Raw genomic sequence first — 72,089 nt, forward strand, 5'->3', positions numbered from 1 at the left:
GGCCCGATCACCGGTCCCTGGATTCAGGTAAGTAAAAAAAAAATGTTTCAATTTTTTTTTTTTTTACAGCAATCAGCTTGCGGTCTGTTTAGACCACACAGCTGATTACAGGGACCGACTCCCGCCTCTGCTCTCCCTGTTAGAGCAGAGTGGGAGCCCGGTACCTGGGGGAGACCCTGGATAACGCCACCTCCAGGTGGCGTTATTATCATAGGGCTTCCCCAGGTATTTTTTTACAATTTATTTTTAGTAACTATGGTCGGATCACATTTCCCATTACAATTATGGCAAATGCGATCTGCTTTACTAAAAATAAGGGATAATTAGGGGTTGGAGTAGAATTTTACTAATTCTACTCCAATTGCCCTGTAATAACTACAGGTGAAACTAAAATAATGTGAAAAGGGTGTGAAAACACCCTTTTTCACTTTATTTTAGTAAAAATAATGTTAATAAATAGAGCCCTTGGTCACATACAGTAAGGACCATTTTAGTGATGCCAACATCAACAATGTTAAGGGAAAGACCCAGAATGTCCGAACTGTGGCCCTGATTCAGAGCCGGACGCTCTGAAAGGGTCTCGTGGCCGCAAGCCCCAGAGAGCTTCTGGCTCTAATATGATGTCAGTGGGGCCGCCCACAAACGGCAGGCGTTCGCATGGGAACGCCTCCGTTTGTGAAGCCACCACCACACCACGCCTCCAAAATGGTGCGAGCTGTTGATCAAAATCGACAGCCGGCCCCTTTTGGTGCAAGACCCGGAGCAACGGATTGCCCGTCGCTCCAGCGTGCGCATGCGCAGTGGCCTAACATCGACCCGCTTGCGAGCGCTTAGCAGAATCAGAAACAGCACAATAAGGACCAAAAAGTCACAACGTTCTGAATGCAGGGGTAAATGAGGTCAAAAAGCCCACCAATGGCACTATGACCTCACTGAAGTTCATTCTGGTGAAGGAAACCAAAGTAAAAGGAATTAACAAATTTTTTCAACAATAGAAAAAAAACGCAAACAAAAATAACTAATTCAAAAAAGTAACATCGCCCTGTAGAGTGGTCTATGCACACCACCCATGGAGGTACTGGGATAGGGATGTGGTGGCGCTGGGCTAACTGATGCTTCATAAGTGTGGGGAACTGACGGAGGAGGAATTTGCATATGGGGATACGACAGTCTGTGTCCAGGGTCTGGGAAAGTGACTGAGGCCGAGGGGACGGCCGAGGCCTAGGATATAATGCTATGTTAGTGTCTTTTTCCAAATCACCTTCAAGACCACTAACATTATATACTATCCTCTTGAAATAAAGTTTCTGGTCAGGGGCCATGGCCTTCATTTCATTAGTGATGTTTATGCCAAAAGCCATATCTGCATCCAGGGGCTTCTGAAGAACCTCCTCAGCATGTTGCAAAAATCGCTCACCCCTTGACGGTCCAGAGGCAGGAGTCCTGGATGCCCTCTTCCTCTTTGCGGCGGAACCCTGGGAAGAGGGTGGCTCAATGGAGGACTCCGAAACCTCTGTGGGCTCGCTGGAGGCAGGTTCAGGATCTACGTCCAGCACCATGGTCTAAAAAAAACAATTTTAAAGAAATAAATTTTACGCATACTTACCAATAATTAACAATTAACAATAACACAAAGATAACATTTGATTTAAAACAATTGAAAAAACTGATTTGTTTTTTAAAAAACAAAATACATTACCGGATCCTGACTCAAAGAGTCTTCAGTGTGGACATCAGCCGCCTCTGGCTCCAGCAAGCACCGTGACTGTCTCTTCGGCTCCTTCTCCAGCACAAACTTCAGTAGGTCATAGTACCAAAGTTTGGGCTTCCGGACCTCATCCGCCCCTGCTCCAGAACGTTGCGACTCTAGATACTTATTGTGCTGTTTGAGGAAAACAGTTCAGAGATTCTGGATCTTTTGCTTGACTCAGTCGATGTCGGCATCACTCTCATAGTCCTTACTGTATGTTACCAATTTGTTGAATGCCTGATTCTTCTTATCACGATTTGAATAGTCCTTGGTACCCATTTTCCACAGGCATTCATTGGCCTGATAAATTTCAATTAATCGTGTCCAGAACCCACAATTTAGTCCAGCCATTTCTGATGAAGAAAAGAAAATAGAACAAAAAATAAATAAAATAACATACAACAGATAGATTGATTTAATACATATATGTAACAATGGGTGTAATTCAATTCAGTACGATGTAGAATCTCCATGGGAGGAAGCTACCGCAGCTATTCACTGCACCGCGCTGTTTGGACTGCCTAAGGATTTCCCCCCTGGGGATGCGAGGAGAAATCCAACCAAAGTCCACAGCTGATTTACTCTTTAGCGCGGCGCTAACAGCTGAACACCCGGCACTTTAGTCAGAGAATGCTGGCTAGAGCACCTATACACACTTGTTGAATCACGTGTAAGAACTAGAGGTGAGCGGGTTCGGATTTCTGAAATCCGAACCCCCCCGAGCCCCCCCGATCTGAGGCCGATCCGAGTCAGGCTCGACTTTTCCCGCCTGACTCGGATCTGAAATCGAGGCAAAACGTCATCATCCCGCCTTCCGAGTCTCGCAGGTTTTGGATCCTATATAAGGTACCCGCGTCGGCGCCATTTTCTCACTCGGCTGTGGACAGTGAAGAGGGAGGGTGGGAGTTAGGGCTGGCTGGGCTGTGTAGTGTAGTGTAGTGTAGTGCAGAGTAGTGTTGTGCTGTGCTGTGCTGCGCTGTGCTGCTGTTGTCCACTACTTCAAAGTCCATAGGGGCTGGCTGTGTTGTGCTGTGCTGCTGTTGTTAATAGGGGCTGTGTCCACTACTTCAAAGTCCATAGGGGCTGGCTGGACTGTGTTGTGCAGTCAGTTCTCCATAGGGGCTGTGTCCACTCCAAAGTCCTGTGCAGTGTCCCAGTCCTAAAGGGGTGCTGTACTGTTGTCCAGGGGGTGCTCTGTCCATCAGGGGTGCTCCCCCCAAGTGCTAAAAAAATAATTTTTTTTGTGTATTTGTGAATTGTGTGCGCAGTAGCCGCACGTGCATCAACAAAGTAGTGCCAAGCGTGCGCCTGTGTCATAAGTAAAGGGCCAGCTGGCTTGACCGTTAAAGTGTGCTGTAACCCCCAAAGTACACTCCAGTCCAAACCAAAAAAAAAATTATTTTCTGTGTTTGTGAATTGTGTGCGCAGTAGCCGCACGTGCATCAACAAAGTAGTGCCAAGCGTGCGCCAGTGTCATAAGTAAAGGGCCGGCTGGCTTGACCGTTAAAGGCTGCTGTAACCCCCAAAGTACACTCCAGTCCAAACCAAAAAAAAAAATATTTTCTGTGTTTGTGAATTGTGTGCGCAGTAGCCGCACGTGCATCAACAAAGTAGTGCCAAGCGTGCGCCTGTGTCATAAGTAAAGGGCCGGCTGGCTTGACCGTTAAAGGGTGCTGTAACCCCCAAAGTACACTCCAAACCAAAAAAATAATATTTTCTGTGTTTGTGAATTGTGTGCGCAGTAGCCGCACGTGCATCAACAAAGTAGTGCCAAGCGTGCGCCTGTGTCATAAGTAAAGGGCCGGCTGGCTTGACCGTTAAAAGGTGCTGTAACCCCCAAAGTACACTCCAGTCCAAACCAAAAAAATAATATTTTCTGTGTTTGTGAATTGTGTGCGCAGTAGCCGCACGTGCATCAACAAAGGAGCAACGCCAAGCGTGCGCCTGTGTCCCATAAGTAAAGAGCCGGCTGGCTCATTTCTTAAAGGCTGGTGTAACCCACAAAGTGCACTACTCTCCAGCAAAAATAAAAAAATATTTTCTGTGTTTAGCCGCACGTATATATCAAATCGATATAACATAAATGGAGGACCAAACTTTCTCCAATAAAAATAAAATAGAGAAAGATCAAGAACCACTTCCTCCTAGTGCTGAAGCTGCTGCCACGAGTCATGACATAGACGATAACATGCCATCAACGTCGTCTGCCAAGGCCGATGCCCAATAATATAATAGAGGGCACATACAATCCCAAATGACAAAGTTCAGGAAAATGACCTTGAAAAAAACATTTAAATCAGCTGAAGAGAAACGTAAACTTGCCAATATGCCATTTACGACACGGAGTGGCAAGGAACGGCTAAGGTCGATCCCTAGTATGTTCATGACTAGTGGTTCAGCTTCACATGACGATGGAAGCCCTCCTCCCACTAAAAAAATCAAAAGAGTTAAGCTGGCAAAAGCACAGCGTAGAACTGTGCTTTCTAAGAAGATATCACAAATCCCCAAGGAGAGTCCAAGTGTGGTGGTGGTTGCGATGCCTGACCTTCCCAGCACTGGATGGGAAGAGGTGGCTCTTTCCACCATTTGCACGCCCCCTGCAAGTGCTGAAAGGAGCACCCACAGTCCACTTGCTGATATGCAAATTGAAGATGTCACTGTTGAAGTACAACAGGATGAGGATACTGGTGTAGCTGGCGCTGAGGAGGAAGTTGGCGAGGAGGATTCTGATGGTGATGTGGTTTGTTTAAATCAGGCTCCGGGGGAGACAGTTGTTGTCCGTGGGATGAAAAAGCCCATCACGGTCATGCCTGGGCAGAAGACCAAACATTCCACCTCTTTTGTCTGGCAATATTTCTATCCAAATCCGGACAACAACTGTCTTGCCATATGTACCTTATGTAAAGGTGGAATAAGTAGGGGTAGGGAAGTTAATCACCTAGGAACATCCTCCCTTATACGGCACCTGCAGCGCGTTCATAATAAGTTACTGTCAAGTTCAGAAACTTTGGCTAAGACCGTAAGCAGTCCAGGGACACCTAAATCCCGTTGTCCTGTTGTATCCAAGCACCTGCAAACCACACCGTCAACTCCCTCCTCGTCAATTTCCTCCTTAGTTAAGATCGGAAGTAGTCCTACAGGCCATGTCACTGGCATGACTGACTCTCCTATCGGGGATTCCTCCGGAGGATCCTGCATTGCTACGCCTCCTGCTGCCGCTGCTGCTGTTGCTGCTGCTGGGAGTCGTTCATCATCCCAGAGAGGAAGTAGGAACACCACTACTTTTACTAAACAATTGACCCTCCAACAGTCCTTAGCGAGGAGGATGAAGTACGACAGCAGTCATCCTGAAGCAAAACGTATAATTGAGGCCTTGACTGCTATGTTGGTGTTAGACATGCGTCCGGTATCCGCCATTAGCGCAGTGGGATTTAGACAATTGATGGAGGTAGTGTGTCCCCGGTTCCAAATCCCGTCTAGATTCCACTTCACTAGGCAGGTGATACCGAGACTGTACAGAAATGTCAGAAAAAGTGTCCTCAGTGTCCTGAAAAATGCCGTTGTACCAAATGTCCACTTAACCGCGGACATGTGGACAAGTGGAACAGGGCAGACTAAGGACTATATGACTGTGACAGCCCACTGGGTAGATGTATCACCTTACGCAGCAACAGCAGCAGCGTCACCAGTCGCAGCATCTCAGAAACGCCAGCTCGTTCCAAGGCAGGCTACGCTGTGTATCACCGGTTTCAGTAAGAGGCACACCGCCGACAACCTCATAGAGCAACTGAGGGAAATCATCGCCCAGTGGCTTACCCCACTTAGACTCTCCTGGGGATTTGTGATATCTGACAACGCCACCAATATTGTGCGGGCATTACATCTGGGCAAATTCCAGCACGTCCCATGTTTTGCTCACACAATAAACTTGGTGGTGCAGAATTTTCTGAAAAGCGACAGGGGCGTGCAGGAGACGCTTTGGATGGCCAGAAAAATTTCTGGCCATTTTCGCCATTCAGCGACTGCGTGCCGAAGACTGGAGCGCCAGCAAACACTCTTGAACCTGCCCCGCCATCACCTGAAGCAAGAGGTTGTGACGCGGTGGAACTCAACCCTCTATATGCTTCAGAGTTTGGAGGAGCAGCAAAAGGCCATTCAAGCCTATACATCCACCTATGACATAGGCAAAGGAGGGGGTATGCACCTGACTCAAGCGCAGTGGAGAATGATTTCCGTGTTGTGCAAGGTTCTCCAGCCCTTCGAACTTGCCACACGTGAAGTCAGTTCAGACACTGCCAGCTTGAGTCAGGTCATTCCCCTCATCAGGCTTTTGCAGAAGCAGCTGGAGAAAGTGAAGGAGGAGCTAAGACGGAGCGATTCCGCTCGGCATGTGGGACTTGTGGATGAAGCCCTTCATTTGCTTTGCCAGGATTCCAGGGTGGTCAATCTGTTGAAATCAGACCACTACATTTTGGCCACCGTGCTCGATCCTAGGTTTAAAGCCTATGTGGTGTCTCTCTTTCCGGCCGACACAAGCCTGCAGAGGTGCAAAAACCTGCTGGTGAACACACTGTCAGCTGAAGTGGAATGTGACACGTCAACAGCTCCTTCTTCATTTTCTCCCGCAACTGGGGCTGCCAGGAAAAAACTTAGGTATCCTAAGCAACCCGCTGGCGGTGATGCAGGGCAGGCAGGACTAAGTTTGGACATCTGGGGTGGACTGAAGGACCTGGCAACAATTTCTGACATGTCTACTGTCACTGCATATGATACTGTCACCATTGACAGAATGGTGGAGGATTACATCGGTGACAGCATCCAAGTAGGCATGTCAGACAGTCCATACTTGTACTGGCAGGAAAAAGAGGCAATTTGGAGGCCCCTGTACAAACTGGCTCTATTTTACCTGAGTTGCCCCCCCTCCAGTGTGTACTCCGAAAGAGTGTTTAGTGCAGCCGGGAACCTTGTCAGCGAAAGGCGTAGGAGGTTGCTTCCACAGAATGTGGAGAAGATGATGTTCATCAAAATGAATTATCAGCTCTTCCAGGGAGACCAGCCTCCAGAAAGTACAGAGGGACCTGTGGTGGTGGATTCAAGTGGGGACGAGTTAATACTTTGTGAGGATGAGGATGTACACACTGAAGAGGGTGAGGAATTGGTGGATGAGGAGGATGACATCTTGCCTCCGTAGAGCCAGTTTGTGCAGGGACAGATTAATTGCCAGCTTGTTTTGTGGGGGCCCAAACGAACCAATCATTTCAGCCACAGTTGTGTGGCAGACCCTGGCGCTGAAATGATTGGTTTGTTAAAGTGTGCATGTCCTGTTTATACAACATAAGGGTGGGTGGGAGGGCCCAAGGACAATTCCATCTTGCACCTCTTTTAATTCTTTGCATTATGTACAGTTTGGGGCCTAGTTTTTCAAACTGCCATCCTGTCTGCCACTGCAGTATCACACCTAGATGGGTCACGTGTTTGTGCCGCCCACTCGTGTCGCTTAGCATAGTCATCCAGCTACCTCGGTGCAACCTTTTGGACATAAAAACACTATTGTGAGGTGTGAGGTGTTCAGAATAGACTGGAAATTAGTGGAAATTAAGGTTATTGAGGTTAATAATAGCATAGGAGCAGAAAAACCTACAAATTCTGTGATTTGAGCAGTTTTTATGCTTTTTTTCAAAAAAATACAGATCCAAAACACAAAACCCAGAACCCAAAACACGGAAGGGTGGTTTTGGCAAAACCAATCCAGATCCAAAACACGAAGAAAGATCCAGATCCAAAACCAAAACACAAAACACGAAAAGTGGCCGGTGCACACCCCTAGTAAGAACATACTCCGACATAACAGCACACTAAATTGAATAGATCCGTTAGATCCCTCCTGGCGCTTTTTAATTTGAGTTGAATTGAATTCCCACCAATGTATCTGTAGATATACATATATAGTTTGGTATACATAGGCGCCCCTAACATGCACAAAACAGTAAGCCACTGGTCGGTTTATTAAAAAGAGAGAGAGTCAGACAGAAAGAGAGAGAGCAAGCGAGAACACAAAAATACATTTATATACACACAGACATGTATATTATAAGGGCACAGTCGTGCCCTTATATTAAGGCTGCATTTAAAAAAACGTATTTCTCTAGGGGGGTGCAGGGAGTTCAAGGGGCTACACCTCAAAAGCTGTAGGAGATACGAATCTGAAATTTGGTAGAGGCATATAGAACTGTCGCTCGATGCTGCATGCCAAATTTCAGGGCAAAAACTTAAAAAATGAGGATTTGGGAGTAATCTAAATTCTCCAACTGTCAGTTTTTCTGACATTGTCAATTAGGAACCCTTTTGTGCAGTAGTCTATGGGGGATTTTTGGGAAGGCAAAACTCAGGGTAGGGGTGGAATTTAGACTTGGGGTTTGTTTTATTAGGTAGCTATTGTGCCAGGGTATGTGCTTTTGGGGTTCAGATAAATTATAACCTTACAGTTTTTAAACTATTACCTCAAGAATGCGCCATTATACAGATAGTACTTTTCAACTTGTTGCAAAGCCTCAGTAGGAGCCTCCAGCAGGGGGTGTACTGTTAAACTTCTATCGTCAGATGATAGATGTGACCCATAAACTTAAACTAAACTTAACTAAAATAAACACAGGAGACCAAGTTATGCCGTTTAAATTAATTGGTCAGCTTTATTTGGTTACAAGGTAGACATGGTGGCAGGAGAAAGAACGGCAACTAACCAGCGTCCACTTGTCTTAGGCCGGAATTAAATCACAACTTGTGAGGGCCAACTATCCCAGACAAGGGTAGGGTGATCTTAAAAACTTGCAAGGGCCAACTATCCCTTTCAGAGCAAGTGATGCGGCCCCAACACCCATGCCAATGCACCATTCATCCTGCTCGGTCGAGAGGTGCCGCTGACCCCAATAGGGTGAAATCAGCCTATCAGTGCGTTGAAGGGGTGCGCACCGCTATTACTGCTGCAAGATGGACACTTCAATATTGCCGGTCTTTCCCTGCTAATGAAATAAAGCCGACACAAGAGGGTAGGGAGGGTGGGAGATCAATTCAAAGAGGCAGATTTTACCACAGTAGATTCTCTACACCCTCTCACTAACCCCGCCCCTAACCTAACGTCCTATCGCATCTGCCTACTACTGTCAACAAACATTTTTTACTTTATTAACCCCTCTATCCCTGACTAGAAGTTTATGTGCCGTCGGCTCTATTCCTAACCTCCGTTATATTAAACTTCTATCGTCAGATGATAGATGTGACCCATAAACTTAAACTAAACTTAACTAAAATAAACACAGGAGACCAAGTTATGCCGTTTAAATTAATTGGTTAGCTTTATTTGGTTACAAGGTAGACATGGTGGCAGGAGAAAGAACGGCAACTAACCAGCGTCCACTTGTCTTAGGCCGGAATTAAATCACAACTTGTGAGGGCCAACTATCCCAGACAAGGGTAGGGTGATCTTAAAAACTTGCAAGGGCCAACGATCCCTTTCAGAGCAAGTGATGCGGCCCCAACACCCATGCCAATGCACCATTCATCCTGCTCGGTCGAGAGGTGCCGCTGACCCCAATAGGGTGAAATCAGCCTATCAGTGCATTGAAGGGGTGCGCACCGCTATTACTGCTGCAAGATGGACACTTCAATATTGCCGGTCTTTCCCGCCACAGCGGCTCTCAGGAGAGAAGCAGCCCGCCACCATGCTAAACAACCAAACCCTTAAAAACTGCAAAAATATCTTCTAGAAACAAAAAATTTCCCTCCTCAGTAAGATGAACTCCATCCCTGCGGAAAAGGTGGGCATCCTGAATCCGAATTAAAGGATGGTGCACCACCAACCCTCCCAATTCCAGCACGTGCCTAGCCACCCATTTGTTAACCTTCCTCCTGGACCTGTCCAAAGCCACACTATTATAGCAATATCGCCATGAAAGCCTGGCGATGATAGGAGACCACACCAAAAGGCAGTTAGGCAATAACCGAACCACCTCTGTCAAGTCACGAACAATCGCATGGCGCAACTCTAAGGAAGTTTGTTGGCCCAAATCATTGCCCCCGAGATGTATAATTAGCACTAAAGGGGAACCAAATTCAGCTACTGACCTGTGCAAGTTGCGCAACAAAGCTTCCCAAAGCATGCCCCTCTGCCCCAACCACCTAACACTCTCCCAACATGGGAACACGGAGGCATCTACAGCAAAGCGCGACTGCCCGGCCCAAAAAATAAAAGAGTGACCAATCAACCAAATGGGCCTAGCATCCTGGATACAGAAATAAAATAGATAAGTATATATGCAGCATGTAAATCACAAAGGAGGAGTGGGAGGGTGGGAGGGGGGGAGGAAGACTTGACCCGAGGTGAAAACCTACAAAAAACCTGCTGGATCTTTTTTATGTTTCTTTCGTTCATATTAATATTATATTAAGCTAAGCGATCAATGTCCAAAGCAGGGCAAAAAACAGGGCAAAATCTCTCGGGACCCCCGCCGGAAAGGCAGCAAGTTGGCCAAGGCACTCAAGTCCAAACGAATAAAGTATAACAATTTATGATTCCAGACGAACATAACTTCTGTAGGCATTGGACTTCCATCTTCCGAGAGCCTGGATCTCCTGTGAAGAAAGACCCGAGGAGGCCGCAAAAGTGGCGGCACCTATTCTAAAAGAATGGGTGCCGTAATCCGAAGGGGAAAGCCCGAGGTGCCGTATGCAGCAATGGAAGACCGATCTAAATTGGAATTTAGTCAGAGGAGATCCATCCTCATGCATAAGCCTGCAAAGAGTATATTGGGAGGCCAAGTGAACCGGACAAATCCCGTCATCAGGACAGGATTTCAGGGACACCCAGCGACCTCTACCCATCTGATCGGTCTTGGAACGCCGAATACGGCACAACAGCGTATCACGCAGCAAAATGTGACAATGAAGCAGAGGGGGCTGAGCGCGGCGCGAAGATGCTACCAGCTCGCTGATGCGAAAAGCCCCATGAAAGGCCATCGCAAAAGCGAGGAGGAATAACAGAACCTCGAATTGCGAAGAACAAATGCCTGTCAAACTTTCACCTAGATGCGCTAGCAAATCAGGACCAATAGGACGACGCTGGTCATCCGTGGCAGGCCTGACGCGAGACCAACCCCTAAGGGCCCTTTGAATTAAAAAACCCTTAGTTATGTCTCTCTGCCCAGCTAGGTGCAAAAAGAATGAAATCCCAGCAAGCCTCTGGGCAACATAAGCCCGCGACCTGCCGGAATCGAACAAGAAACAAACAAAAGCAACCATATTAGTATAACGAGAGCTACCTGACGAACTCCGTCATTGCAAAAACTTCTCCCACTGTTGCCAAGATGTTTGGTAGGCCGTCAACGTCCGTGGGGCCACGGACCGACGTGCGAGATCTTCCATTCTGGTTTGATGATCTGCCAACAATGAAATGGACAAAGCTCACCTTTTAATGCAGCGTACGGGGCCAATTCGCGGAACCTCCGCCAATCCTGTCTGGAGTGCGCATCTGCAATGGAATTATCAGTACCCGGCACATGACGAGCTGTGAACAATATGTTAAACTGCAAAGCGCGCAGAACCAGCCAAGCAAGAAGCCGCAACACTGGTAGCGACGACGATCTTTGGTTATTGATCGCATGTACTACCCCCAGGTTATCGCACCAAAAAACTATGGAACGGTCGCGCAACCGCTGACACCATAGCTCTAATGCCACCACTATGGGAAACAGCTCCAGTAGGAGCAAGTTCTTGGTCAATCCTGCCTGCACCCATTCCGCCGGCCAAACTGAAAAACACCAATCTCCTCCCAAAAAAGATCCGAAACCTGATGATCCAGCAGCATCCGTGAAGAGCTGCAGGCAAGTATTAGGTTGAGGATCCGCAGGCCAGACGCGCACTCCATTAAAATCGCCCAAAAATGTCTCCCAAACCGCCAGGTCCAGCTTTAGTTCAGACGACAGCCGCAGAAAATGGTGCGGGTGACGTAGCCCTACCAAAGCCCTCTGTAGCTTCCGACAAAAAATCTTCCCCATCGGGATAACTCGACACGCGAAGTTAAACAGCCCGAGCAGGGATTGACCTTGACGAAGAGTTACCTTTCCTCCTGCCAACGCTAGGAGGATAGTATCCTGCAAACGACGAATCTTGTCCGGCGGCAGCCGGCAAAGACCCTCCAAGGTATCAATTTCAATACCCAAGAAAACCAGCTTAGTGGCTGGGCCCTCAGTTTTATCGTGCGCAATAGGTACACCAAATTCCGAGAAGAGTGCTTGCACAGAAAAAAGGAGACGATTGCAGCGACGCGAACCGGCTGGACCTACGCACAAGAAGTCATCCAAGTAATGGGCTATGCTCGTCTCCCCAGACCCCACCGTAACACACCAATGGAGAAAGGAACTGAAACGCTCGAAGAACGCGCAGGAAATCGAACAACTCATCGGAAGACATTTGTCCAGGTAGTAGCCATTCGGCAACCGAAACCCCATGAAGTGAAATGATTCAGGATGCAGGGGCAACAATCTGAAGGCGGACTCAATGTCCACTTTTCCCATGAAAGAACCCGGACCCGCTGCGCGAACTAACGCTAACGCAGATTCGAATGACTGGTACTGTACGCGGCAGACCTCAACATCTATGGCGTCGTTAACTGACGTGCCTGACAGATGTGACAGGTGCTGAATTAAACGGTAACTCCCGGGGTCCTTCTTGGGGACAACACCCACAGGGGAAAGGACCAGATCGGGTATCGGAGGCTGCGGGAAAGGTCCAATCATGCGACCCAGCCCGACCTCCTTCATAACCTTATCCCTTAGCACGTGAGGTAAATCGCAGGCCGAGCGTAAATTCCTAGGGGACCCGGAACTGACAGGCCGTATTATTGGAAGCGAAAATCCCTCTGCAAAACCCTTACTCAAAAAGGCGGCGTCGTCCCGCACAGGATACCAGTCTAACCATTTTGCCATGGCATCCAGACGAATGGGAGTTGACGCTTTACTTCGAAGTCCCGGCCCCTGACCGTTTGGCAGAGGGTGTCGCAGCGGAGGCCTGAGCTCCTCCTGGACCGCGGGAGCAGTCCTTACTGGGGTGTGCCGCGCCGCAGCGGAGGCACTGGTATCGAAAGCGACACCTGTTACCAAGGGTACAATATTCTTTATTGTATGCGTAACACTTCCGCTTGTTTTGCCCTCCACTGGCTGTCCTTGGTGCCGAGGGGGACGAGGGTTGAACTGGCTGCCCAGGGGACTGATCAGCAAGGACGCGTGTAGGCTGTGTCACCTCCATCCACACCTCAACATCTTTACAACCCAATTCCATCACCTTGACCCGATCTTGCTTTCGACGAAACTCTTCGTCGTATTGACGCCACGCCGTACTGCGTGAGGCCTTGAATAGGCCATGTATCAGGTGTAAATATCGTATAACATTAAGGTACTCGGAATGCCTGGTTTTGAGATAGCAAGTTGAGAACACGCAGAACCCAGATAGCCAATTCGTGTAAGACTTAAAGGCCTCCAGACCAATACCCCCTTTTGTCTTTGCGGTCGCAGCAGCTTTCTTCACCGTAGCTGTAAGGGTGAACATATCTACGTAGCGCCCTTTTTTGATCCGCTGCTTAACCCTGGTACGCATACCTCGAGTGACAGCTGTATTAGCGCAGTGTACAACATCCTCCGGACCCGCTCCGCGATCTACGCTGGTACTACTGCTGGAGGACCATTCGCTAGAATGCCTATGACGACGTGAGCGACGTCTACGAGACCTCCTTGCCCTTTTACGCCTAGCCTTATGCGAACTATCGCTTGAAGAGGAGGAGGAAATGGAAGTAGACCCGCAGTCAGATGTACTGTCACACTCACCAGAAGCACTGGCAAGGGCATTGGTAACTCCAGTGCCTGCGTTAGCTCTGACTTCAGCCGTCGCACTTCTGGTCGGGGCTGCGACCACTGCTAACTCCTCCAGACTGTCGTCTGTAAAAGAAGAGACTGAAGCAGCATCGTGCGCATTGTCTGTGTCCGCAGCCTGATTGGGCTGAGGAAGGGAGATGGCAGAGGGAGAGAAAGAAACGGAAGGAGCTGCGGGCACGGGAGCGAGGGAAAGACCGCAAATCCTGCCTAATTGCTGCACCAGCGGGCCAAGCTGTGTCTGCATGGCGGACGCCGCTGACGCAGAAGGGCCTCCCGTGTCAGCGTTTCCGGGCCGCTGGGTCAAAAGCGGTGTCAGTGCACCCACCACAGACACCAGCAGTCCGGCTATGGCACCAGCATCCAGCAAAGGAGCACTCCCTGGTGCCGCAGGCCCTGCAGGCATAGCAGACGCCTGAGCAGCTGCCACCCCCGCAGGCCTGGAGGAGCTGGCTGCTGCAGACATGGGGGACCCCATGTCTGAGTCGCCATAATCAGCATAAACAGAGGGCAGCAGAAGAGGGGGAGGATTAACCTGCCTGTCACTATGCAGGCATTGGCTCCTCCCCCTTCGTCTCCGCCCCCCGCCTGTATTAATGTTGGCCTGCGTGCAAGCCGGCGCCATGACAGGCATCCGGCCTGCACGCTTATGTGACCTTTTCCGCCGCCCTTCCCCCCGGACTTCAGCCGGCTCACTCTGAGCGGCCACTGGGGGAGAAGGGACGAGCGGTGTGACTGCCCGCTGATGTCGGCGGGAACGGCCGGAGCGCGCACCCGCGACTCCCGCGGGCGCTGTAGTACGCCCGGCCGCTTCTGATCCCCGCCGGCCCTGGTCCCCGGCCGCACTAGTACTGGCGACCAGCGGGGAACCAGGGGCAGGCGGAGGCAGCAACAGAGGGGTTTCGCGGCACCGCCGCGGCCGCGCGCCCGGGACCGCAGCGCTTGCTGCTTGTAAGGGGGCCGCTTTACCTGACCCTCCCGAACGCCGGGAGGGCAGGACATGAGAGAGAGGGGGATAAAGCGCGCCGGACCCGACACCGTCTGACAGACGGGCGGGGTACCGAGCGTGCGCGCTGGGGACGGCTCATGTTGCTCCACACAGTCAAGGCAAGGAGGTAGGAGCGCAACTGGAAGGGAAAGAAAAGTTAGATAAGAAAGAGAGTGTAGATATAGGGAAAGTATGGAGAAGAGAGTAGGGAAAGATATAAAGTAGGGAAAGAGAAAGTAGGGATGAATAAAGAACCTTTATTCCAACAGACAGATCTGCTAAGAAAGAACTGTACTTTCCTGGTCGCAGATCAATTCAAAGAGGCAGATTTTACCACAGTAGATTCTCTACACCCTCTCACTAACCCCGCCCCTAACCTAACGTCCTATCGCATCTGCCTACTACTGTCAACAAACATTTTTAACTTTATTAACCCCTCTACCCCGGACTAGAAGTTTATGTGCCGTCGGCTCTATTCCTAACCTCCGTTATATATGTGGCTTCACTTGGGTGCACTAAGATGGATGCCTTCTAACCTGCATCCCGTCAACAGCACAGTAGCCACCAGTGGCGGATTCAGGGAAGGGGGGCACCAAGGCACATGCCCCCCCTGTCTTTTTTGGGCACTTTTTTTAATTTATACCCCCAAGGGAAGCCAAGCAGCTGCTCTCTTTCCAGCACATGACTGGTACGTCCGGGGGAGGGGCACCACGCTGCGCGGTGGTCAGGCAGCACAGCAGCGACAATCAGCGAGAGCCTTTCAGTCACCTGTGAGACAGTATGAGTGAGGATGAGAGGAGGACACTGTGTCTCTGGCCAGCGTCCCCCTCTCATCCTCACTCACACTGAGATTATGTGCGAGCAGCTGAAGTGGCCAAACTCCAGTACGTAGGGGCGCACTTGCAGCACACGGACCGCGGGGAGCTCATCACCTTCCATGGGCCGGCCAGCTGGAGCCCAGCCGCCTGAGTCGGTATGTCAGGGCTCTGCTGCTGCCCTTCCCTACGCGATGCTGCCCCCCAGAGCTGGATTAAGGGGGAGAACTGGGGGTAAGTACCCCTGGCCCCGCTCTCTGTGGTGCCCCCCCACCATAGATTGGATCGCTGTACTGATCCGATCTCCAGCGCGCACACCTCCTTGACAGTAGTGACAGCCGCTGGCTCCACAGAGATGGAGCTCGGCTGTCCGACGGCTCGGCTGTCCAATGGCTTGTGAAGCCTACGGCTCAGTGACTGACAGGTTGCAGGTAAGAAGGAGGTGATATAAAGGGAGGGCACAGCCGAAGCCTGCCCCTAAGAGGGGGTCAAGGATGGCAGCCCATCACAGATGAGACATCGTTCTCTGGGGCATCAGCCTCAGAGCTGGTAATTACAGCTCCCCACTTCCCTTTTCTCTTCCCCCTTGGTCACATCACACCCAGTGCCAGCTCCTAAGGGACTACTCCCCTTCAGGCCCCTCTGCTCTCTCACTTTTACCCTCTCTCCCACCCTCCCGCTGTTTTTCCACTTTTACCCTCTCTCCCACCCTCCCCCTGTTCTCTCACATTTACCCTCTCTCCCACCCTCCCCCTGTCCTCTCACTTTTACCCGCTCTCCCACCCTCCCCATGTTCTCTCACTTTTACCCGCTCTCACACCATCCCCCTTTTCTCTCACTTTTACCCACTCTCCCACCATTCCGCCGTTTTTCCACTTTTACCCTCTCTCCCACCCTCCCCCTGTTCTCTCACTTTTACCAGCTCTCCCACCCTCCCCCTGTTCTCTCACTTTTACCCGCTCTCCCACCCTCCCCCTGTTCTCTCACTTCTACCCACTCTCCCACCCTTCCCCTGTTCTCTCACTTTTACCCGCTCTCTCACCCGCCCACTGTTCTCTCACTTTTACCTGCTCTCCCACCCTCCCCCTGTTCTCTCACTTTTACCCGCTCTCCCACCCTCACCCTGTTTTTCCACTTTTACCCTCTCTCCCACCCTCCCCCAGCTTTTCCACTGTTACCCTCTCTCCCACCATCCCCCTGTTCTCTCACTTTTACCCGCTTTCCCACCCTCTCTGTGCTCTCCCACTTATACCCTCTCTTCCACCCTCCCCCTGTTCTCTCACTTTTACCCTGCTTTACCACCCTCACTGTGCTCTCCCACTTTTACCCTCTCTCCCACCCTCCCCCTGTTCTCTCACTTGTACCCTCTCTCCCACCCTCCCCCTGTTCTCTCACTTTTACCCTGCTTTTCCACCCTCACTGTACTCTCACTTTTACCCGCTTTCCCACCCTCACTGCGCTCTCCCACTTTTACCCTCTCTTCCACCCTCCCCCTGTTCTCTCACTTTTACCTGCTCTCACACCCGCCCACTGTTCTCTCACTTTTACCCGCTCTCCCACCCTCCCCGTTTTTCCACTTTTACCCTCTCTCCTACCCTCCCCCTGTTCTCCCACTTTTATCCTCTCTCCCACCCTCCCCCTGTTCTCTCACTTTTACCCTCTCTCCCACCCTCCCCGTTTTTCCACTTTTACCCTTTCTCCCACCCTCCGCCTGTTCTCTCACTTTTACCCTCTCTTCCACCCTCCCCCTGTTTTTCCACTTTTACCCTCTCTCCCACCCTCCCCCTGTACTCTCACTTTTACCCTCTCTTCCACCCTCCCCCTGTTCTCTCACTTTTACTCTCTCTCCCACCCTCCCCCTGATCTCCCACTTTTACCTTCTCTCCCACCCTCCCCGTTTTTCCACTTTTACTCTCTCTTCCACCCTCCCCCTGTTCTCTCACTTTTACCCGCTATCCCACCCTCCCCCTGTTTTTCCACTTTTACCCTCTCTCCTCCCCTCCCCCTGTTCTCCCACTTTTACCCTCTCTCCCACTCTCCCCCTGTTCTCTCACTTTTACCCTCTCTCCCACCCTCCCCGTTTTTCCACTTTTACTCTCTCTTCCACCCTCCCTGTTCCCTCACTTTTACCTGCTATCCCACCCTCCCCCTGTTTTTCCACTTTTACCCTCTTTGCCACCCTTCCCCTGTTCTCTCACTTTTACCCGCTCTTCCACCCTCCCCCTGTTTTTCCACTTTTACCCGCTCTTCCACCCTCCCCCTGCTCTGCCACTTCTACCTTCTCTACTTTCTCTTCACAGCCGCTGTGAAGAGAAAGTGCTCAGACAGGCAGGAGAGGCTGCAGGAGATCCTACTTCTCTTCAGGTAAAGATACTCCTGCTCTCCCGCTCTCACCCTGTTCTACCACTTTTACCCTGCTCTCCCACCCTCTCCCTGCTCTCCCCCAGCTCTCCCACCCTTCCCCTGCTCTCCCCCAGCTCTCCCACCGTCTCCCTGCTCTCCCACTCTCCCCCTGCTCTCCCCCAGCTCTCCCACCCTCCCCCTGTTCTACCAGTTTTACCCTCTCTTCAACCATCCCCCTGCTCTCCAACTCTATCCCTGCTCTCCCCCTGCTCTCTCACACCCTTCCTCTGTTCTCCCACTTTTACCCTCTCTCCCACTCTCCCCCTGCTCTTCCACTTCTACCTTGCTCTGAACCCCTACCCCTGTGTGTGTGACACCCTGTAGCCCTTACCCCTGTGTGTGTGACACCCTGTGTCTGTGATACACTGTATCCCCTGCCCCTGTGTCTGTGACACCCTGTACTTCCTACCCCTGTGTGTGAAACCCTGTACCCCCTACCCCTGTGTGTGTCACCCTGTACCCCCTACCCCTGTGTGTATCACCCTGTACCCCCTACCCCTGTGTATTTGTCACTCTGTACCTCCTACCCCTGTGTGTGAAACCCTGTACCCCCTACCCCTGTGTGTGTCACCCTGTACCCCCTACCCCTGTGTGTGTGTCACCCTTTACCCCCTACCCTGTTGTGTGTGTCACCCTTTACCCCCTACCCCTGTGTGTGTGACACCCTGTACCCCCTAAACCTGTGTGTGTGACACCCTATACACCATACCCCTGTGTGTTTAAACCTGTACCCCATACCCCTGTGTGTGTGACACAGTGGCGTAACTAGGGCTGGGCGAGCGGGGTGCGTGCCCTGGGCGCCGTTGGACCGGCGCGCAGGGGGGCACCGCCGGCCATGGTACCGGCCCGCCCGCCCTAGTTAGCCAGTGTAGCGCCGACCGCAATGAGTGCGGTCAGCGCTACACATTTACACAGGACCGGCGCTAGGCTTCCAGCGCCGGTCCTGTGCTGCACACCTGAGCCCGCTCCCTCCCCCTGAGCGCTTGCCCAATAGCGCCAGGAGGCGGCCCAGGCTGTGCATAACACACGCATCGCCGCCAGCACTGGCAGCGATGCGTTTGTTAAACAGCAGCCAATGAGAGTCAGATAGACTCTCAATGACTGCTGCAGCACCCACTGCAAGAGCCGGACTTCCGTCCGGCTCCTGCAGTGGGTAATAGGACAGACGTCATGACGTCTGTCCCATAATGCTGAGCGCGCCAGCCCGTGGGACTGTCGGGCGGCGGCGGCGGGAGCGGCGTCGCGGACCGGAGCAGCAGCAGCGTGGATTCAGGTAAGTATATTTTTATATATATATATATTTTTAACGGGGGAGGGGGTGGCTACTACTGGGGGCACCATTATTGGGAGGACCTCTACTGGGGGGGGCTACTACTGGGGGCACTTAATCGGGAAGGGGAACCTCTACTGGGGACTACTACTTGGGGGGGAACTACCACTGGGGGCATTATAAAAGGGGCCTACTACTAGAGGCACTGCACTCGGGGGACCACTACTGGGGGCAATAATAGGAAGGGCCACTACAGGGGGCACTGGATAGGGGGGATCACTACTGGGTGCCTGCATAAGGGGACCACTACTGGGAAAACTGCATGGGGGGGGACTACTGCTGGGGGCACTATATCAAGGGCACTGCATAGGGGAGGGGGGACTACTACTGGGGGCACCATATAAAGGGCACTGCTTATGGGGATACCGCTACTGGGCGCACTGCATTGTGGGGACTGCTACTGGGGGCACTGCATAAGGGGGAACACTACATGGGGCACTGCATTTGGGGGGCCACTACTGGGGCTACTGAGTAAGGGGAACTAATTGGGGGCTGTATAAGGGGGACCACTACTGGGGATAATGTATAAGGGGCACTACTATGGGCCTGCATAAGAGGGACCACAACTGCATACTGGGGGTACTGTATAAGGGGTACTACTGGGGTTAAGGTGCATATGGATAGGAATGTTCAGTGTGAAAATAAAGGGGTGTGTCATGTTGACATGCCCCATTTTTAAGTAACCACGCCCATTTTTTTGCGCACACCGGGGGGGGGGCCTCCTTTTTCAAATTTGCCCTGGGCTCCGAATACCCTAGTTATGCCACTGGTGTGACACCCTGTACCCCCTACCCCTGTGTGAGTGTGACACCCTGTACCCCCTACCCATGAAACCCAGTACCCCCCTACCCCTGTGTGTGTGTCACCCTGTACCCCATACCCCTGTGTGTGTGTCACCCTGTACCCCCTACCCCTGTGTGTGTGACACCCTGTACCCCCTACCCCTGTATGTGTGTCACCCTGTACCCCATACCCCTGTGTGTGTGTCACCCTGTACCCCCTACCCCTGTGTGTGTGACACCCTGTACCCCCTACCCCTGTGTGTGTGTCACCCTGTACCCCCTACCTGTGTGTGTCACCTTGTACCCCCTACCCCCGTGTGTGTGACACCCTGTACCCCCTACCCATGAAACCCAGTACCCCCTACCCCTGTGTGTGTGTCACCCTGTACCCCCTACCCCTGTGTGTGTGACACCCTGTACCCCCTACCCCTGTGTGTGTGTCACCCTGTACCCCCTACCTGTGTGTGTCACCTTGTACCCCCTACCCCCGTGTGTGTGACTCCCTGTACCCCCTACCCTGTGTGTGTGTCACCCTGTACCCCCCTACCCCTGTGTGTGTGTGTGTCACCCTGTACCCCCTCTGTATCTGACCTGGATACCCCCGCAGCTGGCCCCCACTTCTGCCTCTACCAGGCTGGGTCCGAACCCGACAGAGGAGGCAGCTCCGGTGCTGAGGAGAGCTGGGGGTAGCCTGTACCTGGGTCCGCGGGCCTCCCTCACCGACACCCTGCAGCTCACCCCGAGGTGGTTCGAAGCACAGAGCGGTGAGTGCCCGGGAAGCCCTGTACCCCTATCCTTGTGTGTGTGTCACCCTGTACCCCCTACCGCTGTGTGCGACACCCTCTACCTCCCTACCCCTGTATGTCACTCTGTACCCTCTAACCCTGTGTGTGTGTGACACCATGTACCCCCTACCCCTGTGTATGTGTGACACCCTGGACCCCCTACCCCTGTGTGTGTCATCCTGTACCCCCTACCCCTGTGTGTCACCCTGTACACCCTACCTTGTGTGTTTCACCCTGTAACCCCTACCCCTGTGTGTGTGTGTCACCCTGTACCCCCTACCCCTGTGTGTGTGTGTGTGTGTCACCCTGTACCCCCTACCCCTGTGTGTCACCCTGTACCCCCTACCCCTGTGTGTGTGTGTCACCCTGTACCCCCTACCTCTGTGTGTGTGACACCCTGTACCCCCTACCCCTGTGTGTGCCACCCTGTACCCCCTACCCCTGTGTGTGTGTCACCCTGTACCCCCTACCCCTGTGTGTGTGTGCCACCCTGTACCCCCTACCCCTGTGTGTGTGTCACCCTGTACTCCCTACCCCTGTGTGTGTGTGACACCCTGTACCCCCTACCCCTGTGTGTAAAAAATAAAATCCTGCAGCGGAGCTGTCATTCAGGTAGTACACTACTAATGTCCGTGGGACCGGGTAATTAATTTTTTTATTTTGCCAAGTCCCAGGATTTGCCTACTTTGGAGCGAAGAGGACAGATCTACGCACAGGAGGAGGTGAGTATGGAACTTTTTATTAGAGGTACACCTTTGCATTACCTACTGGAGAAGAGGACAGATTGGTTTCAGGGATACATAGGTGAGTATGTGAGATAGTGTGTGCATGTGTGAGTACATGTGTGTGTGCATGTATGTTTTAATAAAATTATACTTTTCTACAGTGTGTGTTGTATGTTTTTTTTAATATTGCTTTTGTTGTGGAACTACAGCTACCAGCATGCTCGTAATGCCCTGCATGCTGGTACTTGTGGTTCTCCAAGTACCAGCATGCGGGGGAGGCTTGCTGGAAAATGTAGTTCCACAGCAAATGCAAATATTTATATTTTCAAATACACCACACTTGACATAATCAACCCAGCACCCACCGCCCAGGGGTGCTGGGGATAGCCCCGGGCTATCAGCCTGGGCCCTCCTCAGGGATCCCCGGCCTGGGCTGACTAGCGGTCAGGGGTGATACTGCGGCTGGGGGTCCCGGTGAAATGGCTCCCCTGGCTGTGGCATCACCCCCCAGCTAGAAGGAGTCCGGTGCTGGTTCTGGGAAATACAGTGGGGCACTATGCATTTTTTTCCCTCAGAGCCCTGTGCTGGTTGCACTAAATACGGGGGACCCCTACGTCATTTGTCCCCCCTATTTAGGCAGCCAGGACATGTTCTGAAAAGCACGGTGCTGGTTGTGCTTAATACAGGGGACCCCTACGTCGTTTGTCCCCTGTATGTAGCACAACCAGCACTGGGGCTCCAAAGCCCAGTGCCGATTGTCTTTTAGGGGGCAGTGTAATAACATTTTAACCCTTCACTGTTTGTTTATTATACATGTACTTCACTTTTTTATTTTCATTCTCTATATGCAGCTGTGGCTGCTCTTAACTATCTCTTTTACACTGCACTTTTCTTACTATGGTGGTGCCCTGGGGCAGCTTAGCTGAGCTAGTTTAGGGGTGTCCTGCGCTCTGGATTTGAACCCTAGTATGTTAGGGACCTACCCTAAAGAGGTTACCTGGATATGGTGGGTAGGGCCCATAACCTTGGCCAAGATTATGCTAAAACCCTCTATTGATTGCAAAATTTTATTGCATTTATATATTATCAATAATTTGGAGTTGTGCACCTGAGATTTGTCTGTTTCTGTGCCTGCAATTAGTCTCATCAGGTAGCACCTCCCATTATATATATTTAGGGTGTGCAGTCCAGGAACCTTTCCTATAAACTCTACCAGGAATCAGGCAACCCTACTGGAAATGTATTTTTAAGTCTTTGCTGAGTTTAACGTAATAACAGATAAAGATACAGGCCCTCATTCAGAGCCATACGCTCTGAGCAGAGTGCACGCTCTGAATGAGGGCCGCCCTCCATAATTATGGAGCGTCCTCCTGGACGCTCGTATAGCTGTGGGTCACCACCCACAGCCTATACGAGCGTGCAGTTTGATGGCCGCGATGATCGTGAGGTTTTCAACCGCATGGCCCGAAGTGATTTTGGTTCTATCAGAGCCAAAATCACTCCCACTGACATCACTAGTGATGTCAGTGGGCCGGCTTCTGACGGTAGGCGATCCCTTGGGAACGCCCCCGGCAGGGAGGCACGCCCCCGGCACGCCCACCAAAGGGGGCGTGCTGTCAATCAACATCGACAGCATGCCCCCTTTGATCAGACACAACGAGCGAAGGAAAGTCCTTCGCTTGTCGCGTCTGGCGCATGCGCACGACGGAGCTCCCTCCGTCGTGCGCATGCTCAGTGCAGACCATCGACCCACTTGCGAGCGGACAGCCGCTCGCGAGTGGGTCTGAATCAGGCCCACAGTTTTTAAGTACAATAGCTGTAAGACAGAGATTGTTCCAATCCTGGACGGAAGAGTGAACAGACCAGATCAGGGCTTTGCACACACAATGTCACCAGTGGCATCAACATAGGGAACACTTCTTCATCAGATATTCACAAAGAGTCCACTCATTGATTTCTACTGGGAGAAGCAGAGGCTACCAGAGGTTTATCCCATAACGCATACCTGATTATGAAAAGAACCCTCTAATACACTATTTATTAGCGTCCATCTGGTACGCATTTATTAGCTTTATTATATCTCAAGGTGACAATTAATGAATCGGTATGTAATACCGACAGACGGGATCCAGGCGGTCAGAAACCAGACGCCTGGATCCTGATAGGATTAACATACCAACACCTGGTGATCGGTATGCTTACCCTCCCCCTCTCCATACCCTAACCCTTCCTTCCTGGTGCCTGAACCTAACATCCCCCCCCCTAGTGCCTAGACCAAATCTCCCCCTCCCTGCACCCTAAACCTAACCCTCCTCCCTTAGTGCCTAACCCTCCCCCTAGTGCCTAACCCTAGCCCCTAAACCTAATCCTTACACCCCCCCAACACCTCGTCTGTATTCTGCCACCGGTCAGGTAAGTGTCTGCATCCCGATCGCCGGGATGCCGAACGCATACCGACAATTACTACTACACTATCAGACGCTTGTTCTTGCCCACTTGTTACATATAGAAAGATAGATAGATAGATAGATAGATAGATAGATAGATAGATAGATAGATAGATAGATAGATAGATAGATAGATACGGTATGTCCAAAATATATTGGTTCAAGTTTGATAGACAGTTTTGATACAGTGTTAAAAACTGTAGGGCTTATTTCCGAAGCTCTAATATTTGCAGTTACAGGGTTTTTTTTTGCTTTTTTCTATTTATTCAGCCCATTATTACTGGTGTTTGGGCCCCCATGCTGCTTCATGAGAGCCCTTATTATTTATCAAGCAGTGCTGCAGTAATTTCCCTGGTGAGCTGCTGGCTTATTGCCTTACGTTTATATGCCATAACTTTTTAGTAAAATCCGGCCCAGCTACAGGGTTGTACAAGGGGGACACCTGAACCAGTGAACCGGACCCCAAGTTTTCTGTTGTCGAGTCTGAATAAAAGCAGTTGCGTATGGGAACGCATCAGCGTACATCTCTGAATTAGGCACTAAATTGGTCTGGCTCCTTAATGGCACATAATGTTGAACACTTTTATGCATTTATAACTATGCTTACTGAAAGCTGCATCTATTATTCAGAAGAAAAGTCAGGGTATTGCAGAGCTGATTTATAATTGCTGACCTTTCATGTCTCCTCTCCGGGAGAAGGCTGGAGAGCAGATGAAGCTGGCCACTTCAGGGGGCAGAGCCGGGCTCTTATGGCATTAAGCGGTTTTGCATCATATACAGTAGCCCCACCCCCTCCATATGGAGCCGTGATGCCCAGCAAATACTGTATATTGCCAACTTCACTATGAAGTGGGAGGGATGTGGGAAATCTGAACACTCTTCTGGGGGTGCAGGGGGCTACCCGAAAATTCAGGAGCGTCCCTCAACTTCTGGGAAAGTAGGTAAGTATGAGTTGATCTGTTTTTAAAAATAAGGACAACATTTGTGTCAAAACAACGTTTACTCTGTCTATTTTATGGGATATCATCTACAACCTCCAGGGTTTGTCAGTTGGACATCAGGGCCGCACCCTCCCATTGTAAACATTAAGAGAAGCATCTGGTACAAATTGTGTACACAACCCACCCTCATCTACAAACACTGTCACACATTACCTTTATATGCTTATCAATGATCAATGAAAAGTATACAAATTAATTAGTAGATATCTCAAATGTCCAATTACAAATGGAAAAGAAAAAAGAAATGAAACAAACTGTTTTAATGGTGACTATGAAGGAATGAAATGTATATCTAAGGTATTGCCTGCTATAATTACACAGCAAGGACATTTCCAGATAACAATGGAATGTACAATATGACAATCCTTATGTGTTGCCTGATGAACAAAGATCAAACATATTAGTGGACTATAAATTCGTATTCCACACATAAGCACTTTGATGTCTGTTCCTTGTATAATGCAGTTTTGTGTTGTTCATTTGTTTTATGTACATACCTCAGCACAAAGAAGTAGCCATTACTAACATGTGAAATACTTTGTCAACACCCAGCCTTCTGCCTTCTAATAGGTCGTACTCAGCTTGGGCCTCAATCAGGGCTGCCTTAACAGCAGTGTGGGCCCTGGGCAAAGCAATGCACTGGGGCCCCTACCCACCCATGATATGGTATGTCCACAGCATGCAATCACTGCCAGCAGCGTCTCCCAAACCAATCACTGCTGCTCTTGCTGCGGACACAGAACCAGGGCTGCCATCAGAAATATTGGTGCCCGGGACTGACAAAATAGCAGGGCCCCTGGGCCCCCCTCTCCCTTTCCCTGCTACCACTAAGTCTCAGGAATCATGACTTACCTTATCGCCTGGAAGAGTGCTCCTTTCTTCTGGCTTCTTCTCCTCCAGGTCTGGCTGGCACTGCTCCTCACGCATCATGGCTCCTCTGACCTCTTCCTTCCAGCATCTTGGTGTGACATCATGAAGTCACACGCGCCGACTCCAAAGAGAGAAAAATAAAGAATTATTGAACATGGGTAAACACAGGATTTTCTGGGGGGAAGGGGTTCTAATATGTATATATATATATATATATATATATATATATATATTGACCAAGAAGGAAAGTGATGGAGAGCTGCGTCAGGTGACCTGGCCTCCACAATCACCCGACCTAAACCCAATTGAGCTGGTTTGGGATGAATTGGACCGCAGAGTGAAGGAGAAGCAGCCAACAAGTGCTCAGCACCTCTGGGAACTCATTCAAGACTGTTGGAAAACCATTTCCGGAGACTACCTCAAGAAGCTGATTGAGAGAATTCCAAGAGCGTGCAAAGCTGTCATCCAAGCAAATGGGGGCTACTTTGAGGAATCTAAAATATAAAACATATTTTGATTTGTTTAACACTTTTTTGTTTATAACATAATGCCATATGTGTTCTTTCATAGTTTTGATATCTTCAGTATTAATCTAATATGTTGAAAATAATTTAAAAAACAAAAATCATTGAATGAGAAGGTGTGTCCAAAATTCTGACTGGTACTATATATATATATTAGGGGTGTGCACCGGCCACTTTTCGTGTTTTGTGTTTTGGTTTTGGATCTGGATCTTTCTTCGTGTTTTGGATCTGGATTGGTTTTGCCAAAACCACCCTTCCGTGTTTTGGGTTCTTGGTTTTGTGTTTTGGATCTGTATTTTTTTTTAAAAAAGCATAAAAACAGCTAAAATCACAGAATTTGTAGGGTTTTCTGCTCCTATGCTATTATTAACCTCAATAACCTTAATTTCCACTAATTTCCAGTCTATTCTGAACACCTCACACCTCACAATAGTGTTTTTATGTCCAAAAGGTTGCACCGAGGTAGCTGGATGACTATGCTAAGCGACACGAGTGGGCGGCACAAACACGTGACCCATCTAGGCGTGAAACTGCAGTGGCAGACAGGATGGCAGTTTGAAAAACTAGGCCCCAAACTGTACATAATGCAAAGAAAAAAAAGAGGTGCAAGATGGAATTGTCCTTGGGCCCTCCCACCCACCCTTATGTTGTATAAACAGGACATGCACACTTTAACAAACCAATCATTTCAGCGCCAGGGTCTGCCACACAACTGTGGCTGAAATGATTGGTTCGTTTGGGCCCCCACAAAACAAGCTGGCAATTAATCTGTCCCTGCACAAACTGGCTCTACGGAGGCAAGATGTCATCCTCATCCTCCTCATCCACCGATTCCTCACCCTCTTCAGTGTGTACATCCTCATCCTCACAGAGTATTAATTCATCCCCGCTGGAATCCACAACCACAGGTCCCTCTGTATGTTCTGGAGGCTGGTCTCCCTGGAAGAGTTGATAATTCATTTTATGAACATCATCTTCTCCACATTTTGTGGAAGCAACCTCCTACGCCTTTCACTGACAAGGTTCCCGGCTGCACTAAACACTCTTTCGGAGTACACACTGGAGGGGGGGCAACTCAGGTAAAATAGAGCCAGTTTGTACAGGGACCTCCAAATTGCTTCTTTTTCCTGCCAATACAGGTACGGACTGTCTGACATGCCTACTTGGATGCTGTCACCGATGTAATCCTTTAACAGACAGACGCACGCTTGTTGCTGCTGCTTTGAGGATGCAAGTGCGGCTACAGCCCACACAATTCACAAAGACAGGAAAAAAAAAAAAGAATATTTTTATTGTTTGTGGAGCGCACTTTGAGGGTTACACCACCCTTTAACAGACAGACGCACGCTTGTCGCTGCTGCTTTGAGGATGCAAGTGCGGCTACAGCCCACACAATTCACAAAGACAGAAAAAAAAGAAGAATATTTTTATTGTTTGTGTAGCACACTTTGAGGGTGTCACCACCCTTTAACAGACAGATGCACGCTTGTCGCTGCTGCTTTGAGGATGCAAGTGCGGCTACATCGCACACAAGTCACAAAGACAGAAAAAAAAAGAAGAATATTTTTATTGTTTGTGTAGCACACTTTGAGGGTGTCACCACCCTTTAACAGACAGACGCACGCTTGTCGCTGCTGCTTTGAGGATGCAAGTGCGGCTACATCGCACACAAGTCACAAAGACAGAAAAAAAAAGAAGAATATTTTTATTGTTTGTGTAGCACACTTTGAGGGTGTCACCACCCTTTAACAGACAGACGCACGCTTGTCGCTGCTGCTTTGAGGATGCAAGTGCGGCTACATCGCACACAAGTCACAAAGACAGAAAAAAAAAGAAGAATATTTTTATTGTTTGTGTAGCACACTTTGAGGGTGTCACCACCCTTTAACAGACAGACGCACGCTTGTCGCTGCTGCTTTGAGGATGCAAGTGCGGCTACATCGCACACAAGTCACAAACACATTAAAAAAATAGTTTTTTATTTTTTGGAGCACTTTGAGAGTTACACCACCCTTTAACAGACAGACGCACGCTTGTCGCTACTACTTTGAGGATGTAGGTGGAATCTAGACGGGATTTGGAACCGGGGACACACTACCTCCATCAATTGTCAAAATCCCACTGCACTAATGGCGGATACCGGACGCACGTCTAACACCAACATAGCAGTCAAGGCCTCAGTTATACGTTTTGCTTCAGGATGACTGCTGTCGTACTTCATCCTCATCGCTAGGGACTGTTGGAGGGTCAATTGTTTAGTAAAAGTAGTGATGTTCCTACTTCCTCTCTGGGATGATGAACAACTCCCAGCAGCAGCAACAGCACTAGGAGGAAGTGGTTCTTGATCTTTCTCTATTTTATTTTTATCGGAGAAAGTTTGGTCCTCCATTTATGTTATATTGATATATACGTGCGGCTAAAGCGCACACAAACACAGAAAATATTTTTTTATTTTTGCTGGAGAGTAGTGCACTTTGTGGGTTACACCACCCTTTAAGAAATGAGCCAGCCAGCTCTTTACTTATGGGACACAGGCGCACGCTTGGCGCTGCTCCTTTGTTGATGCACTTGCAGCCACAGTGTACACAAGTCACAAACACAGAAAATAATTTTTTTTTGGTTTGGACTGGAGTGTACTTTGGGGGTTACAGCACCCTTTAATGGTCAAGCCAGCCGGCCCTTTACTTATGACACAGGCGCACGCTTGGCACTACTTTGTTGATGCACGTGCGGCTACTGCGCACACAATTCACAAACACAGAAAATTATTTTTTTTTTGGTTTGGACTGGAGTGTACTTTGGGGGTTACAGCACCCTTTAACGGTCAAGCCAGCCGGCCCTTTACTTATGACACAGGCGCACGCTTGGCACTACTTTGTTGATGCACGTGCGGCTACTGCGCACACAATTCACAAACACAGAAAATAATTTTTTTTTTGGTTTGGACTGGAGTGTACTTTGGGGGTTACAGCACCCTTTAACGGTCAAGCCAGCCGGCCCTTTACTTATGACACAGGCGCACGCTTGGCACTACTTTGTTGATGCACGTGCGGCTACTGCGCACACAATTCACAAACACAGAAAATATATATTTTTTTGGTTTGGACTGGAGTGTACTTTGGGGGTTACAGCAGCCTTTAACGGTCAAGCCAGCCAGCCCTTTACTTATGACACAGGCGCACGCTTGGCACTACTTTGTTGATGCACGTGCGGCTACTGCGCACACAATTCACAAACACAGAAAATATTTTTTTTTTTGGTTTGGACTGGAGTGTACTTTGGGGGTTACAGCACCCTTTAACGGTCAAGCCAGCTGGCCCTTTACTTATGACACAGGCGCACGCTTGGCACTACTTTGTTGATGCACGTGCGGCTACTGCGCACACAATTCACAAACACACAAAAAATATTATTTTTTTAGCACTTGGGGGGAGCACCCCTGATGGACAGAGCACCCCCTGGACAACACTACAGCACCCCTTTAGGACTGGGACACTGCACAGGACTTTGGAGTGGACACAGCCCCTATGGAGAACTGACTGCACAACACAGTCCTGCCAGCCCCTATGGACTTTGAAGTAGTGGACACAGCCCCTATTAACAACAGCAGCACAGCACAACACAGCCAGCCCCTATGGACTTTGAAGTAGTGGACAACAGCAGCACAGCGCAGCACAGCACAACACTACTCTGCACTACACTACACTACACAGCCCAGCCAGCCCTAACTCCCACCCTCCCTCTTCACTGTCCACAGCCGAGTGAGAAAATGGTGCCGACGCGGGTACCTTATATAGGTTCCAAAACCCGCGAGACTCGGAAGGCGGGATGATGACGTTTTGCCTCGATTTCAGATCCGAGTCAGGCGGGAAAAGTCGAGCCTGACTCGGATCTGCCTCGGATCCGGGGGTCTCGGGGGGGTTCGGATTTCAGAAATCCGAACCCGCTCACCCCTAATATATATATATATATATATATATATATAATCACCTCACAATGTACATCTAACTTTTACTGACTGACACACTGTATACAGTATCCAGTGTATATAATATATAGATATATATATACTGTATACAGTGTGACAGCCAGTAAAAGTTAAAGGTGCATTGTGAGATGACTATATGCACATCTATATATTTAAGTTTGACATCTCACTCTCCTCTTCTCCTCGCCTACTTCCTCCCCCTCCCCAATCGCAGCAGGGGGCACCATATTTGTTTTGGCAGGGGAGGAGCAAAATTTCTAGTTACGCCACTGTCCTCCATAGTTGACAAGTGAAATGGGAGACTACCAATCCCATCCACATCCCAGTGAAGTGGTTGGGGTTCACACTGTGATACAGTGAATTGCATCATGTTGCAGTAGGATTGGACCAAGTTGACTTGATTCGCATCATCATTCATGCCCTTGCACTTGCTCATTGGACCTCACCTAAAAAGTAAGCAAGTATGCTTTCAAAGCACAAACAAAAGGACCCTAAGGGTTCAATGTTATTACATAACCCCCAGTACTCTGTTTTTTGTAGAAGAGCTTCACCATATACATTTAGATAGAACATATAGCACAGCTCTCCTCAAACACCTCAATGGTGACATGGGGGAGATGTATCAAACAGTATAAAAAGTGGTGAAGTGGACAAGTGGAAAAGTTGCTCATAACAATCAATTAGCTACTAGCTAGCATTTATCAAGTACATAGGGAACTCCTCCACTTCTAATCTCTTTATACTGCTTGCAACATTTCTCATTAGAGGATGTGTGGAGAACAGGTCACATGTTACTGAGCAAACTCCACTTAGAATCCTCTTTGGTTTCATGTTTTCCCTGATTACAGACTGAAATAAAAACTGATATGGAGATAGGAGTGGAAATGTGTCACCCTTTGCCCTCATATTTACCTCAATAAATAGACCAACACACCCTGGAAAAGAATATAAAACTCCCTAGGATACACCAAGTAACTGAAGAGCAAAATAATGTGATTAATGTATATTTATTTATATATCAAATATACATGTTATATAGAATACATTATATGTAATCTATGCTGGACCCTTGTTATCAGCCAGAATGTCCTAGTCTGGAATATATGGGAGCTGTAACCAGACAATGGCCTGTATTAAATTTGAGGCAAAAAGTCAAGACTTTTCACCTGCTGGACTTTTCGCCTCCATCGCCTGTTTTCCAGGTGGAAAAGTATTGCGCTCGTGACCGATATTCCCCGCATTCAATTTAAAAGGACACGAAAACGGGAACCGGCAGAACTTGGATCGGCAAAAATAAAAGGGAGCTTTCGGGAAATCATCCTTGGATCCCCCTAAAGATGTCCAGACATGGAGGATCACTATGGGTCCCCCGTTTTTGCATGCAGAAGGGAAGTCGGGTTTTTAAATAGCCGCGGCAAGTGCATGAATGCGGCTTTGAAGAAGGTGACGCAGAAGAGAATTTAACTATTTTTTTGGGGGAAAATAACTATGCCCATCAAATTTGGGGTACATGAAAATGGGTGCAAGCATATTTTTAAGTCCCTAAAATGATTTTAAAAATTCTTCAAAAATGCACCTGCCGCTACTCCCCGCAATGAAGAAAACACCTGCCGCATACTTTGGTACCCCTCTGAATTTATTATCACTATTTTAAAAGTGTGTTATTCCCTAATTATTATTTTTTTAGCCCCAAAATTAAAGTAAATTTTTTGGGGTGTCCCTATTTTATTTTATTTTTTTTACATACATTACTTTTAGGGGCCATTCCCAGGGGTGCAGGCTATTTTTTTTAAGTCTAAACCCCAATTCTGCACTTTTTTTGCCAGCTAAAGGCTAGCGAAAAATTATCCCCATTTTTTTACATTGACTTTTTGCACCGGCGAAAAGTCTTTGCAATTGAATACAGGGATAATGACAATAGGCAAAAATGACGTCATCGGTGATAAATTATCGGCGATAACGGGTTTTCGCCTCAAATTAAATATGGCCCAATATCTGTGTCATTATTTTGAATAGCGACATTGGCAGTTATTTTACCTCCTCCTAATCCATCTGCATGAGTGACTAAGGTACAGTATATATAGGACAATGACACTAATGACAACCACACCATACTAAAGCATAGAGTCTATTGTAAGTTTACATTTACATTCTAGGCAGAGCAAAATCAATGAACTTCAGTGAGTCATTACAAATACTGGTAACATTTCCGCATTGTATTTTTTGCACAACATAATGGCTTTCCGTGACAAATCACTCTCACTACCACACATGCAGGGCAGAATTCATGCCCCTTCTATAGCCTGGTCATATTTACCGAGATGTAAAATGCTGTCACCAGTCCAAAGTCCTGGATGTGGCTACACCAGGATCCATTCAAGTTAATGTGTAACTTTGGCAAGGACTAAATGAAATGGGATATAAATAAGGGTCCCAATCGGCAGGAGGTACTTTCTTCCACAGCTTCCCTATAGATCCACCATCAAGCTCTTCACCATGGCTGTAAGTTTATTTCCTCATTCCTGCTCTACATACACTACAGTAGCAATGGTTGGACTACAACCCCAGACATCCATGTAGCCACGGGTTAATGTTTTCTAAAACTGTACAACAGGGGCTATTACAGATTGCACATTCAGCACCTGATTTAGAACTAAACCTAAAATTGAGCATTATAAATACACTTAAAATATGCATCTGTACACTTGTAGTCGGAGTTTCACGTATCTTAAGATATGTAAGGCTTTAAGGGGTCTATTCACTAAGCCTTGGAGAGAGATAAAGTGTAGAGAGATAAAGTACCAACCAATCAGCTCCTAACTGTCACTTTACAGGCTGTGCTTGAAAAATTATAGTTAGGAGCTGATTGGTTGGTACTTTATCTCTCTCCACTTTATCACTCTCCAAGGCTTAGTGAATAGACCCCTACATCTAGAGTATAGAGATCTCCAGAGCAAAAAATTGCTGGGAGCACAATGGCAGATATATGGGCCAATCAATCGATCGGCCAATATATCGGGTGCCCGTCAGCCAGTGTGTACCAGCGATATGTCTGTGAACAACGTCTTTCCTAGACATATCGCAGCACAGCCGATGGCAGATATATCTGCAGATATACAGTATCTGTCCATCGTGCTGTGTGTACGGGAGATCAGCCGACTGCCCATACACTTGCGGTGTGACCCCCGGCCAGCAGGAACCGCGGACAGAAGGAAGATGATGGTTGTTCAGTGTGTATGAACAACCATCATCTGCAGATATATCTGGTAGGTGTGTACCCATCTTAAGAAACCTTCAGAAGGGCTATGAGCCAATGACAAATGTGCTTCCTAAAAGTGAGATCGTAATGACACCCATGTGTAAGTCCAAACTGAGGTGTCTCTGCACCCTTACTCACTTTGCTGATTTAGTCATGAATTTCTTCCCCAAGTGCACATATAGTATAGGTTTAACTGCACCATATATAACTTATGTCACATTTTATGTGGTGTGAATGGACTGACATTCAACTACAGTATAAATCATGATCTCAGTGTGATATCAATGGTGCAATGATATTTTCCTTTCCTAACAGTATTCTAACTAGGGGTTGCCTTCATTTACCGACTTTTATATGCCCTCCTGCAACTTTTACTAAATGCAATGATTAAAAACAGGGAAGACATTATCTATTCTAGATATCACACAGATAATAAAAACCATGAACTATGCTTTATATCTGGGCTGAGGATTATCTGCACATTGGACGTGATCATCTGTAAGACCATCGGCCATCTGAGTTACTCTGAGGTTAGGGAGGGGCTCCAGACTGCACACCTTAATAGCAATGAAAGGTGCTGTCATGCTGAGATTTTAAAGTAATATACACAGAAAATGGAGTTGCAGATTCACTATGCGATCATTACTGTTCACAGTACGCATAGTGCATCTGCAACTCCGTTTTCTGTGTGTATAACTCTGAGGTTACTCAGATTGGCCCATACTTGCTTACTTTTGAAGAAGCATTTCAGGGAGATTGCGATAGCAGCACCTATGAGCACGGTGGTAAAGTGGACGTGTACTGCTACATCTGAGGGGTGTGTCATAAAATTGACTTACATCCAAATGTAAATGGGGCCCAAAGCAGTTAGTAAGATCTACTTGTTGATGAAAACACACTAATACTTTACAGAAAATACATGTAGCCACAGGGATATCATTGGGGGAGATGTACTAAGCTCTGGGAAGTGATAAGTTGGAGAGTGATAAACTACCAGCCACTCAGCTCCTAATTGTCATGTTACAGGCTGTGTTTGAAAAATGACAGTAAGGAGCTGATTGGTTGGTAGTTTATCATTTTCCAAAGTATGACTTTCCAGAGCTTAGTTCATCTCAGTGTGTCAGAGAAATGATACTAATGATCCTATTTGAATGTATATATCTCTTTTTTCTTTGGTTATATATATAAATATATATATATATATATATATATATATATATACTGTATATATAGCTTCATAATGGGGGTAAGGTGCAATCGGGAAAAATGCTAGACTCTACTGGGAGCAGTGGCGGTTCTAGGGGTGGGCTAACATGGCCGTCGCCCGGGGCGCCGGCCCCTAGAGGGCGCCACTGAGTCCCCAGAAGGCAAAAAAAAATAAAATCCCATAAAAAAAAAAAAAAACCAGCGCCAATCCCCCCCCGCATTGCCGGGCGCCCACTGATATTTGTTATTGGCTGGCACCCGGCTCCCTCCCTGCAACGGCAGCCAAAGATCACTCCAGAGCTCCGGCTCCCACATAGAGCACTATGGGAGGGACGTCATGACTACTACTATAGGGGGCATTTTTACTGGGGCACTACTAATGTGGACACTACTATAGGGGGCACGACTACTGTGGGCATTGTATTAGAGGCACTACTAAGTACTGTGGGCCTTGTGTATAAGGGGCACTAATTTGGGCATTGTGTAAAAGGGGCACCATTGTGTGTCATAACATGAATAAGGGACTAATGTGTGGCATAATTTGAATTGGGGATACTGTATTATAAAGGGAATTACTGTGTGTGGCACAATGTATTATACAGGGCATTACTGCGTATGGCATAATATGTTATACAGGGCATTACTGCATGTGGCATAATGTGTTATACAGGGCATTACTGCATGTGGCATAATGTGTTACACAGGGCATTAATGCATGTGGCATAATGTGTTATACAGGGCATTACTGCATGTGGCATAATGTGTTATACAGGGCATTGCTGCGTGTGGCATAATGTGTTATACAGGGCATTATTGCATGTGGCATAGTGTGTTATAAAGACCATTACTGCATGTGACTTAGGGCTCTATTTATTAACATTATTTTTACTAAAATAAAGTGAAAAAGGGTGGTTTCACATTATTTTAGTTTCACCTGTAGTTATTACAGGGCAATTGGAGTAGAATTAGTAAAATTCTACTCCAACCCCTAGGTATCACTTATTTTTAGTAAAGCAGATCGCATTTCCCATAATTGTAATGGGAAATGTGATCCGACCATAGTTACTAAAAATAAATTGTAAAAAAATACCGGGGAAAGCCCTGTGATAATAACGCCACCTGGAGGTGGCGTTATCCAGGGTCTCCTCCGGTTACCGGGCTCCCACTCTGCTCTAACGGGGAGAGCAGAGGCGGGAGCCGGTACCAGTAATCAGCTATGTGGTCTAAACAGACCGCAAACTGATTGCTGTAAAAAAAAGAAAAAAAAAATTGAAACATTTTTTTTTTACTTACCTGACTCCAGGGACCGGTGATCGGGCCTCCGGTGATGGCTCCTCTCCGGTCAGCTGGTCTCCCATAGTGCCCTGCTGCCCGGTCATCAGGTGATCGGGTCCCAGTGCGTGCAGTATGGGAGATCACCTGATCGGGAAGCCCGGAGAAGATCACCGGAGGCCAGGAGGATGCAGGTAAGTGTAATGAAGGGAGGGGGGGGTCGCGGGGGTCCGCGATCGTGGGGGCGGGGCTTAGCATCGGTGAGGGGTAGCAGCGACGGAGGGTCGGCGCATGCGCAGGCTCTTAGTCATGGTATTTTTTCCGAAAATACAGCGACTAGAGTGCGGATGGGATCCACAGGGACAGAGCTTTATCACAAGCTCTGTCCCTGCAAGGCATTTGTAGTAAATCCCTGTGATATTGCCTGAATTCGCAATGCGAATTCACTCGGTAATATCACACTACAATCCGTATTCAATATGCGGATTGTAGTAAATAGAGCCCATAATGTGTTATACAGGGCATTACTGCATGTGGCATAATGTGTTATACAGGGCATTACTGCGTGTGGCATAATGTGTTTATAAAGGGCATTACTGCATGTGGCATAATGTGTTATACAGGGCATTACTGCGTGTGGCATAATGTGTTATACAGGGCATTACTGTGCGTGGCATAATGTGTTATACAGGGCATTACTGCGTGTGGCATAATGTGTTTATAAAGGGCATTACTGCATGTGGCATAATGTATTTAGAAAGTGCATTACTGTGTAAGGCGCATTACTGCACATGGCAATTATTTGCCACGAGGGGAGAGCTTGGGAGAAGCCCAGCACCTTAAGTGCTGGGCACGCCCCACAGTGTGATGAATTGGGGGTGTTCCACAAGGACACGCCCCCTTTCAAGGAGCGCATGTGCATAAAGCGCGCGCAGATGAAGGTCATCTACAAAAAGTTGTTGGGGTTTTTTTCTTGGAGAGGGGGGCGCAACTGTGAACTTTCGCCCTGAGCTCCACAATGTCTAGAACCAGCCCTGACGGGGAGTCAGGGTGATGCAACTACAGGGAGTCTCACTGACAATCAGGGAGATTTGACAGGTATGGATTGTTCCTCGCAGCTATGTAACCGAAGCCAGGAAGTCTGCGTTGTAAGACCCTGGCTCAGCACTCCCAGTAAACGGCTGCAGCTCAGGGGGCACTGTGTGCGGCGCGGATGAATGAGGCCCATAGGCTTTTAAAGAGAAGACCACCCCCATGACTAGCATTTATATTATACACCTGGGGAATAACCTGACACAAGTTGAATTAAATTAGGTAAAGTTGGGGTGCAAGAGAATTGTAACCACAAAAATAAATAAAAAGGTATTGATCCACTGCACTCTCCACTACCAAATCTGAGGTGCAAGAGGGTAATAATAGTATATCATCATAACTTTCTGGGATACAAAACGTTTCTTCATTGCAGATAGTAAATTTAATCAGTTTAGAAGTTTCTGTTGTTTTCAGGACTGATCTGTGGCAATCAAGTCCTATAAACAGTGCACTTAGCATTAATAACCCATAGTTTATAGTGTATGCATGCTGACCCTTGTAATGACTGCAGTCAGGCTGAGATTTCATCATTTTATCCCCTGCTTTTTGCCCTCAGCCTACCTGACTCACCCCTATAATATTCCCTTGCTTTATCTTGCCAGCAGGTGGTTACCTTAGCAGCGTTTTATTGTCTCTGTGATTGCCCTTTGCTTATCGTTAGTTTATGGCCATATAATTTTATCATGATAACTTTTATGACACAATGGCACGATTCAACTGCCGTTTCCGCACGATTTTCAGTGGATATTAGGTCACTAAATACTAGATGTGGTTGTTAGATCTGTTCTATGAATAACTATATTTGATTCTTAATTGGACATACAGGGCAACATAAATGAATGATGCCAATGACCACAGTGCAATAGAGCCCCATACATTTACTGTGAACAAACCCACCACCAGCCGATGCCAATGTGAAGGCAGCCAGGTTTTCCAGTTTTACTCCCAAACTACAATCAAATGTTGGAAAAGCAGAACAACAGTTGATGGTTATTTGGGGCACACATATAGCAGTTTATGGCTATTTGGTGAAAATCAAACACACACATTGTATACCAGGTGAACAGCTGCAGTAACCTTTTAAGATTTCCAGAGTTAACATTCCCCAATGCAGGTTAGCAGCAATATTTGGTTGTGCAGGCAGATGGTGATTGTATATACAGTTATAATAAGTTATAATTATATGTGTATTTTTTTTTTCAGCACATACCGAAATTTGTGCCCAATTAATTAAAGTGACTTTTCACAATGATGAATAATTTAGGTAGACAATTGTGGTTACAAGTTTTCCCATGTAAGTGGTAGACAATTAATTAACAATGTGTTTTATCTTTAACTCAAACAGGAGAAATTTGAAATTATGAATCTGGAGCTGAAATCTGGTGACAGTTTAAAGTTAAAGGGCCAGCTCCCAGGCGATGCCAAGAAGTGAGTACATTGTGTCATTTTCCACTGGACTATTGAGAATTAAATACGGTTTTGCTAAAAATTACCTTTTTGGGGGGGGGGGGGGGGCGACGTTGCCCATTTTCCCTTTTTGAAATAATGGTTTAGGTGTTAGGCAGGGTGACAAAAGTTTTTTTAAGTCCACAAAAATATTTAGGGTCCTTTTATTTACAGTATGTTGCTATTGGAGAGCACAATCTGTACATACTGTACGATTCTCGTATGACATGCATGATGCTAAATTCCTCCCAGTAGTGCAAGTTGTGGAAGACAGACAGGCAAAGGATTCACTTGGGACGGAGCACCAACGTTTCTACATATCAGGTGCTTGGTAAAACATATTCATTTCAACCAGGCAGTAGATAGTCATTATTCTCCTTTATAAAGTGCCAACATATAGTGCACCTCTGCACAGTAATGGAAACAGCTGCAGGAAGACAAATGAGCCATCAGCACTAGCTAACTAGTGTAATGGATGTAGCTCTTGTGACCCCAGTACAAGTGGTGAATGAGTGTAATGCAGTAATGTTGGGAGTCAAGACAAAAAAGTACATACAGGCCGTGCCTAAACACTTGGTGACTACATGAATTTATACCTTCAGACAATAGCCAACTTTAAACTCCACAGCCAATTCAATGAATTGTATCTGTAAGTACAGTCAATTATACAAGGCAAAGGAAACCACCATGGATGAATATAATATTCTGTATATCAAAGGTTACCATCAGTTCTGGTGCTGACACATCTGCTGACACACACAGATGCAACATGATCCATTGTATTGTAACATGCCAAGTTTGCACCGACACTAAATTTTTGCATAAAACAAATACTGCATCGTAAGTCAATAGTTTGAAAAATGACAGCTGATTTGTGTACAGGTAAAGAATAGCTCATTTATAATCTTTATTTAATATATCCAACATATTTTGATTTTTAACCTGCACCACTGAATTTATGTGACATATCCAGCCAGTAAAAAAAGAAAAAGGGTGATTTCACCCTCAAGATAAATTCAGGAAAAATAATAATAATAATAATAATAATAATAATAATAATAATAATAATAATAATAATAATATATGTAAACCAACAATGTACAGTATAATTACTTTAATCCTTTAGTCCATGTTGGTGGTGCCCCCTGGAGTCAAGGGGTACTAAACTGTCGAGAAATAATGAGGACCCCTTTGTGAGGCAAGCTTTAACATAGAAACATAGAATTTGACGGCAGATAAGCTTTGTTGTTATAATATGTATATATGTGTTTAAAAACCTAACTTTTCATTATATTATAAGTCAAATAAATAGCCCTTTCAATATCCTTACAAAAACAAACAACAGGCAAGAAAAATAAACACATAAATAAATGTGATCACTTATATATAAAATACAATTACATATGATCACTCACAATTGACCGGTATTTGGCATGTATTAAATAATGGATAGAAAGCTATACTGAATTTAGTGCTGGATAATTGTAAATGTCAAAAGGAGAGATTGGATACCATTAAAGGAATGAAAAGTTCCTTCTAAAATAACAACCCAAATGGGCTGAAGAACAAGAGGCGAAATATCAAAACCATACCATCTTGTGATTATTCATATATTAGTTTGTAAATATCAATTTATAATTGTCAAGATTGTGAACTTATTCCACTGGAAGTTGATCACTTTGCAAATAGGTTGACTTCCAAAGGTAGGCCTAAGTAGTAATTTCACATACAAAACAAGATATCAACAAGTGTGCAGGTATAAGTACTCACATGCTTTACATGGTAGAATTCCCTATAAAACATTAGATACATTCATGGTATATTCTTGAAACATGACGTATCAGTGTAAGTGTTAGGTGCTGGTAACATTCGATTTACCACAAGACTTTGGATACAGTTATCCAGATATGAATTTCAATATACCAACAAAATGTAACTGTTATAGAGAGTATGAGCCCATGCATTATCTAGATTATGTAAATGACTGTAGTTTTTAGCATATGCTATCATACACCAAAACATCAGATATGACTTACAACTTACAACAAAGGCCGTATTCAATTAGGAATATTGGAAAGGTTTTGCCTGTCTGACTTTCCGCCTCCTTCGCCTGTTTCAGAAGCGGAATATGTATGCTCGTCCCCCGCTTTCCACCTAATTCAATTGAGGAGCAGAGCAGGAGCATTTAACAGCTCCGCCTCCATAGTAGCCCCTGCCCAGCACCCATCAGACCAGGCACCTGCTTCAAGAGAGAAGGCAGTCACCAGTCCACTGGCACTGCAGCCAGCACAGCCTAGGACAGACGGTCCCAGCGACTCCCACTCCAGCCTGGATAGTGTGTCTTACTCTTTCTAGGTACCTCAGGCTAGGAGACAGGAGAGGGCCGGTGGGCACTCACTGGGCACTGGTCAGAGATGGGAGCTGGCCGTGCTGCTGCCTGCTAAGGCTGACTCTGAGAATATATATATATAATCCAGCCACCGTGGTGCACAAAGTCCTGAAAGAACCTGGCACTCCACATACGGTGGACAGGACACTCCACATACGGTGTCGATATAGGCAGCACCCCACGGAATAAATAACTCCAGAAAATTAGCTTATTCCATGGAGTGCTGCCTATATCGACATTGTGTGTATATATATATATATATATATATATATATATAAATCCCAATATCGGGCACTCAGTCGGCTGCTGTAGCCTATATCTCCTTGCTTGGGTGCCTTCCCCAAGTGGGACACACCCCTCTGATGCAGAAATCAAAAAATGAGGTGGCACTCCAAGACTTGTACCTAAATCAACAATGGTGCTTTATTGCAATATACAGTCAGGTCCATAAATATTGGGACATTGACAGAATTTTCATATTTTGGCCTCTATTCACCACCACAATGGCTTTGAAATGAAACAAACAAGATGTGATTTAACTGCAGACTTTCAGATTTAATTTGAGGGTAATTACATCCAAATCAGGTGAACGGTGTAGGAATTACAACAGTTTCTATATGTGCCTCCCACTTTTTAAGGTGCCAAAAGTAATGGGACAAACTAAACAATCCTAAATCTAACTTTCACTTTTTAATACTTTGTTGCAAATCCTTTGCAGGCAATTACAGCCTGAAGTCTGGAACGCATAGACCTCACCAGATGCTGGGTTTCATCCCTGGTGATCCTCTGCCAGGCCTCTACTGCAAATGTCTTCAGTTCCTGCTTGTTCTTGGGGCATTTTCCCTTCAGTTTTGTCTTCATCAAGTGAAATGCATGCTCAATCGGATTCAGGTCAGGGGATTGACTTGGCCATTGCATAACATTCCACTTTTTAGCCTTAAAAAACTCTTTGGTTGCTTTTGCAGTATGCTTCGGGTCATTGTCCATCTGCACTGTGAAGCGCCGTCCAATGAGTTCTGAAGCATTTGACTGAATATGAGCATATAATATTGCCCGAAACACTCCAGAATTCATTCTGCTGCTTTTTTCAGCAGTCACATCATCAATAATTACAAGGGAACCAGTTCCATTGGCAGCCATACATGCCCACGCCATGACACTACCACCACCATGCTTCACTGATGAGCTGGTATGTTTTGGATCATGAGCAGTTCCTTTCCTTCTCTTCTCTTCCCATCACTCTGGTACAAGTTGATCTTTGTCTCATCTGTCAATAGAATGTTGTTCCAGAATTGTAATGGCTTTTTTAGCTGTTGTTTGGCAATCTCTAATCTGGTCTTCCTGTTTTTGTGGCTCACCAATGGTTTGCCTCTTGTGGTGTACCCTCTATATTCACTCTTGTGAAGTCTTCTCTTGATTGTTGACTTTGACACATATACATCTGCCTCCTGGAGAGTGTTCTTGATTTGGCCAACTGTTGTGAAGGGGTTTTTCTTCACCAGGGAAATAATTCTTTTATCATCCACCACAGTTGTTTTCCATGGTCTTCCGGGTCTTTTGGTGTTGCTGAGCTCTCCGGTGCGTTCTTTCTTTTTTAAGAATGTTCCAAACAGTTGATTTGGCCACACCTAATGTTTTTGCTATCTCTCTGATGGGTTTGTTTTGATTTTTCAGCCTAATGATGGCTTGCTTCACTGATAGTGACAGCTCTTTGGATCTCATATTGAGAGTTGACAGCAACTGATTCCAAATGCAAATGTCACACCTAGAGTCAACTCCAGACCTTTTACCTGCTTAACTGATAATTAAATAACGAGGGAATAGCCCACACCTGTCCATGAAATAGCTTTTGAGTTGATAGTCCCATTACTTTTGGCCCCTTAAAAAGTGGGAGGCACATATTGAAACTGTTGTAATTCCTACACCGTTCACCTGATTTGGATGTAATTACCCTCAAATTAAATCTGAAAGTCTGCAGTTAAAGCACATCTTGTTTGTTTCATTTCAAAACCATTGTGGTGGTGACTAGCGGCCAAAATTTGAAAATTCTGTCAATGTCCCAATATTTATGGACCTGACTGTATATCAATATTTATCGCAATAAAGCACCGTTGTAGATTTAGGTACAAGTCTTGGATTGCCACCTCATTTTTTGATTTATATATATATATATACATATATATATATATTATCATATATAATGTATATATCATATCTATATCATATTTATATATATATATATATATATATGCATATATACACTTATATATCTATAGATAGGGTGAGCACCGGCCAAAATCTTGCCAAGGGGACCTAATTGGCTAGGGCCAGCTCTGACAGTGCTCTCCCACCTTGTTGGACTTCATAGCAGCTGCTTGGGTTGCCACAGAGGGAGTTACGCCCCTGTATATAGCAGTGACGTGCGGTGAGGCACACATGTATAAAAACATAGCTTTTATATTAATACTCTGGAGCATGACACCGAGTATGATTAGGGAGGGAGTATGAAAGGAGAGGCTCTGCCTCCCCTGACCACACGTCCCTGGTATATAATAAGATGACCAAACTGTAGACAAACAAGCAATACAAATTACTAATTGATTTTCCAGTTGCAGAAAAAGCAACTGACTTGGAAAACCTACTTATGGTTGTTTAAATTCCTCTGTCAGTATTACGTCTAATCTTTTACTTAACCCCTGCTTTGCCCATACAGCTTCTCCTTCAACCTGGGCCGCAGTGCCAGTGATATAGGGCTTCATTTCAACCCTCGCTTACATGAAAAGACAATTGTGTGCAACTCCAAGCACAGCAACAACTGGGAGTCAGAACAGAGGGATGGGCACATGTGCTTTTCACCGGGCACAGAAGTCAAGGTCAGTATGAGGAGATTATAGATATCTCATGCCAAAGGGCAAGCATGTTACTATCATTCATATTAGTCATATGATAAAGGTTACTCATCCACCCTCATAATTTTTATTTAATTGTATTAATTATTAAATCCTTTTATTACAATGAAGTGTTGTACTTGTTTTTTTTTTTTTTTTTAAGGTGCATACACACGGAACGATATATCGTAACGATATGAATGATAACGATATCGTTCAACGATATATCATTCATATCGTTCCGTGTATATGCAATGAACGACCAACAATGCTGGACAACAGGCATGCATGCAGGCCAATCTGGACGATATTGTGCATTTTCGATAGGGGTTTGCGATCGTTGGTTGTTCATCGTTGGTGATATCTTTGGTGTGTGGATGAACAATATCGTTCATCCAGCACACCAGGAATTTCAAGGGTGATCGTTCAGCAATATCGTTCGCTGAACAGATCGTCTCGTGTGTACCCAGCATTACGGTTACCAGGGGCGGGATGCAGTAACACTTACCGCCTAACACCGCCGGACATCGCATTGGTACTGATCGCATATGCACTAACATATGCGAAAAGTACAGCAAAGGATAAGAGCTGTCCTTTTCGATCTCTGCTGCACAGTGGACTTCCGGGTTTATGACCGGGTAGTTCATCTGTGCAGGCGCAGAGTGATGCGGCGGCCGTGGGACATGCTGGGAGGGATCCGATCGGATCCCTCCTAGCAGCGAGATGCGGTAGAAGCCCATAGGCATCTATAGGGTAAGCTAAGATGGCGTTACCCTCCGCATTGGAGCCCGGTGGCCAGGTGATTGATGCATATGGAAAATGCGGTAAACAGGGGTTTTACCACAGTTTCCGTTTAGTGCATCCCGCCCCAGATGAGAGAATGTGGGCAGTTGTAACACTGTCCATTTATCTGAAATGGTCATAATATTATTCATTTATTATTAATTTGCCTAAAGCTTCTAAAACAGACAAGTGGCGGTGTTGCCATAGTAACCAATCAAATTCTGTCCATCATTTTCAAGGATGCAATAGAGAAATTATAGCTATAATCTGATTGGTTGCTATGGACAACACCACAACCTTTTATTTTTATAAGCTTTCGTAAATCTACCCCCTAGATTCACACAAAGGTATATCATACTCCACACACCTTGTAATGTGAGTCTGTAATGTACTATATAGCAGTAATAGGACAGGAGCTAGACCCATACTTGTCTACTCTAACAGAACAGCCAAGAGGCAGCCGAAAATCAGGGGGCGCTCCCGGCTGCTTGGAAGAGTTGGCAAGTCTCTCGGTCGGCTGCCAACGACCTGCACCCATCCTCCGCCGCCGTTCACTTTCACCCCACAGCTGCCCACCTATATAATACAGGTGGGCGGTCCAGGGGGAGCCGATGACGTGATTTGTGCTGAATCGCATAATAGTTGCCCTGCCCCCTTCTACACCATGTTGATAATCTCGGCATTGTGTAGCAGGGGCAGGGCCTGGATGACATGTTTACGCAGTCATGCCAACCTGCCCCCAATCTTGTGCCATGCCCCTCACCCTGCCCCACTGTGCCTACCAGGCTGCTTCCTCCCGCAGGGGGCCAAGTATGGTTAGTCCATCTTAATAATATATAAGCTATAACACAATGAATTGTGAAAGTGTAGTGATCCACTGGTGCTAAATATCATTCTAGTAACAGCATCTGTACAGATATGGAGATGATACCAGCTGCTTCCAATGATTCTTCATCTTGTGTCTGGTATTGGGAGCAGAAATACTGTAGACACTGCATGCTTCAGGGCCAGATTAAAAAAGAGGCTGGTGGGATTACATCTCTAGGCCTCCCTGCAGAACTAGGCCCATCATCAGCTTGGAGATGATAAGCCATCCAGTTGGCCACATGGTTAGTCGTAAATATTAAAATAGTATTTCTATTTTCCTTGCAAAATGATGTTTTCTACTTCTACGTATGGGGCAGATGTACTAAGCTCTGGAAAGTGACACAATGGAGAGTGATAAACTGCCAACCAATCAGCTCCTTTCATTTTTCAAACACAGCCTGTAACATGACAGTTAGGAGCTGAGTGGCTGGTAGTTTATCACTTTGTAATTTATCACTTTCCAGGGCTTAGTGCATCTCCCCCTTACATTGGGGCTGATAGTATATGGGTGTACTCGCCCACATGGCACTGGCTACACCAATAAGAACTGGTCATCGCTCCTCTGCTTCTCACAATTGCCCTTGATGATTTTCAATCCATACCAATGTGGCCCTTAATCCGGCACTGGCCTGCTCTATTCACTTCAGTCACTGAACAGAAAGGATTCAGTGAAGTGTTCATTATTGATATTGACTCACTAAGGGGACTATTCATTATGTTAATTATCGGGTCCGAACATTAACATACTAAATTGACGCGAGCATCGGAGCAATTTATCATTGCTCCGGCTCGGAGACAGCTGATCCAAAAATCAGCTGTCTCCCCGAAGCTTTTTACTGCTCCTTTCTGAGCAGTGACACTAATGCACATGCGTGACCTACAGGTACAGATGCCAAGGAGTCTCTTCCTCCTTACTACAATTGTGCCAATGCGTGGGCAGAAAATCACAGACTCTAGCACTCTTCTGTGCATGCACCATTTTTCCAGCATTATCTAAGGTGGGGTGGTAGCGCACAGTTGGCTCATCAACGTGGAAAGGTGGGATCAGCTGTTCCTGCCTGTGGGTGCTGCAGCCAAACTTCAGTGACTGCTTTCTTTGAAATATTTACACTTTATGCAACACAGGAATTCTGGGAAATCATCACAAACTCTTTATTTTTTTTCCTCCACAGATCTCAATCAAGTTTGCTGGGAACAAGTTTGAAGTGAAACTTCCTGACGGTCATGAGATCTCTTTTCCCAATCGCCACGGCTATGATAAAATAACTTACGTATCTGTGAAAGGTGACTTCAAGGTCACGTCTTTCAAATACGAGTGAAAGGTCACTTTCTGATAGCCACAATAAATATTATTTTCATTGAAATATGTCATGTGTTCAAATTTCTTTACAAAATCAGAGTTACTGAAAAAAGATAGTTTGGTGTTATTTAAAATCATTGATACATATTACAAAAAATTTTAACATTTTTCCTGAAGGACAGGGGACCTACTAATGATACTTGCCACACACTTGACTAGTATCAAACCTTCAAAAAAAGACAGGTGGAGAAATTGACAATAATATTTTTGTACTTCATAAATAAGCCGCTTGTCATCTTTCGAAGGTGTGATACATTTTCCCCATAATAAGACCTTGGGGTAGATGTTTTAAGCCTTGGAGAGAGATAAAGTGGAGATAGATAAAGTACCAACCAATCAGCTCCTAACTAATTTTTCAAATACAGCCTGTAAACTGACTGGAGCTGATTGGTTGGTACTTTATCTCTCTTCAGTTTATCTCTATCCAGGGGGGTCTATTCATCATCACTTAATTTCTACAAAAGCAGGTGAAAATTACCATTTGCACCTGCAGTTGTAGATATGAAGTGTCCGGGCCATTTATCAAGAAGGTAAAGCAGGAGATGTTTCACAGAAATCTCCTGCTTACCTTTCTCTGTTGGGGCTCTATTTATTAACATTATCTTTACTAAAATAAAGTGAAAAAGGGTGTTAAATACATTGGGCATTATTTACGAAGCTGCGGCTTTTGTAAGGTGCCGCTTCCAAGCAGGTTGGAGGTGAAAATGGTACTAACAGTCAGTGTAAAGCTTTACACAAATGTATAAACAAATAGCAATGGTTCTACTGTACCTCACCTGGGGCTCTATTTATTAACATTATTTTTACTAAAATAAAGTGAAAAAGGGTGTTTTCACACCCTTTTCACATTATTTTAGTATCACCTATAGTTATTACAGGGCAATTGGAGTAGAATTCATAAAATTCTACTCCAACCTCTAAATATCACTTATTTGTAGTAATCAGATCGCATTTCCCATAATTGTAATGGGAAATGTGATCCAACCAGAGTTACTAAAAATAAATTGTGAAATAAATACCTGGGGAGGCCCTGTGATAATAACGCCACCTGGAGGTGGTGTTATCCAAGGTTTCCCCCCGGTTACTGGGCTCCTACTCTGCTCTAACGGGGAGAGCAGAGTCGGCAGTCGGTCCCAGTAATCAGCTGTGTGGTCTAAACAGACCGCCAGCTGATTCACTGAAAAAAAATAAATAGTAAAAAAAAATTAACTTACCTGACTCCATGGACCAGTGATCGGGCCTCCGGTGATGCCTCCCCTCCGGTCAGCTGGTCTCCCATGCTGCACTGTGGGCCGGTCATCAGGTGAACGGGTCCCAGTGCAGTATGGGAGATCACCTGATCGGAGGCACGGAGGACATCGCCAGAGGCCCGGAACATGCAGGTAAGTGTAATTAAGGGAGGGGGGGGTCGCTTAGCGCCAGGGGGTAGCAGCGGTGGCAGGTTGGCGCATGCACGGGCACTTTGTCACTGTATTTTTTCCGAAAATACTGTGACTAGTGTGCGGAGGGGATTCGCAGGGACAGAGCTTTATCGCAAGCTCTGTCCCTGCAAGGCATTTGTAGTAAATCCCTGTGATAATTCAGTGGTTAATATCACACTACAATCTGCATTCAGTATGCGGATTGTAGTAAATAGAGCCCTTGGAATGGCCCGCTATCCCCATACACTAGCATGGGGACAGAATTTATCAAAGGAGCAGTGAAGCACTTCAGGGAGACAGCTGATTTTCGGATCAGCTGTCTCCGCGTCAGAGCAATGATGACGCTCTTACGTCCAGTTAGTATGTTAATTATCCTGATAATTAACATAATGAATAGACCCCCAGCGGGTAAATTTACTATAGTGAGAGTTTTTAGAAGTGGAGATGTTGCCGATAGCAACCAATCAGATTCTAGCTATTATCTTCTAGAAGGTGCTAGTTAAATGTTAAGTAGAATCTGATTGGTTGCTATGGGCAACATCTCCACTTCTGAAAACTCCCACTTTAATAATATACCCCCAAGGCTTAGTACATCTCCCCTCATATAAAATTCCCTTTGTGGATAGGAAAAGGCTTTGTAGCTGCCTGAAAACCAGGGTAATGCCCTGTACTGTAGATGCAAACTACCTACCATATCAATCTCATGTAAACAATATATACACAAAGGTGTACAGGTATGTCTGGATTGAGTCACTACAACAAGAAATGTCTTCTCCTGTTCTGTCTAGTTCTTTCCATCAGATTTTTTGCCTGTTGTCAACATCATATTAACCTGCAAATTTATGAATTTCCTCCTACAAATGGTCTAAGTTGCTCAAAAATAAGCTCATGATGTCATGAAACCACTTCCACTGTGACATCTCTCCTGCTTCTGCAGTCATCCCAGTGATTTCATTGGCTAATAACAATTATTATATTATAATATTATATTATATTATATTATATATTATAATATTTTATTATGATTATAATAATGGTACACACAGATGAGCAGCACCCTGGAAATAAATAAGGTACCCAGAACCTGGTCAAAAGCTCATTTAAAAACAGGTCTTTTACTGTGTATTTCCTGTGCTGCTGGGTATCTCAGTCATACTTGCCTACCCTCCCGATTTGCAGCCGTATTCAATTAAAGCGGACCCGCAATACTTTTCCGCCTCCCAGACTTTTTGCCTACATCGCGTGTTTTGTAGGCGGAAAAGTATAGCTCGTGTGCCCGCTTTACACTGTATTCAATATGAAAGTACGCGAAAACGGGACCCGGCGAAACTTGAACAGGTGGAAAGTACTGTCAGATTTGTGGAAATCAGCCTGACACCCCCCAAAAGATGCTCTGACATGAGGGTTAACTATTGTACCCTCCGATTTGGCTTGCTGAAGGTATTTGGGCTCAATAGCTGCTAAATAGCATTTTTGTATAAGTGGTGCAGAATAGTATTCGGGAGTATTTTTTGCATATAATAACTTATCTCAGCAAATATGGGGTACTTGAAAATGGGGGCCAGCATATTTAAAAGTTGCTAAAGTAAAGTTGAAAAAATCATGAAAAATCCACCTGCCGCAAGCACCTGCAATCAAAAAAACACTTGGGGCATACTTGGGGACCCCCCCAGAGTCAAGTTCGCTAGTTTTTATCTTTGTCCCCCAACATTTTTTTTTTAAGTCCCCAAATTCAAAGTCAATTTTTGGGGTGTTCTTAAGTGTTTTTTTTTTATTTTATTGACACAGTTTACCTTTGGGGGACTGTCTGAAGGCTGCACGGAGGTTCCCGCAACATTGCACCCCAAAACCCCAATTCTGCACTTTTTTCCGCCTCCTATTCATAGACAAAACTTTTCGGCCAATTACACTGCATTGACTTTCCTCCTAGGCGGAAAGTCTTTCAAATAGAATACGGAGTAAAGTCAAAACAGGCGAAAATGACATCATCAGCGAAAAGTTTCCGCCAAATACACGCGGAAACGGCTTTTTGCCTCAAATTGAATAACGCCCTTGGTCGGGAGCCTCCCGAAAATCAGGTGCTGCTCCCGACCTCCCGGGAAGGCAGGCAATCCTCCTGGCTGCCGCCTACCCTCCTATACCCCCCCGGAATTACCTTCAAAGCACCCGCAGCGGGGAGGCCGGTCATTTTGCATCGCGTCATTTTGGCCACGCCCCCTACTTCACAATGCCTGTAATTTCTGCATTGTGTAATAACGGCCGTCTGGCCGGCCCCGCCTCCTTGTGTTGGCCACGCCCCCTTGTCATGCTGATCCGGCTGCTCCCTCCCGGAAGGGGCAGCCAGAAAGTCAGCAAGACTGATCTCAGTGCTACTAGAGGGGAGAGTGCAGGTAAATCTCACAGTAATCTCGAGTAATCTCTCCTGCTTCTTGGTTTCTCAAAGGCAGAGCATCTTCCTGATTTTAAGAGAATAAATAAGCCCACTTGAAATATAAATAATGGTATCCAGGTGCTGACTTGGGAAATCACAGCTAGACTCTACAAACGACGTGTGATAACACACACACCCACACCATGAAAGGGAGATACTGTAAGCCACATGGCCTTTTAACCTGATAATAATAATTTATGAGTAAATGATAACAAATTTAGGGCCTCATTTATCAACGAGTTTTGTCATTCACAATGAGTGATAAAACTCGTTATGTATGATAAATGGTGCTCAAGCCAATCAGCTCCCAAATGTCATTTATTAAACAGATGACAGTTGGGAGCTGATTGGCTGGAGCACCATTAATATACGCACAGTGGCGTATCTATAATGTGTGCAGTGTGTGTGGGGCACACGGGCCCCCGGGTCCAGGGGGGCCCCGCACCGCACACACTGCACCCATTTTTTTTTAAACTTACCTGTCCGTGGTCCTGCGTCGGGTGTCAGCGCTGAACAGAACACCGGAAAATGGCCGCCGCGGCCATTGTCCCGGTGTTCTGCGCATGCGGAGTACACTCTGGACAGTAGAGTGTGCACGGAGTCTACTGCGCATGCGCAGAACACCGGGAAAATGGCCTCCGCGATCTTTTCCGGCGTTCTGCGCATGCGCAGTAGACTCTGGGCACACTCTAGTGCCCGGAGTCTACTAAGGCTCCGGTGGCTGGCCAGCCGCGTCAGTCGGCTGCCAGCCACCAGAGAGAGAGAAGGGGGCCCCGCACGGTGAGTGCACACGGGCCCCTTCCTCTCTTAAGACGCCCCTGTATACGCAACAAGTTTTATCACTCGTGAATGATAAAACTTGTTGATAAATGAGACCCTCAATCTCTCATAAGGTTATAGTGGTTGAAATCAATGTACCCATAAAATCAAAATACACATAATTATAACAAAACAATATCTGTGCAGTGAAATGTCACAGACTGGGTACCAACTTAAAGAAGGTGATTGTCCTAATTAAATCTAGTGATACACAACCTGAAATAAAGAATGTACAGTATCATATAGGCAACACGGATGAATTGGAAACAGAAGCACCTGATACAAACTCTTGTGTACAGTCACACTCTGTGGGGGGGACAGTAGCATTGATTGTTCTTGAACAATATGATGAAGACGATAAAAAATGAGTCCATTGTTATTGAAGACAATGAAGAATATAACTCTCAATCAACGATTTGAACATTTGCATATTCAGCTTGCCAGAGCCGTAACTAGACTTTTTGGTGCCTTGGGCCAGAAAGAGTATTGGCACCCCCTCCCCCCTGTTTTCAAATAGGGGCATAAGTCACACGCCTGATGAAGGGGGCGTGGCCTCATGGGTAAGGGCCATGACAAATCTGATTTGCCCCGTACGATGATGAAGGGGTAACGATCTCGTTGTACCACTGTTATCCAGGTGCCATTGACATATGCAGTGTAAATCCACTGGCTGCAGTAATGATACACAATAATGATGCAGTATAACTCACCAGCTCTAGAGGCAGGAGAGCGCTGGTGAAACTGCACCTGCAACAGGATGTGTCCATCAGAACAATCGTGTAGAAGCCTGGAGCCGTCAGTTTAGAACACTGACTGAAGGTATAGAAAGAGCGCTACTTATAGTCTATATGCAGCAAATATCAGCGGCAGGGAGATCTATGTATGTACCCTGTGCTGGCAGCTGAACTCACCAGCAAAGGTACTCGAGGTGTGCTGGTAACACGTGGGTCAGGAATTGGTGGCTGTGTTTAGGGCTGCCATCAGAAATTGTGAAGCTGTGGGTGTTAAATATTAATTGAAGGTGCTTAGGGAGGTGGCCACATGGAGGGAGGGGGGGGGTCGGCAAGGGGTAGATAGGGGCAGCCAGGAGATGCCGGGGATAAAAAGAAAGGAAACTGCAAGTGAGCATTATTATAAACAAAAAATTGACAGGCCCGAACAGCGCCCCCTGCCCTGCGGTGCCCTGTGCCATGGCACATGTCGCACCACCCTAGTTACGGCCCTGCAGGTTGCATTTGGGTCTTTGTGTGCACAGTTGGAGTCCTGTACACTGTGTGTTGCAGCACTGTTAAATACATTGGGCTTTATTTACGAAGCTGCGGCTTTTGTAAGGTGCCGCTTCCTGGCAGGTTGGAGGTGAAAATGGTACTAACAGTCAGTGTAAAGCTTTACACAAATGTATAAACAAATAGCAATGGTTCTACTGTACCTCACCTGGGGCTCTATTTATTAACATTGGCCCTCATTCAGAGCCGTTCGCTATTTGCGGTCGTTCGTTTAAAAACAAGGGGTGGCTATTCAAATGATCCGTACGCACATTGCTGTCTGTTCCCACCTCTAAGTCTGAACGAGCGTGCAAAACATACGCTCGTTTATTTCTTAAAAACGCCCCCTGGCCGCTCGCATCCTACGTCATGTCCGCTATTTATTAGATTAATCGAGTACATCGACCAGCGTATGAACTGCTCGCTATTCTTGTGGTTGGTGTTTGCTACCACAAATTTGCGTGCAGTTCTGGCTATAAAATAACCCAGTGACGTGGTCAATGACGCTGCTGTTTTAAATATACACACCCATAAAACGCCCGTTTTGACCTTTAAGCACGCCTGCGTTCGGATCTCCACTCCCCATTTTCAAGCACCTTCCCCTGTTACCACCCACATACGCCTCATTCTGTCACTCAAAATAGCAGGCACTCGCTATATAGCGTACAAAGGATTTTCGGCCGCACTGACTGGTTCGCGCATGCGTACTAAAACGCGTACGCATGCGCAGATGTGCCAACATCGCTCGGAACGAGCGTACTGCCGCTAACGAGCGGCTCTGAATGAGGGCCATTATTTTTACCAAAATAAAGTGAAAAAGGGTGTTTTCACACCCTTTTCACATTATTTTAGTATCACCTATAGTTATTACAGGGCAATTGGAGTAGAATTCATAAAATTCTACTCCAACCCCTAAGTATCACTTATTTTTAGTAAAGCAGATCGCATTTCCCATAACTGTAATGGGAAATGTGATCCGACCAGAGTTACTAAAAATAAATTGTAAAAAAATATCGGGGAAAGCCCTGTGATAATAACGCCACCTGGAGGTGGCATTATCCAGGGTCTCCCCCGGTTACCGGCCTCCTGCCCTGCTCTAAAGGGGAGAGCAGAGCCGGGAGTCGGTCCCTGTAATCAGCTGTGTGGTCTAAACAGACCGCAAGCTGATCACTGTAAAAAATAAGAAAAAAACAATAGTAAGAAAAAAATTACTTACCTGACTCCAGGGACTGGTGATCGGGCCTCCGGTGATGACTCCCCTCCGGTCAGCTGGTCTCCCACAGTGTACAGCGGCCCGGTCATCAGGTGATCGGGCCCCAATGCAGTATGGGAGATCACCTGACCGGAGGAATGGAGGACATCACCAGAAGCCTGGAGCATACAGGTAAGTGCTATTAAGGGAGGGGGGGTCGCGGGGGGTCCGCGATCGCGGGGGGTGGGGCTTAGCACCGGAGGGTGGGGTTAGCGCCGGAGGTAGGGTAGCAGCGGCGACCGGTCGGTGCATGCGTGGGCACTTTTTTGCGAAAATACCGTGATAAGGCTCCGAGGGGGATTCACGGGGACAGAGCTTTATCGCAAGCTCTGTCCCTGCAAGGGATTTGTAGTAAATCCCTGTGATATTGCCTGAATTCGCAATGCGAATTCAGTCGGTAATATCACACTACAATCTGCATTACCAATGCGGAATGTAGTAAATAGAGCCCCTGGAGTGGAGCTCTCTCTCTTTCATTCACAAATTGCTACTGCATTCGCCTTTTATCTTCTCAATGTTCCAAGATAATTACGTGTCTCATATTATCAGATTGCTCTGGCATTTAGAGAATCTTTATGATTTTACTAATTGGCAACTAGCCCAGGGATATACTGAGATTGTTGTCAATATCTGGATTTATTACTCTTACTCAGTGTGATAACCCACTAGGACTTTGTCCTTTTCTTCTCTATGTTTGTCTGCCATAAGTGTACTGTAGGCATACTTGCTTAATCTCCTGATTTGGCCGGTAGACTCCCGAAAATTGGCGGCCACCAACCCCCCTGCGCCCACCCCCGTCGGTTACATTAGAAACATAGAATTTGACGGCGGATAAGAACCACTTGGCCCATCTAGTCTGCCACATTTTTAAACATATTGTTACCTCAAACCTTATTGATCCTTACTTCTTCTGAAATATATCCTTTGTGTCTATCACATGCATGCTTAAATTGCTCTACTGTCTTAGCCTCTACCACCTCTGATGATAGGCTATTCCCCTTGTCCACTACCCTTTTTGTGTAGTAATTTTTCCTCAAATTTCCCCTGAAACTACCAATCTCCAGTTTCAAAACATGTCCTCTTGTTCTAATACTTCTCTTTCTGTTAAAACCCTTTATATATTTGAATGTTTCTATCATGTCCCCCCTGTCCCTTCTCTGCTTCAAACTATACATATTAAGATCTTTAGTCTTTCCTGGTACGTTTTGTGGTGTAGACCTTGCACCATTTTAGTTGCCCTTCTTTGTACAGTCTCTAATGTATTAATATCATTCTGGAGATTTGGCCTCCAGAACAGAACACAGTATTCGGGATTAGGACGTACCAATGACCTATACAGTGGTATTATCACTTCTTTCTTTCTGCTACTGATTCCTCTCCCTATGCAACCAAGCATCTGACTTGTCTTCCACAATGCTTTGTTACACTGTTTGCTTGCCTTTAAGTCACCTGAAATAGTGACTCCTAGATCCCTTTCCTCTTCAGTAGTTTCCAGTATAGTGCCATTAATACTATATTTAGCCTTTGGATTTTTGAGACCCAAGTGCATGATCTTGCATTTTTTGTCATTAAACTATAGTTGCCACGTTCTTGACCACCACTCTAGTCTACCTAGATCATCAGTCATTTGTTTTACCCCTCCTGTTGTGTCTACCCTGTTGCATACCTTTGTGTCATCTGCAAAAAGGCATAGTTTCCCTTCAATACCATTTGCAATGTCACAAATAAAGATATTAAAAAGCACTGGTCCAAGTACAGATCCCTGAGGTACTCCACTGGTAACATTTCCCTCTTGAGACTGCACTCTGTTTACTACAACTCTCTGTTTCCTTAAGATTTGTTTGACATGTAAATACATGCTGTTTGGGGTCCTGCAAATTGTTGGATTTGAGATAATCAACGACTCTTTCTTTTAAGACTGTTTCCATCAATTTCCCAACTACTGATGTAATGGAGCATACACACGGTCAGATTTGTCAGATTTGTCAGATCTGTCAGATGAACGATTTGAACGATTTTACCAAAGATTTGAACAATTTGAATGATTGAACGATTTTTGACTGCATTAAAATGAATGGAATTGTCCAAGTCTGACTGCAAACACATCAAATGTCAGATATCGTTATCTGACCATCGGGAACACGCATCGTTCATTATCCATCATTCAGGCATGTCAGATATGTCTGATTTTCCTTCCGATATGAACGATTGAATGATTATTTAAATCGTTATCGTTCAGATCTGAAGAAAAATCTGACCGTGTGTATGCACCATAAGTCTCACTGGTCGGTAGTTGCTTGCCTCTTCCTTGCTTCCACTTTTGTGCAGTGGGACAACGTTTGCCCTTTTCCAGTCCAATTACTCCAGTAGCTAGTGACTGGTTGAATAATTCTGTTAATGGTGCACCCCTTCAAGCTCTTTTAGTACCCTTGGATGTATCCCATCCGGCCCCATTGATTCATCCACTTTCAGTTTTGAGAGTTCTGTTAGGATCTTCTCCTCTGTAAATGTGCTTGTTCCTACCTAATTTTTCTGATCACACCTGCAACTTAACTGTGGCCCCTAATTATTAAGATGATCAGCTATTACATTGTCTCCCTCAACAAGACTCCCTCTTTCTGTCTTTAGTCTTTTTATTCCACCTTTTGTTTTTCTCCTTTCGCTTATATACTTAACAAAAGTTTTGCCCCCTTTACCCACTGACTTGCCGGTGACGTGATTCGCGCTGTTAATTTCGCGCTGTTAATCTCGGCATTGTAAAGAGGGGACGGGGCCACGATGATGCAAACGTGTGGTTATGCCCCATGCTCCACCCTCAATGCTGCATCATTGCCACATCTTGCCCCCTTTCTGCAGTGACCAGCCTCGCCCGCCGTGGTAGCCTGACAGCTGCCTCCCGCAAGGAGGGAGCTGAAAGTCGGCAAGTATGACTATAGGTCAAAACAATTATTTAATAAAATGTAATGTCATAGACCTTGTAATATGCTATGATGTCGTGTGTGCCGCAATTTAGAAGCACTTGTCACACCTATTTATTTATTTATCACCAGTTTATATAGCGCACACATATTCCACAGCGCTTTACAGAGAATGTGTGTTACCGTGTGTATGTATCTGTTTGGCATATGGGGGCACTCTCTGGTATCTTCATAAGGTTGTAGACATAATACCATTTATCAGTGCTAGCTCCCCCCTCCCCATTTCTGTACACTAATGCATGGGCGAGGGGGGGGGGAGCGGGTACAGTTTATTCGGGCCCGGGCTTGCTAGAGGTGCCCGGCGGGGCCCGGGTCCGACATCGCCCCCCCCCCTCCCTCACAGCAGCTCAGCGCACAGCTTGTGATGGAGAGGCTGCTCGCGGCTGCTGCAGCAGCCGGAGCAGTCTCCTATGGCTGCGGGGGGGAGTAATCACACTGATCATGCCCCCCCCCTGCTTAGCGCCGGGCTGGGGGGCTTACAGCGCCTCCCTCCCTAGTGCGCAGCGTCACTACGCGGCGCTGCAAAAGTGATTTCTTTAGTTATTTTTTTGTCAAGGGGCGTGGCAAAACCTCCTGCGATAAGGCCACGCCCCCTCCTTTACCTGGGCCCAGCCGGGCTCTCTACGGCCCTGCACTAATGCACCAGAGCAATTCAGTATTGCTCCGTTACCAAGATAGCTGCACTGAAAAGCAGCTGTCCTGTAATCATTAGCACTGGCACTTTTCCTGCTAATTATTAATGCCAAAAGTTTACACTTTAGTGTGTGTACATGCATGACCATAGCTCATGTATGATCTCAAAGAGGAAACGGGGAGGTGGCAATGATCAGGGCTGTGGGGGCTAACCCCATCTGAAGTGTTTTGAGCTTTAGGATTCCAATGATGAATGGGTTACTGTTTCCGCATATGTACATGGCCCATTCATCTTAATGAAGAGGCCCCTAAAACTCTGTAATACATTTTAATGGCTTTAAATATTCCATGATTTATTGTATGAGTAAGTATAGCCATAACTACAGTTGAAATATGCTAAGAAAAGTGCCATTATGAAATTTGACCAACGCTTTACCAGAAACCATAATGAACAGTGGGCCTGATTCAGACCCGCTCGCGAGCGCTGCACGCTCGCAAGCGGGTCGATGTTGGCCCAGTGCGCATGTGCACAACGGAGCCGGCTCCGTCGTGCGCATGCGCGTGATCCGGAAAGTGACGGGCAAGCCGTCTCTCCGGGTCTCGCACCAAAGGGGGCGTGCAAGGGGGCGTGCTGTTGATTGTGAGTGACAGCACACCCCCTTTGCTGGGCGTGCCGGGGGCGTGGCTGCCCAGATGGAGGCGTTCCCATGGCCGGCCCCACTGACATCACAATAGACATCTGATAGAGCCAAAAGCACTCCAGGGCTTGCGGCAACGAGACCCTACCACAAGGGTCTCGTCGCAAGCCCAATGGTCGCGTTGGTCTTGACCATCGCGACCATCTTCCTGCCGCTCGCTATAGCTGTGGGTGGTCACCCACAGCTATACGAGCGGTCAGGAGGCCGCTCTAAAAATTAAGGACGGCCCTGATTCACTATGGGTCGCAGTTCAACTGCGATCGTATGCTAATCCATTGCGATCCCGTCGCAGCACTACACAGGGATGCCCACTTTACTTAGCACACATACGTACTGTTTAGCAAGACTGCAAAACCATCAGTACAATTGAGTACCATTGCAGCTTCTTGCACACTTGCACAAGCTCTGACCTTACTCAGGAATTGCTAACTTCCATGCATGCTATGAGTACTCAGGCTGCGTAAGGCATCGCAGTGGCTAATTTATGCACACCCCTGCAGTGGCATGCGAACGCACTGGGACGCCTGCGTTTCGCAGACCACCCCCCCGTCCCCTCCCACAAATGGCCCTCCCTGTCAATCACTCTGAGATGGGTCTGCGTAGTCACTATGATCACAGTCCTGATCGCAGCGGCCGGTTTGCGCACTGCGATGCATATGCATGTGCAGAGCGCAACTATCGCCCGATTGCATGCATAGTCGCAGTTGTGTACGGTAGTGAATCAAACTCAGAGACCGTTGCATGGAAGAAATCAGAGCCATGGCAATATCATGTTTTTAAAATAAGTTCAATTTGCATTACTCCCTTGTGGTGTAAGTACTAAGGGCCTGATTGAGAGGCGCTCGCTATTTGCGAGCACATGCTCTGAATCAAGGCGCTTTAGTTTTTTTCATTTTCAGCCTCTAGGCCGCTCGCAAAGCTGTGGGTGACCACCCATAGCTAGTGCGAGCAGCCTGGCGATGGTCACGATTATCGCGACAATCGGGCTTGCGTCGAGACCCTGCGGGAGGGTCTCGGCTCCCACAAGCCTAAGTGGACTTTCTGCTCTAATAGAGCAGGAAGTCCACTAATGACATCACGAGTGATGTCAGTAGGGCCGCCCACAAACTGCAGGCATTCCTATGGGAACGCCTGCATTTGTGCAGCCACCCCTCTCCCCGCCTACAAAATGGGGCGAGCTGTCAATCAACATCGACAGCCGCCCCGTCTTGTAGTGAGCCCTGGAGCGACGGAGCTGCAGTCGCTCGCTGGGACTCTCGCATGCGTACGCCGGAGGTGGCGCAGGGGCCAAACATCGACCCACTTGCAAGCGGGTCTGAATCAAGCCCTAAGTGCTGTCTTTGGATAATAACAAGTCCTTCCTAGACCTTATGTGAAAATTAATGTTGCCAGCAAAATAGTAGTAATATAAATCCTTGCAATATACTTCAGACTATAAATTCCAGGTGTGGTGGTTTTGTAGTTAATACAGTCACTATAGCTATAGCACTAACGCTGTGCTTATTGCAAAAAAAAGATGCTATTGGGGTCTTGTAAGCATATAGCAATGTCTGGGTATACGGAGGCTTGAAAAAAAAGACGCACAGTGTGTCGGCACACTTAAAGAAAAACATGGAATAGACCCCTCAGATCTAACTTTTACTACTTTTTTGCTGGTATTATTTATATTTTATATATTCAATTTTATATTTTACTATTATCCTATATGCATTTATTTGAGGTTTACTGAATTTTTATGTCTATGCTTGCATATGAAATTTTAGATTATGAATAAAAGCACCTATTAACTGATTTATAGTCCTACACATATTGTTAACCGATGCGGCTGATATTACTGTACTGTATGTTCACTGAATATCATGTTTTTGTTTATCAGTGTGTTTGTGTTACTAATGTTACTTTTTCCCCCAGGCTGCTTCCTATGCACTAGTTCTACAAGCCATAGAGAGAGAATGGAGGACCTAGTACTCTATTAACTCAGAGCTGGGACTTTTTTTGACATGTCGTTCAATCGAGAGGTCAAGTAATTTTATTTTCACAATGTTGAAGCTGCACTGCCTGCGGCTTGAACAAAATAGATCACTGGCACAAAGTAATATGCTTTGTTCATCTAAATAAAGCAACAATAAGCCTAAATTACAAGCAATTCAAATATTTAGTCCATGCAGACTTCAGTGTAGTGTAATTGATTCAGTTATCCCCAATACAAAAAATTAAGAGGAAGCTCCAATGCTTCATGGCAGACAACAGGCGAGATAGATAGCACAGGATCTCAGAAGAGTAAGTCCACTTTAGCCGAGCCCATAGCTGATTGCACTTATGCCAAGTGGAAAATCACATGTAAGAAATATAACAGATGGCCTCCAGTGCTCATCGTTCATTGAAGTGAACCACTGCTAATGTTTCTTTTCAGTGCAGCAGAGATCCTAGTGCAGGGACCAGTGAACAGAACTGAAGACAATATAAGAATCCTCCATAGTGTACAACCATACATGCTGTGCATAAAGTTAAAATACTCAACTGGAAACAACTGTAGCACAGTCATAAAAATACAAATTGTGGCTGGATCTTTCATTCCCTTGGGGCTGAAGCAAAGCTGGTAGCATGGTGGGCATAATATCTGGCTCCAAACTACTAGCCAAATTCAGTGGACATGCTGCACTAGATCCATGGACACTGGGATCTTGGGACAAAGCTTTGGAAGTAAGTTTGGGTGGAACATCTAAACATTACATCTCCCAAACCTGATACACATGCTCCAGTGCCCTTGCAGCAGCTACACGTGGACTGTGGGTCAGATACCCCCCAAGCATCATAGTAAATGTAGAGTTTCTAGAGCGACTCCTATATATTATAAAGTGGTCATCCAGGATTCCTGGATTGACTAAAGGGGCTTGGGCTTAGGGCATCAAGGGAATGGTGCAGATGAACCAGTTTCCACAAAAAGGGCCTATATACAATAATAATAATAATAATAATAATAACTAATAATAGTAATAATAATTATATACATTAATCTTGAGAATACAACAAAATTAGAATCTGGTAACTGGTAAACTGCCACACGGTCCACCGAGGCTCAAGTTATCTTTCTTGTCTTGGTCATGCCGGCTGTCCCGTTCAGTCGTCCACTAAGAGAGAGTGCTGTGATGCTCAGTACAGTGTTGCCAGATGGGGGGTTTTCTCAAAATTTGGAGATTTTAAAGGACTTGGCGAGAATTTTGGAGATAACTTTTCTTTATTTTTGGGGGGGGAGCAAAATATATATGGGGGCACAAAATCTTTTAAGTGCTTAGGGCCTCTAAAGTTCTTAATCCAGCCCTGCATCACCCAAACCTATATGCATGAGAGTATAAAAGGGCTAAAAGCCCATGTAATCCATCTAACATTTTTGTTGTGTGTGTGTGCATTTCACAGAATAGCTCTTGTAAGAGTTATTAGAGCCATATGAAGAATTACTACTGAGATCCTGCTTGTACCTGTGAGACACCATTCCCTGCTATGGGTCTGATTCAGAGATGGGCTCAATGCTGATGTTTATGCAGTTGGGGGATTATCGGTGGTCTGAGCATGCACATCAGTCTCACTGCGCGTGTGTCAAGCTTCGTTACTTTCGGCGGTTGCAGCGAGGATTTGGCCGCAGTATGATAGATAGTCCGGGACCGCTTGGGGGAGGTAACGGAGGAGTTGGGTCAAAAACGCAGGCGTGTCTCAGTGGGTTCAGGGGCATGTCACAGCCTGCGTCTGCGATCCCGTATGCAGATGTAACACCCTTTAATAAGTATGAGAAAGAGGGATAATCCATATAGGGTGTAAAATATGTAAAATAAAGCAGAACTATATGTGTGTATATTACATCTTTAAGATAGTATTGTATCTGTATGTGTTTAATATGACTGTGTATAATTATTATATGTACAGTGTGAAGGGGTGAAACATGGCCCCAGTGAAAGTGATTTACTGCACCTCATACACTGCATGGAGGGATAGTTCTAGAAAGAGCACATGGACAGGTCAGCAAGGTTATAAATGCCACTGCAGCAGCAGTAACTGCCAGTCTAGTAACTGCCAGTCTCCTGATCCCCCTCCAGTGCTGACTGACCTGATCACCTCCATGCTGTCTGGCTTAAGAGCTGAGATGACAGCAGAGATGGAGTAACAGGCTCAGTCAGGCCAGTGTGAGCAGAGCAGCATCTGCACTAAGCTGACAGCATCAGCGTCAGATCGGAGGAGTAGCCGCAGCAGCATCTGGCCACTGAGATAGTGGAGTTCAGGCAGGGAGCTGTGTGACGCAGGAGCTCAGTACAGCTGAAGGAAGGCAGGAGGCGGAGGCAGCTGCTAGAGATTTGCCTGAGTGACATAAGGAGTCAGCTGGGAGCAGCTATACGCGGAGGTGGTGAGCCCAGTTAATAACAAACACTAAGGAGTCACTCTTATAAAACTTTTATAATAGCCAAATGGAGAGAAGTGCTGGGGGAGAGATTGGATTAATTTAGACCTGCAGTGATTGCATTTACAGAGATATTACCTTCTGGCTTAGATTACCATTATTACACTAACTAATCCCTGGGGCCATGAGACATCCTTAAAAAGCAGACTGTAGTAGCAATATTACTGAGGTTCTGTTTTCAAAAGAAAATAACTTTAAAAGGTGATTCGCTACAATAGTTGCCAATATTAAACGGGATTCTGGACTTGAGACAGGAGAAGCACATTTACTGTACTAAAGGCACCCGTCCTCAGGATATGATATAAAACACTACCCGGAACATATAGCAAACTAAATACTGCTCAGTCTAAGCGAACTATAGCAGCGGACATCCTTCTGTTAAATACAAATTGGGATTACTCCCTGATGCAGGACTAAAGGCACGCCACAGGCTGCCTATTGTGTGATAGACTCATTCATAGACTTTTCTAAATAATTTCATATGTGATGTTTTTCAGTGTTTGTATGTAATAATATACAGGCTATTTATCCTGTTAGCTATTTGCTAGGTATAATATAAATTACTATATTAATAATAAGAGTATGGTTGATTGTATTAAAACCACTATTCTAATATATTTGCAACATAAACATGTGTTATTCAATATGTTAGTAGTACGAAACCTTTAAAACTCTGTTTGAAAGTTATCACAAAATATAGAAAAGAAACTTGTACTGTGGTGTTATTTACTTAATAATCCTTAGGTGAGATATTTCAAAGAGTGAATTCAGTGGAGAAGAATTATACAGATAGCAGGTAAATGATGTTTCTATGTAACGCAACACTAATTTAGTAATTAGGTGGGTTTTGCCCAAGTGGACCCATACTACATTCTAACAGTAAATAGCTTGGGTGGAGGCACTAAACTTAACCAATCTGCAGTCACAAACAGGGTTACAACTGGAGGCACTGCTGAAATCTGAAAAGTGAGACAGGGAAGCCTCGGGGTATCTTCTGTTTACTATCAAGGTATGGCGTCAATAAAGAGGGAAGATATTTTAGAGTGGTGTGAAAGGAAAAGTGTCCCCCCACTGAACTGCTTAGCCCTAGGGGGGAATCTGAGCGATGTTCGGAGTGCTCAGATAGTATTAGCTGTTGAGAATTTGTACGGCATCAAAGAGCCACGAGTGGTAGATTTTTGGGAAAAAATTGATGGAGTAGTGTGCGCTGCATTAGTAGTCACCAAGGAACCGCTGGAAAGGGATATGATTCCTGTTAGGATACCCACTCCTGATGGAGATGGACAGAAGTGGAATATTATTTGGCCAGTTGAAAAGCCAAGCAGTGGTATAGGGGCAGGGGAATCTGTTCATAATCGTTCCACACCCTTTAATGGGGAGAATTTACAGAATATGGGGAGTAATACTCAGGACCAAGGATCTAATGCTGATACAAACCAGAACAATGCGATGGTGACTGTTGTAAAGACGCTAGTAGATGAATTTGGGAGAATTCATCATGAGGGAGGGTATAGACGCTTGAGGATTTTTTCTGGGATTCGGCCGGTACCCACTGGAGAAGACAGCTATGAAGCTTGGAAAGACACCGTACATCAGTTGTCGGAAGAGTGGCAGTGTCCTGATGCAATAAAAAAACAACGAATAGTAGAAAGTTTAAGGGGCCCAGCTATGGAAGTAATAAATGCCACTCGGAGAGATGACCCTACTATAAGTTTCCGAGATTATCTTGCAGCTCTAGAATTAGAATTTGGGACAATGGAGAATGTAGATGATCTTAAGTATCGGTTGCGGCATACTTACCAAGAGGTGGGGGAGAAGTTGACAGCATATCTGTATCGCATTGACAAAATCATTCATCAAATTGTTGAAAAGGGGGGAATGACAACAGAAGAGGTTAATGATAAAAGGATGCAACAGTTGATAGAAGGGGCTCTTACCACTGATCCAATCGCTCAGCGGCTGAGATACACTACAGTCAGCAGACAACCTCCTTCCTTTATGCAATTAATGAGGGAAGTTAAACAGGAAGAAGCTCTAGTTGAAGCACGAGAGAAGACTGTAAAAAAAGTTAAAATGGTGACACCTAAAACGAATGAAACAACAACAGCTCCTATTGAACATTTAGCTAAAGTAGTAGAAGAGTTACGAGAGCAAGTTGGGCAGCTAGCATTTCAGTTGAAAGAGGAGATAAAGAAGAAAGATGACGCAGCTAAAACACCCACTGGAACTACGCCCATGAATACTGCTGAAAGAGGAAGGGTTACTAGACAGCAAAGGTGTTTTCGCTGTGGAAGACTTGGCCACAGAGCGTTTAAATGTGATCAGAGATGGAATGGTGTTGAAGAAGGCTCTCGGGCTAGTCGAGGCAGGAACTCATCGGGAAACGCCAGTGGGAGACCGATGAACCCCGCATCGGCTCCCTAAAGAATCAGCAGGAAGTGATGGGGAGTTACAGTGGCAGCTACTCTGTGCCTGAGGGATTGATGGGACCAGCTCCACTGATACCAGCATTTGTTAATGGAAACCCATGTACTGTTTTGTTAGACAGCGGATCCCAGGTATCCATCAAATTCGAGGACTGGTATAGACATCATTTGGATGATATTCCTATATTACCCTTGTCAGGTCTTGTCCTATGGGGATTAAGTGATCATAGTTACCCATATCTAGGGTACATACCTATTACATTAAAATTTCCCTTGGAAGTAGCTGGAGTGAATGGAGAAATACATACCACGGCTTTAATTTGCCCAGAATCAGATGGAGAGGAAAGAGAGGCTTCCGTCATTCTGGGAACCAATGCAAATTTATTCAAAACTTTGGCGCAGTGGTGTCGAGAAGTGGGAGGGACAGCCTATGCCAACTCCTTACATATACATCCCTCCTGCCTGGAGGCATATCGGAAAATTGAAGAAGTGCAGGCCAAGACCAAATACAGCCCACAACATGACTTTGAAGAGTGCTTTTCAGGGAGTGATATCCCAGATGAAAGTAAATCTAAGTTGGTGAAGGATCTCATACAGCGGAATGCTGCGTTCTCACAGCATGAGTGGGATCTGGGTTTATCCACCAATGTGTCCCATCAAATTCGTTTAACCGACGAAACTCCCTTTAGGGAAAGATCCCGTAGATTGGCGCCAGCTGATTTAGAAGATATGAGAGAGCATTTGAAAAAATTATTAGACAGCCGAGTCATTCGGGAGTCGGAAAGCCCTTTTGCTTCACCTATAGAGGTCGCAAGAAAAAAGAATGGAGAGGTACGCATGTGCATTGACTACCGTAAACTTAACCAACGGACTGTACCAGATCAATACACAGTACCACGGGTGGATGAGGCCTTGGATTGCCTACAGGGTAGTCAGTGGTTTTCAGTGCTAGATCTAAAAAGTGGATTTTATCAGATCTTGATGGATCCTAAAGATGCTGAGAAGACTGCATTCATCTGTCCATTGGGGTTTTTTGAATTTTTACGATTGCCCCAGGGAACCAAGGGAGCTCCTGCCACGTTTCAGAGGAGTATGGAGAAGACAGTTGGAGATATGCATCTCCGAGAAGTGGTGGTGTATCTTGATGACATCATTGTATTTGGTAAGACATTAGAGGAGCACAATCAGCGGCTTTTAAAGGTGTTAGATCGTCTCATTGCTCACGGGTTTAAGCTATCTTTAGAAAATTGTAAAATATGTCAGAAAACTGTAAAGTATATTGGCCATATTGTCAGCCGAGAGGGAATAGCTGCTGATCCGTCTAAAGTGGAAGCAGTGAAAGAATGGCCTAGGCCGACCAAACTAAAAGAATTACGTTCCTTTTTAGGATTTTGTGGATACTATAGGCGATTTGTGCCAAAATTTTCTAAAATAGCAAAGCCCTTGACTAACCTCATTAAAGGGTATCCTCCTTTAAAAAAATCTTCTCTTAGATATAAGAAAAGTGACCCAGGTGCTTACTATCGGATTAACGAGGAGTTTGGTGAGCGTTGGACTCAACATTGTGAGAAAGCCTTTCTAGAATTGAAGGAACACCTTACCAATACACCAGTCTTGGCATACGCTGATCCATCCCGACCTTATGTTCTACATATAGATGCATCCCTTGAAGGGCTTGGGGGAGTTTTATACCAGCTGTATGACACTCAATTGCGTCCGGTCTCTTATATCAGTCGAGGATTATCACCTAGTGAGCGGAACTATCCCGCTCATAAACTAGAATTTCTAGCTTTAAAATGGGCGGTGGTAGACAAATTACACGATTACTTGTATGGTGTGGCCTTTGAGGTCCACACCGATAATAACCCCCTCACGTATGTTCAGACAACGGCTAAATTGGATGCCACAGGGCATAGGTGGTTGGCAGCCCTGTCAGTATATAATTTTTGTTTAAAATATAGACCAGGGACAAGTAACATTGATGCAGATGCATTGTCCAGATTGAAACAAGAACCGGATGGTACGCAAGAGGAAGGATGGATAGAGGTGCCAGCCTCTGAAGTAAGAGGATTATGCCACCAAAGCTCAGCTAAACAAATAGCTAAGAATTTTATTGAAGTGTTAGGTGCCACAGGAAAGGCACTTCCATTAGCTTATTGCTGGCTATCTAAGGTAGAGATGGGAGATCTCCAAAGAATAAGCCGCAGTCAACTAGAAGTTGAGCAAAAAGCAGATCCGTATATTCAAGAAGTTAGACAAGCTGTGATAAAAGGTCTAAAGCATCCTCCACTGATATCTACTGATAACCCCCAAGCTCGATTACTCTGTAGACAGTTTAACCTTCTCAAGATCAGGAGAGGACTGTTATATAGGGTGAAAGTTTCCAAGGAGGGAAAAGTCAAAGAACAGCTGGTGTTACCAGAAGTTTACCACTCCATAGTACTTAAATCTTTGCATGATGACCATGGCCATTTTGGGATAGACAAGACCTTTGCATTGATTGTAGATCGGTTTTATTGGCCTAAAATGGCAGAAGATGTGACTCGCTATTGTAACAACTGTGGCAACTGTATTCTCCGTAAGACTTTGCCAACAAAGAGTGCAACGCTTAAGAATATCTCATCTGATGGCCCATTAGATTTAGTATGTATAGATTTCCTGGCTATAGAGTCTGGAGAGGATAGAAAGTCATCCATATTAGTGATCACTGATCACTTCACTCGCTACGCGCAAGCTTATTTAGCGAGAGACCAAAGGGCCATTACAGTTGCCAAGATCTTGTGGGAGAAGTTTTTCCTTCATTATGGGTTGCCAGCTCGTATACATTCGGACCAAGGGCGTGAATTTGAAAGTCAAATCATACGAGAAATGTGTGACATATGTGGTATCAAGAAATCTAGAACCACCCCATATCATCCCCAAGGAGATCCACAGCCAGAGCGATTTAATCGCACCCTCCTCAATATGCTGGGTACCTTGGATCCTAGTAAGAAATCTCAGTGGAGTCGGTACATTAGTTTGCTGGTACATTCATATAACTGTACTAAAAATGAGGCCACGGGGTATTCCCCTTACTTCTTGCTGTTCGGAAGAGAAGCCCGTCTTCCAATAGATGTCTGTTTTGGAACCACCACAGGAAGAGCTGGCTGTATTCCCCATACAAAATACGTGGAGCAATTAAGGAGAGATTTGCATGAGGCACACCAACTTGCACAAAGAGCAGCTAAGAAATTAGGAGAAAAGAACAAGGTGCACTATGATTCTAAAGTTCGTGAACATTTACTATTACCAGGGGATAGAGTTCTGGTTCGGAATTTAGGACATTCTTCCCAACACAAACTGAGCAACCGATGGAATCCTGAACCATATGAGATTGTGGAACAGCTTCCAGAGACCCCCTCTTACAAGATTAGGCCGGAAGGGGCTTCTGGCCCAATTAAAACCTATCATCGGCAACATTTATTGCATATAGGTCGGGAAGTTAGACTTCTCTTAGATTTTCAGCCAGGGCTTGAAAGTAAACAAAACTCTTCAATCCCTGTTTGTCGTAGCAAAAGAGGGAAGGATGAGGAATGTGTTACAGAAAGTGACCTCTCCCACAGTGAGGAAAAAGGAGGTTATTACTACTGTGATTCCCCATTTTCAAGGGATGTCAACATACCTACTGATATTGAACAAAGAAGAGAATTGTTTTCTCCTGAGCTATTAGGGAGAGATAATGAGAGTGAAGATACCAATGAGTCCTCAATGGTGACACTCTATGAACTTTCTCCGTTAGAAGCGCCTCAGTTGGAATTACAGGATTCAGGGAGTCTGGGTGAGGAATCCTTTGAAACTGAAAATGATTTAGGGAAGGTAGAGACCTTTCTACAACCAAAGAGGAATGTTAGGCCTCCGATGATGTTAACTTATGACACTTTAGGACAACCCGTTGAAGTACCCCGCATAATCCATCCCAATATAGTCTTTTCGTGGCCTTACTTTGGGTGGATGAGGGAAATGTAGGGTGGAGATAGAATGTACAGTAAATGGGTATAAGAGGAAAAAAAATAGTACTGTAAAAGGGGCATAGTTACAATACATGAAGTTGTTGATGCACTCACAAGATTCTTTTCAAATTCCTTGTTTGTGCATCAGGGGGAGAGTGTAACACCCTTTAATAAGTATGAGAAAGAGGGATAATCCATATAGGGTGTAAAATATGTAAAATAAAACAGAATTATATGTGTGTATATTACATCTTTAAGATAGTATTGTATCTGTATGTGTTTAATATGACTGTGTATAATTATTATATGTACAGTGTGAAGGGGTGAAACATGGCCCCAGTGAAAGTGATTTACTGCACCTCATACACTGCATGGAGGGATAGTTCTAGAAAGAGCACATGGACAGGTCAGCAAGGTTATAAATGCCACTGCAGCAGCAGTAACTGCCAGTCTAGTAACTGCCAGTCTAGTAACTGCCAGTCTCCTGATCCCCCTCCAGTGCTGACTGACCTGATCACCTCCATGCTGTCTGGCTTAAGAGCTGAGATGACAGCAGAGATGGAGTAACAGGCTCAGTCAGGCCAGTGTGAGCAGAGCAGCATCTGCACTAAGCTGACAGCATCAGCGTCAGATCGGAGGAGTAGCCGCAGCAGCATCTGGCCACTGAGATAGTGGAGTTCAGGCAGGGAGCTGTGTGACGCAGGAGCTCAGTACAGCTGAAGGAAGGCAGGAGGCGGAGGCAGCTGCTAGAGATTTGCCTGAGTGACATAAGGAGTCAGCTGGGAGCAGCTATACGCGGAGGTGGTGAGCCCAGTTAATAACAAACACTAAGGAGTCACTCTTATAAAACTTTTATAATAGCCAAATGGAGAGAAGTGCTGGGGGAGAGATTGGATTAATTTAGACCTGCAGTGATTGCATTTACAGAGATATTACCTTCTGGCTTAGATTACCATTATTACACTAACTAATCCCTGGGGCCATGAGACATCCTTAAAAAGCAGACTGTAGTAGCAATATTACTGAGGTTCTGTTTTCAAAAGAAAATAACTTTAAAAGGTGATTCGCTACAATAGTTGCCAATATTAAACGGGATTCTGGACTTGAGACAGGAGAAGCACATTTACTGTACTAAAGGCACCCGTCCTCAGGATATGATATAAAACACTACCCGGAACATATAGCAAACTAAATACTGCTCAGTCTAAGCGAACTATAGCAGCGGACATCCTTCTGTTAAATACAAATTGGGATTACTCCCTGATGCAGGACTAAAGGCACGCCACAGGCTGCCTATTGTGTGATAGACTCATTCATAGACTTTTCTAAATAATTTCATATGTGATGTTTTTCAGTGTTTGTATGTAATAATATACAGGCTATTTATCCTGTTAGCTATTTGCTAGGTATAATATAAATTACTATATTAATAATAAGAGTATGGTTGATTGCATTAAAACCACTATTCTAATATATTTGCAACATAAACATGTGTTATTCAATATGTTAGTAGTACGAAACCTTTAAAACTCTGTTTGAAAGTTATCACAAAATATAGAAAAGAAACTTGTACTGTGGTGTTATTTACTTAATAATCCTTAGGTGAGATATTTCAAAGAGTGAATTCAGTGGAGAAGAATTATACAGATAGCAGGTAAATGATGTTTCTATGTAACGCAACACTAATTTAGTAATTAGGTGGGTTTTGCCCAAGTGGACCCATACTACATTATAACAGTAAATAGCTTGGGTGGAGGCACTAAACTTAACCAATCTGCAGTCACAAACAGGGTTACACAGATAATATGGCTCCGGCTTCTAGGTGCCCGCATCCATTCTGCGAGACCATAGGGTTACTGCAAACTCTGATTATCGAGTGGTCTATGACCAGTGTTGCTCCTTTGCGCACTGACGCTTGGATTTTCGAAGCCATTGGTGGATGTCTCAATACAAATCCTGTCTTCTGCAATATTTACATGTTTTTGCACAGCCGCTGTGTACAAATTTGCAGCAGTGGCGGCTTTACGGTCCATCTCTGAATCAGGCCCTGTTTTCCTGAAGTCAATATCTTACTGTCAGGGTTCGGCCTAGGATCAGCCGTTACTCACCCCAACCCCGGCTTCCCCTGACTTCTCGTGCGGTCAGACGTCAGGTGTGGTGGCGGGAGATGCACTGAGGATTTTGCCTTAGCTGCTATTGGACTTCCATGTGCAGCTCTGTGTCTTGGTTTCTGAGGTTGCCGTCATGGGTGCCGCCATGATAGTCTTTCTCACCTGGCTGTTCCTTCAACCAATAGTAGCGAGGTCACGGTCAGCTGACACCGATCTCCTATGAACTGCTACCTTAGGGTATATACAGTAACTGGGCTCTGGACACCAGGAAGTTGCCTGTGCAACATCGTCTCTACTGGTGTATGCTTGTTGTTATTCTGTTCCAGGTTTTTGTTCCTTGCTCTCACGTTATTTTCAAATACCATCACGGTACCACTCTCCGGTGCGTCTGGATTTGCACGTTGTAGACTCAGTACACACTATCGAGTATGATCACTGGACCACTCTCCGGTGCATCTGGATTCACACGTTGTGTTCTCAGGGCCTGATTCAGACCTGCTCGCAAGCGCTATGCGCTCGCAAGCGGGTCGATGGCTGTGCAGTGCGCACACACAGCGTGCGCACTGCACGTGCGCGAGCCCTGGAGTGAGCAAGAAATCACTAACTCCGGCGCTCGCATTCAAAAGGGGCGGCTGTCAATGTAGATTGACAACTCGCCCCGTTTGGTAGGCTGGCCGGGGGGTGGGGGCGTGGCTTGCCAAACGGAGGCATTCCCGAAGGAACGCCTG

At 46.0% G+C, this 72,089-nt stretch overlaps 1 protein-coding gene across 1 annotated transcript; it reads left to right on the forward strand.

The window, feature by feature from the left end:
* The first annotated feature begins 15,860 nt into the window (after positions 1-15,860).
* LGALS2 (galectin 2) lies at positions 15,861-46,847 on the forward strand. The gene is made up of 4 exons (XM_088456924.1): positions 15,861-15,902; positions 38,501-38,583; positions 43,704-43,863; positions 46,701-46,847. The coding sequence occupies exons 1-4, from the start codon at positions 15,861-15,863 to the stop codon at positions 46,845-46,847; spliced, it is 432 nt and encodes a 143-aa protein (XP_088313050.1).
* Positions 46,848-72,089: the final 25,242 nt, after the last annotated feature.

The sequence above is a fragment of the Taudactylus pleione genome, unplaced genomic scaffold (genome assembly GCF_031769625.1).
Source record: "Taudactylus pleione unplaced genomic scaffold, aTauple2 ptg000726l, whole genome shotgun sequence".
Lineage (NCBI taxonomy): Eukaryota > Metazoa > Chordata > Amphibia > Anura > Myobatrachidae > Taudactylus > Taudactylus pleione.

Excerpts from the sequence above, each read along its gene's own strand:
- LGALS2 (XM_088456924.1), top strand. The coding sequence starts at position 15,861 with ATGGCTTGTGAAGCCTACGGCTCAGTGACTGACAGGTTGCAG. Across the intron at positions 15,903-38,500 it reads CAGTGACTGACAGGTTGCAG|GAGAAATTTGAAATTATGAA; the intron begins GTAAGAAGGAGG and ends TAACTCAAACAG. Across the intron at positions 38,584-43,703 it reads CTCCCAGGCGATGCCAAGAA|CTTCTCCTTCAACCTGGGCC; the intron begins GTGAGTACATTG and ends TTGCCCATACAG.